Source organism: the organism of the source record quoted next, unplaced genomic scaffold (assembly GCF_019419815.1).
Source record: "Pyrus x bretschneideri cultivar Hongxiangsu unplaced genomic scaffold, Pyrus_bretschneideri_v1 Contig2, whole genome shotgun sequence".
Taxonomy (NCBI): domain Eukaryota; kingdom Viridiplantae; phylum Streptophyta; class Magnoliopsida; order Rosales; family Rosaceae; genus Pyrus; species Pyrus x bretschneideri.
The window spans coordinates 6,273,958-6,345,734 of record NW_025999501.1 but is presented as its reverse complement, the minus strand read 5'-3'; the positions used below and the strand labels follow the sequence as shown (position 1 = coordinate 6,345,734).

At 37.2% G+C, this 71,777-nt stretch overlaps 4 protein-coding genes and 2 long non-coding RNA genes across 9 annotated transcripts; 4 read left to right on the top strand and 2 right to left on the bottom strand.

The window, feature by feature from the left end:
- Positions 1-7,141: 7,141 nt before the first annotated feature.
- On the top strand, positions 7,142-7,794 carry LOC103954856. The gene is made up of 3 exons (XR_007258173.1): positions 7,142-7,349; positions 7,430-7,538; positions 7,640-7,794. It is a non-coding gene; the product is annotated as an uncharacterized LOC103954856 (long non-coding RNA).
- An 18,310-nt stretch (positions 7,795-26,104) lies between these two features.
- LOC125476739 (probable beta-1,4-xylosyltransferase IRX9H) lies at positions 26,105-28,965 on the top strand. The gene is made up of 4 exons (XM_048583175.1): positions 26,105-27,143; positions 27,756-28,005; positions 28,106-28,322; positions 28,567-28,965. The coding sequence occupies exons 1-3, from the start codon at positions 26,242-26,244 to the stop codon at positions 28,277-28,279; spliced, it is 1,326 nt and encodes a 441-aa protein (XP_048439132.1). The 5' UTR covers positions 26,105-26,241; the 3' UTR covers positions 28,280-28,322; positions 28,567-28,965.
- An 837-nt stretch (positions 28,966-29,802) lies between these two features.
- Positions 29,803-52,014, bottom strand: LOC125476738 (symplekin). 2 transcript variants are annotated; one of them, XM_048583174.1, is made up of 27 exons: positions 51,882-52,014; positions 51,108-51,267; positions 50,548-50,640; positions 49,694-49,796; positions 49,332-49,497; positions 44,894-45,068; positions 43,639-43,767; positions 42,976-43,542; positions 42,246-42,881; positions 41,020-41,088; positions 40,162-40,275; positions 39,840-40,085; positions 38,535-38,582; positions 38,215-38,361; positions 37,509-37,661; positions 37,337-37,399; positions 35,279-35,389; positions 35,052-35,135; positions 34,908-34,955; positions 33,574-33,648; positions 33,177-33,272; positions 31,485-31,565; positions 31,338-31,409; positions 31,183-31,227; positions 30,994-31,077; positions 30,795-30,898; positions 29,803-30,390 (listed from the first exon to the last, which is right to left on the bottom strand). In XM_048583174.1, exons 2-27 carry the CDS (start codon positions 51,246-51,248, stop codon positions 30,273-30,275), a joined length of 3,768 nt encoding a protein of 1,255 aa, XP_048439131.1. In that variant the 5' UTR covers positions 51,249-51,267; positions 51,882-52,014; the 3' UTR covers positions 29,803-30,272. The 2 variants fall into 2 exon arrangements, 1 of the variants encoding a protein (XP_048439131.1); XR_007258033.1 differs by lacking the exons at positions 29,803-30,390; positions 30,795-30,898; positions 30,994-31,077; positions 31,183-31,227; positions 31,338-31,409 and having other exon boundaries at positions 35,071-35,135; positions 49,332-49,503.
- A 9,428-nt stretch (positions 52,015-61,442) lies between these two features.
- LOC103939733 (ubiquitin-fold modifier-conjugating enzyme 1) lies at positions 61,443-63,595 on the top strand. 3 transcript variants are annotated; one of them, XR_007257938.1, is made up of 4 exons: positions 61,443-61,841; positions 61,944-62,005; positions 62,751-62,933; positions 63,223-63,595. XR_007257938.1 is itself a non-coding variant. In XM_009349847.3 (3 exons), the coding sequence occupies exons 1-3, from the start codon at positions 61,509-61,511 to the stop codon at positions 62,878-62,880; spliced, it is 525 nt and encodes a 174-aa protein (XP_009348122.2). In that variant the 5' UTR covers positions 61,445-61,508; the 3' UTR covers positions 62,881-63,112. The 3 variants fall into 3 exon arrangements, 1 of the variants encoding a protein (XP_009348122.2); XR_007257937.1 differs by having other exon boundaries at positions 63,131-63,595; XM_009349847.3 differs by lacking the exon at positions 63,223-63,595 and having other exon boundaries at positions 61,445-61,841; positions 62,751-63,112.
- LOC125476631 lies at positions 63,035-65,047 on the bottom strand. Its single transcript, XR_007257939.1, has 2 exons — positions 63,782-65,047; positions 63,035-63,521 (listed from the first exon to the last, which is right to left on the bottom strand). It is a non-coding gene; the product is annotated as an uncharacterized LOC125476631 (long non-coding RNA).
- A 1,062-nt stretch (positions 65,048-66,109) lies between these two features.
- On the top strand, positions 66,110-67,096 carry LOC103960786 (NAC domain-containing protein 71-like). Its single transcript, XM_009373270.2, has one exon. The coding sequence runs from the start codon at positions 66,110-66,112 to the stop codon at positions 67,094-67,096; it is 987 nt and encodes a 328-aa protein (XP_009371545.2).
- Positions 67,097-71,777: the final 4,681 nt, after the last annotated feature.

Sequence of the window (71,777 nt, the reverse complement as noted above, 5' to 3'; positions counted from 1 at the left end):
GGTGAAAGCAAAGACCCTAAAAAGAGAGTTAAAATATGTTTCTAGATAGGTCGTGGTTGAAGTATAAAATTTTATAAGTTATTTAAAAAAATATATACTCTTTAAATTAAACATTACTATTGTCAATCATATAGAAAATTGACAAATTCGAGCGAAGTAGGTGAATCGGGGTGAAATTAGCATAAAATGCAAGAGAAAAAGAACCTTTTTTTACTGATTTCGGATTGAAAAAGATCTGCAATCCAAGGGTTTATGAAGGAATTTTTTCCCCCACCTTCTTCATGCTCGTGCATATGCAGCTGCTGCTGCTGTCCATCACAGTCTTGCGCCACCCTGATTTTTCCTACTGGGACATCTGATCTAGTAAGGAGATTTTTCGAGATCAGAGTGAGCAGTTGCCACTTTTGCCATCAAATAGGTCCGCCACTGATTGTCAATACAATGCTCACATTACAATAAACATGATATAAATAAATTATTAGCTTAACTGTCACCGATAATGTATCCAATACTGTATATTGATACTTAATAGTAAAAACTCGTTTCATATGCGTGTATGTATTGTATGTGTATGAAATGAAGATACAGCAACAGTCTTGCTTTTATGCACAACCCGTGGATGATAGGGGGCTATAGAAAGCAGAAGAACCCTCATCATGCTTCATTGCAAAGTATCTTTGATCTTGAAGTGAATGCAAAGCAAATAATAGATGCCACTTTCTCCAACTTATTAGTGGGTTGACATTTTTTTTTTACTCGTTTTGAATATATTTGTGGTTTGACTGGGAGGCTTAGTTAATTGGGTTTCTTCTCCAATTAAAATTGGTACATTCTTAATTGAACAACCAACTAATGAGAAAGTCATGAGAGGGGGAGGTGGAAAAGAAGTCCAACAAACTATGATATCTTAATTGGAGTAGAGAAAAAGATAATTACATTCTTTGTATCATTTTGGAGGGTTGTCTTGGTCAAGACTCAAAGTACATCAATTGATAGGGAAACTAACATTAGACATTAACTTGTCACTTAACACTATGGTTTAATGATATTCCTCTTCACTTGAAAGTAAGAGGTCTTAAGTTCGATTCTTGTGCAAAAATAAATTTGAACCACATTATTGCTAGCCCATTGTGAGACTTAGCCCACTCCCCCATTCCTTAACTATAGATAATATCATTTGTTAAAAAAAAACATTAGACATTAAATTGAGGACGACGACGGTCATGATTAACCCTAGTGCTCGAGTCAAAACACAAAACCTCAATATTTGTTCAAAAACGCTAACAATATCGGCAAGTACATCTTAGACAATGACATGGATTTGAGCCTATAGAAACATGCATCAATTAGTCTAAGTAATTTGCAGCACGGAAGTATGCGCATTGGCAGTGTTCTACTAAATCTGAAAGTTTGAATGGTAGAAGCCAACAAGAGATACAGATACGTAAATATCTATGTGCATGTTAAGTTGCTCACGAACGTACTCTCCAATCATATTAAGAACAAGGGAATAATCGATGCTTATCACCATCTAGTAATATACTTCTTAACTCGTAAGTGAAAAGCTTCAGGTTCAACATTGATAACACTGGCGTTTTATATTTGTGTTGAGTTAGACACTTCAATATGTTTTGGCCATTGTGTGAACCAGCCAAATCTTTCATTCCCTTAGAGTAGAAAATCTCCTTCTCTTAGAATAGAATATCATTGTAAAAACAAAAAAACAAAAAAACATGGTTGTACTTGCTTACTGCTTGCTTGAATATCCAACTCCAATAAGCATGAAAGAAGTGAAATTATCTTGCAGCAAGATAAGATAGTGTTGAAGAATTGTGGGCAGAATTCAATGGCTAAAGTGGTCGTTAAGCCAACCCAATGAACTCCAAATTCAAACTATGAGGTAGGGTAAGGGTCAAGGATTTTAGCTCATAGAACTGGACTATGCTTGGGTGAATTGGCTGGCCCAACCCACCATCCAACTGGGAACCTGACTGATAATGAAACTACTATTTAATATTTATGTTGTCATATTCGAATGGTTGGTCCAAAGCCTGAAAAATAGGCTGGCACCACCAAATTCCACTCCAGCCGAGCCAAATAGGCTGGCACCCAGTCCAAGCTAACTTGTAAGCCAGCCCAAAACATGATGAGCAATGTCCTGGGCTACTTGACATCATGTTGGCGTCAGCATGATATCGGATAGACCCATTGATTTTTTTTTGCGTCAAGCGCGCGTTCCCAACTGGAAAAAAGACTGTAGGGCCCGTCGTTTCAGCACAATAAAGTGGAGTGGGGAGATGATATGTGGCTCCTCTTTGGTCGTTGGATTTCTAACGGCTAGTTTTCTGGACCGTTGGATTTCCAACGGTAAAAAAAATTTGAAATTCAAACCCAGCGGCTAGTGATGTGGCGCGTTCTGGGCCGTCGGATTCCTAGATCAACGATCCACGATTTTTGGCCAAAAAAAATATTAAAAAAAAAAGCAAACAGTCAAAATTATGACCGTTGGCCACGTGTCCAAATATGGGCTGTTGGATTTCAATCTTTTTCAAATCCAACGGTCCAGATTAATTAACTTAATAAAAATTAATTAAAAATTACAAAAAATTGTTTAAAAATACAAAAATAAATATTATTTTTTCTTATAAATACCTAACCATCATCTTCCACCTTACACCACATTTCAATATTTTCAACACTTTCAACCAAAGCTTTCATATACTTTTCTGTGAAAAAAATGGCTACGTGGAAGCTTATCGAAGATGTTACGTTATGTCAATGCTGGGTTCAAATTACTCATGACCCGATTACGCGTAATAAGATGCAGTTGTGAGAACTATGGAGTAGAATTACTATAGCGTTTTGAGATAGGCTTGGAAAAGACACAAGAAGTAATCAAGGTCTTCAAAGTCACTGGAAAAAACTCAACAACTTGCTTACTTGTTGGAAAAACGCTCTCTCTCATGCTTCCACTAATCTGAGTACTGGGAAAAGTTTAGCGGATTAGGTGACAATATTTTTATTTATTTATATATATTCCACCCGCATCAATATTTTGATTTATTTATTTGTATTACACCTGCATTTTATAATATTGTATTATCCCACCTTTTATAGACACTACAAGCACAAGCAGTCTACAATGCAAACAACAACAGCAAATCATTCACCAGATGGGAATGTTGGGATGTTGTCAAAGATTGTTCCAGATACAAATTTGTCCCAACCAGTTCAGAAGTTTTCATGCATGACATCCCTCTACACAGTTCGCCAGAAGCAGACTCGGCCAAACAGGAAGGCGACATATTTGAAGAGAAGGAAGGGACTCCTAAAGAAGTGTCGAAGCAGACTCGTCAATCCCATATACAAACTTGTGCCAACCGGTCTAGAAGTTGTCATGCACGACATCCCTCTACACAGTTCGCCAGAAGCAAACCTGGCCAAACAGGAAGGCGATACATTTGAAGAGCAGGAAGAGACACCTGAAGAAGTGTCAGAGTCGACTCATCGGTCCTTAAGGCCTCAAGGTAAAAAGGCAGCAAAGAAAAAAGGGAGTTCTTTCAAGAATGACTACACAAAATATATGGTCGAACTTGCTCGCCAAGGTGAACTGAACATGGCAATGGAAGCGACTAGAGATGAGGCAAAAGTTACGACTATGCAAGTAATCTTAGCAGCTACTGAGAGATGTGATTCGGCTAATGAGAGACAAAGAGAAATACTTAATTGATAAATGGAGATGCTAAAATAAGAAATTATGGCTCAAGCAAATCGTGACACTATGAATAAGCCTTTAGCAGGAATGTCTCCAAATTCTAATTTTTTTGTGACACACCCCAATCCGGATGTCTTTGGGACATCGAGATGGTTATGTGCTGGCTAACACCCAAAGGTGACGCAAGCTATTTATGAATGCAAATGCTGAGAACATGTGAAACATGCATATAAATTTCGCTTGAAATAGTAATATAATAAATTAATATTCAATTGCCAACAATGAAAACATAATGATAATGCATGACATGTTCAGAGCATACTTCTAATTCATAATACAAGCAGAAGGTGAAATCGTAGAAGGTGAAATCACAATGATGTCAAATCGAAAGATATGGCACGATATCACTGGTAAGGGAAAGCCTCGTAGTTTGAGTCATACTCTTCGTTCCTATGTCTTGAGAAGGCGCAAAACAAGCATGAGTGGACCAAGTTAATGTACATAATAATAAAACATTTATTCAACAGACTAAACCCCAAAGTTTTATGAAAACTAATAGCATAATATGTACTACATTTTCCGAAAACCCTAGCATGCCATAAAACCTTTTATCAAACATATCTCGTATATAGTGTACTAACTAATGATATCAACATTAGTAGCTTTTGGCCCAAAGCCATCAATATATACCTCATGCTAGCCATATATCTCCCTCGCCTGTAGGCAGAACCATGACCACTAGATACGCACAAAACCATTGAATATAGTCTTTCCAAATATAGATACATATATCTCAAAAACATTTTCATAGTATAAAGTCATCCATCATCTATACTATAAAGAAGTGTGTAAAAGCATGTTCTAAATAGCATATAGTCATCCATCATATATACTACAAAGAACATTAGTTTGATAAAATATGATATTCCAAAATATTCGTAGTAAGCATAATATCTCATAAACGTTTCATAAAACGTAATCATTAAATCATGATTTTCATGTATGCATTTCTACTATTAAAACATGCATTTTAGAAGGGGTCCACTCAAAGATGCTCCGTCGTCGTAGAGTCGTACGAACTAGGCGGAACGGAAACGCCGCTAATAATCGCACCTAAGCACATAAAGGGTATAATTAACAAAACTATACTTAAACGATTGAATTTCAGAAAACGGACGTCATAAACGGGTTCAGGATGTCAAATAACATAAAAATGGACCTCAAGTACGGCCACACATCGCCGTAAGGTGGCGGCTCCGGCGGCCAAGAGCCACTATGGGTCGCTGGAAAAGTCATTGAAATTTTTGCCGACGCCACCATCAGCATCGCCTTAGACGGTTACGCGTTCACCTCACGCACCAACACAGACAGTCACCCACACGCAGCTAGGCTAAGGTTTAACTTGGGTTTGGGCTTGGGCCTAGGGGAATGGGCTTCTGGGCTTGGGATCTACGGGCTTAGGCCCAAGTTTACATGGCCCGAAGGCCTAAGCCTCTAAGGGTTTTGGGTTTAGAACTCATGGGCCGAAGCCCTTTGGTCTTAGGCTGAAGGCCTGGCCCAAATAAGAGGGTTTTGGGTTTTTAGAAAATAAAATAAATAAATAAATAAAAAGGTAAATGGGTTGGGCTCGAGTTCCACGAGCCGAAGGCCCAAGTTCCACACACGGCTCGAAGGCCTAAAAGATAAGGGTTTGGGCTTGGGGTTTAGGCCCAAAGGCCCTGGGTCTTTGTTTATCGTCGGGGAAGGAGGTCGGAGCCTCCTGAGCTTCGGTCGACGACGATTGAACGATTTAACCTTCAATCTAACTGGCAAAACGAAGATAAAGACAAGAAGGAGAGGTTGGTACCTGAGATTAACCGTGAAACAGTCGAAGGTGACCTAGTTTTCACTCGAGGTTCACCGAAGTTTCTCTATTCTTCACCATGCCTCACATCGACGAGGGAAAGTAAGAGAAAGTCAACGAGGGTGATGGTGATGCTGCTCTATCGTCGAGGTGCCTTTAAGGGTCTGTGTGGGTGTGCAGGTAGATTGGGGAGAGAGAGTTGAGAGTTGAGAGTTGAGAGGTGAGAGAGATAGAGAGTTGAGAGAGGAAGTAAGAGTTGACTTGGGGGAGAGAGAGATAAGGGATTAGTCAAGGTGGCGCCACATGGCAAACGGAAAGGGGAGGGAATCTAAATGGAGGGTCTAGATTGGATTAGGATATGGGTCCGAAATGTAAAATTACATAAACTTTTAGGGGAAATGTAAAATTAGATAATAATTTTGGGGAGGGGTTTTAAATTTGGACATCGGAAAAAGATGACGTGGTGCGAATGAGGAGTGAAAGAAACGAGGGAACAAGTGGAGAGGGTTCTAGCTACACAAATCCTAGCAACCAAGATCCTAGCACCACATATCCTAGCTCCTCAGACTTTTTATATAATTTCTAATTTAGTTTTGTACTTTATGTAATTTCATATTTATTTTTAGAACTTTATGTAATTTCTTATTTATTTGTAGTACTTTATGTAATTTTGTTTTTATTTTTAGTTCTATATGTAATTTATTATTTATTTTTAGTACTTTATTTAAACACAGCAAATAAAATTACATAAACTCACCAAACAAACTTAAAAGAAACCAAATAAACTTTATAAAAACAAACCAAATAAAATTACATAAACTCACCAAACAAACTTAAAAGAAACCAAATAAACTTTATAAAAACAAACCAAATAAAATTACATAAACTCACCAAATAAAACTTACATAAACACACCAAGTAAACTAAGAACTTTATTCTTTGCCCACAAGCTCCTTTTAAGTTTCTTCGCGTTGTTTCAATCCCTACTGGTGCTCAATTAAGTCACTTTGACGGCTTAAGTGCATGTATGGTCATTGCATTGCAGTGTACCGATCAATAATCAATTGCTTGTAACGTCTATCTCTTTCCAATGGCTCATGTTGCATGGGATCTTTGATGTAGTCATGAGCACATAAATACGTGTTCTGGAGTTGTTCATCATATCCGGCTCATATTCATCAATGGAATCATAATCATACTTATCTTCCACAATCATGTTGTGGAGAATGATACACGTCATCATGATGGATCGAAGAGCCTTGACATTAAACATTCTGGCAGCAGCCCTGAAAATCGCCCAACGAGCTTGCAGGATACCAAAACAATGCTCCACATCCTTCCTACACCCCTCTTGACATTTTACGAACTGTTTATGTAACAACCCGTCCCGGGATTTTCATAAGAAAATGGGTATTTTTGTATTTTCACTAAGTTTGGGGATACCTTTCTTTTAAAAATTGTTTTTGAACCTTAATTGGTGAGCCCAAGGGGCCCACCCCCTGTTTTTGTTCCCCGGTTCTTCCCTTTCCCTTTCTTTTTTTTCTTTTTTCTTCTTTTCCTTCTTTTGTTTTGTTTGTCTGCACCTTTTTCCTTTCTTTCGAACTCCCCCATTTCTCTCTTCTTCTTCCCCGTGAAAGACACACAGACACACACACACCCACAGCTACACCTACTCGAGGAAATCATCACCATCGTCGCCATTCAACTGCATATATATCTCTCTCTCTCCCTTGCTCACGGCGCCGGGAGGGTACGAACACCTCCGGCGAGTTTTGTGATTTTTCCGGTTGGGTAAGCCCTTTTTCTTCTTCTTTTCTTATGTTAGACTTTGCCTAGATGTGGTTTTTGAGTTTGGATTCTTGATTTCCAAGGTTTTGGAGTGTTTTTGGCACGGGTGAGTGCACACCCAAATTTCCGGCGAGCACCGTCCCTTTCGAGGCGATTTCCGGCCAAACCACGGCGAGTTGGCCGGCGTGCGAGGTATCAATCTCTTCGTCTCGCTGAGTACTACAACTTTCCTTTTTATTTCACCTAATTTCATTGAGTATTGAAGAAGTTATACTCATTTGAATCTTACCCAGTTTCCGGCGATCTCAGTGACTTTCGAGGTGTTTTCCAGCCAAACCACGGCGAGTTAGACGTCGTGTGAGGTACCATTCTCTTCGTCTCTTCGAGAGCTACGATTTTCATTTTTGAATCACTTGATTTCGTCGAGTATTAACAAAGTTATGGACATTCAAAGTTTGTCTAAATTCCGGCCGAACTCCGGCCTTCTTCTCCGGCGTGAAACCCAGCCCAAGAAAACACCCAGGCCTTCAGGCCGTTTCCTTCCCCCACGGGCCTTAGGCCCGTTTGGTCTCTGGCCCAAAACCCTAAACCTTTTCCTTTTTATTTTTATTTTGTTTCATTTTTAAAAACCCAAAGGCCTTAGGGCCTTGGTTGCAGCCCAAATCCATTTCCCCTTTTTATTTAGGCCTTAGGGCCTGTTAGCCCAAAACCCATCACCCTTTCTGTTGTGGGCCTTTGGGCCGTATGGGTTCAAGCCCAACCCAACTCACCTAAAAACCTAAACCCAATTACCTAAACCCAAAACCCTAGGGCCCAAACCCGGATCCAATACCCAAACCCTAAACCGGGTTGACTCTGACGGGTTGACCCACGACCCGTTGACCTTGACCCGTTGACCGTTGACTTTGACCTCGGGGTTGACTTTTTGGGTTTTCGTGCGGGACCCCTCCTAGGCTAATTTCGACGTTCTGAACCCGTTTCCGATGTCCGTTTTCTCAAATTCAATCGTTTGAGTAGAGTTTGACTGAAAGTAACAATTGTGTGTTTAGGTGCGATTCTTAGCGGAGATTCCGTTACTCCTGCTTGGTACGGCTTGCACCATCGGTGTACGGTGAGTGGACCCATTCTAAAAATGCATGTTTTGATAGTATAAATGCATTCATGAAAAGCATGATTTGATGATTATGTTTTATGAAATGTTTTACGAGATAACATGCTTACTAAGGCTAGTTTGAATTATTACTATTTTTCCTATAACCCATGTTCTTATAGAATATCTGATGGATGACGATATGATATTTAGAACATGTTTAGAACACCTCTTTATAGTATAGATGATGGATGACTTTATACTATGAAGTTGATTTTCAATATATGTATGTTCACTGGTTTTGTACTTACCTAGTGGTCCTTTCCGCTACGGGACGTAGGGATAGATCCGGTCCGTCCTGGGCGATGGTTTGGTGTTGGCATAGGGCCTGGAGTGTGTTTTCCTCTGACTGTCTGCTCAGAGACGGGGAGCCGACACGGGGCTTGAAGTGTATTTTCCTCTGACTGTGTGCTCAGAGACGGGGAACCGGCATGGGGCCTGAAGAGTTATATCGGACATTCACTAGTGTTTATTATTTATGCGAATTATGATTTGAGATATTGCACGACATGCTAGGTTTCGGAAAACCTATGTTTATCATCATATATATGTGTTTTCATAAAACCTGGGGGTTAGTATGTTGATAACTGTTTTATTATATATATGTATATCAACTTGGTCCACTCATGTTTGTTTTGCGCACCCTTCAGGACTTAGAATCGAGGCATACAATCCCGACGTCCAGGCATTTCCGCATCGGCATCTTCTAGTCCTCTTGGTGTAGGACCCACTCCTTGGTTTCATTCAATTTTATATTATTTTCTCTAGTGTTCTAAATTAGAGGTGTGCTCTGAACACGGTCCTTATTTGCATATTCATTATTCTTTTATATTTATAAACCTTATTTATCATTTATTTTCAGCATTTGCACTTAATAAATGGCTCTCGTCACCCTCGGGTGTCGGCCAACACGTGCCTATCCTGGTATTCGGGGAATATCGGGGTCGGGGCGTGTCAGTTTATCATTTTCACTTTTTGGATGTGGCACTGTTTTGACAAATATTGTCCACCTTGGGTAAATGTCATCTACTAGGTAGTATGCTCCTTCATATTTATGGTCATTAACTATATGACTTTCTGTACTTTTCCTTGCAGCACCTCGTCGAACACTGGAGATTAAGCAAGGACATTAAGGTCATTTTGAGCTCCTGGAATACCAAAAAAAGCATGTCAAATCCGTGTATCAAATGAAGCCACCGCTTCCAAAATGATATTTGGCTCATTTTTTGTCTCCATAAGCTCTTTGCCATGCACTTGGACAATTTTTCTAGGTCAAGTGCATACAGTCAATGCTTCCAATCATGCTAGGAAAGCCTCGCATCTCACCCTTCTTTAAAAGCTTTCACAGGTCCATTGTCGTGGGTTTTCGGAGGTACTCATTGTTGTACAAGGCTTTAATTGAGGAGCAAAACCTCATCAGGGACTCCAGAACAGTTGATATTTCTATCATCGCTATCTCATCCACTTGATCTGCAGATGCTCTATATGCAAGCATCCACAAGGCAACAATAATTTTTTGCTCAGGAAGAAGACGTAGAACATGAAAAGCATCTTTGTTTTCTTTTTTCTTTTTTTGTACAAAGTATGGATCATGGTTGAAAATAGCAATCATGATTTTGTTGAACATATTTTGTTGCATTCTAAAATGACATCTAAAAATATGATCAGGGAATAAACTGTTAGGGATAAAATAATCTTCCAAGAGATCTTTACCTCATCTTTCCCTCTTTCTATCCAAGTTTACAACACGTATAAGTTTGGATATCTAACCCACAGCTTCCATGGCACGACGGGGATGTGAGGCTTTATGCCTTCTATGTTCATCATCCTCATTCTCTTCCATTGTGAAAACCTCATCTCCACCTTCATCGAGTTTGAACAATTCTTCTTGTTCTACCAACAATTTTTTATATTGCTCATCGATTTCATACAATCTCCTTGAGAAAGACATTGTAAGAACTCAAGATTTAAAAACGATGAAGAAGGATTCTGAGCTAAAGGATTGAGTTTGGTGTATGAATTAGGATGGATGTAGGGTTTATATGGACAAAAAAAAAAGGATGAGGTTCTGCATAATGCCACTTGGCACTACGTGATTGGTTGAAAATCTTATCGGAAATCTATCTACAAAATATTACTTTCGGATAATGACGCATGGCATGACAAGATTGGTTGAGAATCTTATCAAAATCTTGGCTAAATTATTGTAAACAGATAGTAACACGTGGCGTGTCGGGATTGGTTGAAAATCTTTTCGGAAATCTATTCACAAAATAGTACTTTCGGATAATGACACATGATGTGACAAGATTGGTTAAAAATCTTATCCGAAATTAAAACTACTTTTTTTTATTTTATAAAAAAAAATTAATAATATTTTAATGGACTAAGTGCCAGCGCATTTTTTAGGGGTAGAGATGCGTTTGACGAATTACTGTTCATTGGGGTCAATCACTATGCATTTGAGTGGATTAAACGGGCTGGGTGCCAGCGCATTTTTAGGGGTGGACTTGCTCTTAGCAAAAACAATTATACACCAACAATGGCGTAGTCAGTAATTATTTTTGCTAAAACTACTACAAAATCAAATTTTAATCTTTTATTGCCTACATAATTTATATAATAGTAAACTTGAAAATAGTAATTTTATTTTTTTGAACAATCGATATTATTTACAATAAAAGAGGGGGGGGTGAGAGAGTGAGCTAAGCCTCACAATGGGCTAGCAATAATGTGGTTCAAATTTGTCTTTGACGAGAATCGAACCTAAGACCTCTTACTTACTAGTCATTTCTAGCCTTCAAAACTTTCAAGTGAATGAAATAAGGAACCATTTGTGGTATAAAAGTTTTAATTTATTACTATATATTAAATTATAATATTGGTTAAATTGATGAGTTTAGTTGATATTTATTATCTCTTATTTTCCTGAAAAAGCAGCTTTAAGATTCAAAATTTTCATTTGCTAAGTGGAATATTACAATTAAAAATCATAATATAGTAAAAAAGATTAATATTTTTAAGCTTAAAAGAACCAAAACTCTCTCTATACTATAGCCTAAGGGAGCTTTGGCTCTGCTTGTGTACACGAAGAGGATGGTTTGAACTCATGATGCAAAATGTTGAAGAGGATAAAAGAAAGATGAATTTCTAAGACATTCTTCTTTATAAAAAATAAAATAAAATAAAAAGAAGAAGAAGAAGAAGAAGAAAAGGTATCAATGCTAATGCATTAATTACTAAAACCAATATGAGTAGAAACTATCGTAATTATGCGCAGCTGAAAACCCGATGACTTTGAACCAAACTTTAGGAAATGTAATACCAATTACTAATGCATCAATTAAACTAATGTCTGCAATAATTTTGAATAGAACTTCCACTTGGCCTAAGCGCGATCTTATTCAGGTGTAATGTGTTAGAATAAGTCATAGAGTTTCGACCGTTAAATAATCTAATGCATGCAATAAGTTTATGGATGGGCTTGATTCGGTTCAGACTGGTTTATTCTAAAATGTGATCCAAACCTAAGGCTTTACTCGGTTCGGTTCAATTTTGAAAATCCTATAGAGAAACACAAGAATAAATCAGAGCAACTCGGTTCCTGTTCAATTCTACCGGTTATTGGTTTAAACTTTTCCCATTTAATTTTTTTTTTCAACCTCAAATTTTCGTCCAAAAATGAAAAATGTCCAACAAAAACAGAAAGATGACTGTAATGGACACAGAGAGGGAGAGTTTTCATCGAATCATGAACTCGAAGCCTCGAAGCCTCACATCTTGAGTTGAGGTTTGGGCCTACACAAAAGGGTTGGGTTTTGAAGTTGGGCTTCAGGTGAGGTCCAATAATACACCATGACAATATCTCTATTAATCTCTATTAATTAATGAAATCCTCTTTGCCAATAAAAAAATGGTGAAAAGATAACTTAGTCTTCTATCATACAAAAAAAATGATGGGTAGTAATGTAATTTCACAGGTTCAAATTTTACTGTTTTTTATTGAAACCTCACCTATATGTAATATTAAAATATCTCTAATATTTTAAAAAATAAAATAAAACCAAAAACAAAAATCTCTCATTCCCCCTACGCTCTCTCTCTCTCTCCTTCTCATTTTCTGAAAAAAATGTGTTCATACACACAAACTATGTAGGCAAATGCTAGTATTTATAAACAAATCAGTCCAATTTGGTTTGGTTTAACGTCTAAAGAGAGACGGAAATCAAAATTGGTTGCATGGGTTAAGTTTGATTTTTGGTCTGGATTCGGTTTTTTGTTTGTCAGCTTGGTGTTTTCAGATTTTGTTGGGTTCGGTCCGATTTTTTTCGTACCCTCCCACCCCTTAACATTGATTGTATATATTTCCCACCAAAACGTGTTAGTTAGGTGAATGCAATTTTCATCTTTCAGTTACTCGTTGGAAAAAATCGTATAAAAGTTGAACAATAATTGATGTAGCGTGTAACCGAACATGACCTCAACATGGAATCTTCTTTTCCCTACATTTGTGTATCCTCAAATTGGAAATGAAAAAAAGAGACTTTAATTTGTAGTTCAATTAATGAAAAATGATGAAACACATCCATGTGCACTATCTTTCTATGATCATACAACTGGAATCTTGTTTGTTGTGTTGGTTTCCTGTCATCTTCAGATGACGCACGTCTGCAAATTAAAATTATGAATTTTCATGAATGTTTTTACCAAGTCCCTTTTGTTAAAACCAAGAAGAGCAACAAAGAACTTGCAAAACAATGGCTTGATAACACTCAAATGTAGGGAGAACTTTCTTATTGAATTAGCTTTACAAAAATAAACTGAAAGAGAAATAACAGCCCACGATTTACAACCCTAGGATTGTGGTATATGACTAAGTCTTAAACAGATAATGTAACAAACGTGTCCCTCACGATTAGGGATTATTCACCATTATTTAAACAAATCCTAAAAACTAGGAGACCTAACAACTTTAACACCTTTCTATATAAACGTTACCTGCCCATCCATTACCAAATCAGACCCCAACTCTCTCTCTCTCTCTCTCTCTCTCAATCTCAAGCTTGGAACAACAAACTTGTTCGCTGGGTGTAGATGATCGAGGCCAAGAACCAGGCCTGGTTCGCTGGGCACCTTGTTGAGCTCGAGCTCGCCGCTACCACACTCCTTTTACCATTTTCTTTTTCTTTATAAATTTATTATTAATAAAGAGAGAAAGGAGAGTTCGAAACTATTATAATAGAAAGGGGGAGTTTCAAAACCTAACACATCGATAGAAATTCAATACCCTATCCACCAGAATACTATACCACATTTTTTTGTCATTTTCGTTGTCGCATCTTTTTGTTCATGTTAATTCAAAATATCAGTCCCTATTCACTCACAAATTTATCTCATTAATGTTTTCAATAGTCTTCGTCTGTCTTGTGTTTAAATTAATTATTTCCGTGCTTCTGTTGTGATATTGAGTGTCAACTATCAGGTTGCTGATATTCGTCATTTTCTCCTTTTCCATCATCACGGTATCTATCCATTGTTCAGTTAGTTCCTTAGTTCTTCATGTATTACATTTCAAACTTATGAGCCTAGAATCATGGACGCTGACATTTCGAACTTATATATGCTGTAACTAAAGCTTCCTTTTCACATCTTTGATTTTTTGATTAAGTCTTCTGTCAATTTATTTGTAGGATCAAATTCTGACTGCAGGCTGTTACTTTGAATGTGCTGGACTAGTCTCATTGGTGCACGCAGCTTATGCGTGCCGTTGAAAGGTCTGGACTAGTTTCTCTCTCACAGACACATACCCAGGTACATACATACATACATACATATATTCTTGTGTGCTTTCACGTGAGACTCTTTTTTCACCTTAGACTTGTTTAGTTCCGATTACCTTCATGAGAGAGTCTTCCACACTATTTTAATTTCATGTGTGAATAATGTATCTTCTCTGTTGAAAAGAAAACACACACACAAACTGAATATAGCGATTTATATCATTTTTTACGCTGACATTTTACCTAAAGATTTGGCATACATTATAGCATCAGAGATTTTCTGGATTCGTGTAATTGGAACTTATCCACTTTTTATCTCTATTTCTTACCGCATGCTAAAAGTATATTTGCTAGTTGCAGCTAAAAAGTACGATTCTAGCAACAATGAAAATTTCCTTGTAATAATATTACAAAAGAAACTTTCCCTAATATCCTTATATAAACCCACCATTCCTCTTCAATTCTTGCATAAAACAAACCTTTAAGCCTAAGCTTCTAATCTCAAATCACATAACCATTTCTCTCTCGATTTCAAGAAATAATAAACCATTTCTCTTCAATTCAGAGCTAAAAATAATGTATATCCAAGATTTCATTCAAGATCAACGTAATAACTAGATCAGGGACCTAAGAGACAGAGAATAATTGAGAAATTAAAATTTCCAATAAAAAATTGAGGCATTTATTTTTTGTTAATCCTAATCCTTTGTATATTCAAACAATTGTAAGGAAATTGGTAGCGCCTATCGCAATTGGGGATTCTTTCAAGTTATAAATCATAGGTTCCAATTTTAAAACTAGAAGACGTTCGGCACACATTCATAAGTTTTTTCTTGATACATACCGAGTAGAAGAGAAAATGTAATAAAGTTGTCAAAAAGCATCTTTTTGGATACTTCAACAATGAATTGATGCACAATGTCAAAGATTGGAAACAATCATTTGACTACACAGTCGATGAGCCAATAACATTCCCTACTTCTGGTGACCCATCAGATAAGGGATTGACCGAGTGGAAAAATAAATGCCCTTCTTAACTGTAAGCCAATGAAAACTTAATTCTTTGTGTTGCAACCTCATAATTATTAAAAACTTGGTTTATCATATAAAAGAGTATTTTATTTTGACTAGTGATTTATGTGAAGATTATGCTAAGAAAATGAAAAAACTGACATTTCGATTGATGGAGCTAATTGGCTTGAGCCTGGTGTTGTCAACCAATAGGTTTGCAAGCTATTTTCAAGAGCATACAAGTTACCTACAATTTAATTCGTATCCGCCTTGTCCTTTTGCAGACTTAGCTATTTGGGTAGTCAGTGATAAGGACGCATACAATCTTGTGATTTTATGATAAGACCAGATAGAAGGTTTGGAAATCAAAAGAAAAAGTGATGAAAAATGGGTTAAGGTTAAACCAATCCCCAATGCTTTCATAATCAATATCGGAAATAATGTTCATGTACCACCCTTCAAACTATTTCAAAACTTCTGTCCAAATTCCTTCTCCATCCTTCACAAGGACATAGGATCTTGATTTATGTATGTATGTGATCGTAAGCTTTGAAATAGTTTGACAGAGAAAGAATTTATGTATGTATGTATGTGATCGTAACCTCGTGAAGGACAGAGAAGGAATTTGGTCATAAGCTTTGAAATAGTTTGAAGGGTGGTACGTGAATATTATTCCCGATATTGATTATGAAAGCATTGGGATCGATTTAACCTTAACTCATTTTTCATCACTTTTTCTTTTCATTTCCAAACCTTCTACCTAGTCTTATCATAAAATCACAAGATCGTATGCGTCCTTATGACTGACTACACCAAGAGCTAAGTCTGCAAAAGGACAAGGGGGATACGAATTAAATTGTAGGTAACTTGTATGCTCTTGAGAATAGCTTGCAAACTTATTGGTTGGCAACACCAAGCTCAAGCCAATTAGCTCCATCAATTGAAAGGTTAGTTTTTTCATTTTCTTAGCATAATCTTCACATACATCACTAGTCAAAATAAAATACTTTTTTATATGATAAACCAAGTTTCTAATAATTATGAGGTTGCAACACAAAGAATTAAGTTTTCATTGGCTTGCCGTAGTTAAGGAGGGCAGTTATTTTTCCACTTGGTCAATCCCTTATCTGATGGGTCACTAGAGGAAGGGAATGTTGTTGACTCATCGACCGTGTAGTCAAATGATTGTTTCCAATCTTTAACCTTGTTCATCAATTCATTGTTGAAGTATCCAAAAAGATGCTTTTGACAACTTTATTATATTTTCTCTTCTTCTCAGTATGTATCAAGAAAAAAACTTATGAATGTGTGCCAAACGTCTTTTAGTTTTGAAATTGGAACCTATGATTTATAACTTGGAAGAATCCCCAAGTCTGACAAGCGCTACCAATTTCTCTTACAATTGTTTAAATACATAAAGGATTAGGATCAACGAAAAATAAAGGGGCACAAATTTTTTATTGAAAATTTTAATTTCTCAATACTCTCCTCTCTAAGGTCCCTGATCCTTGCGTTGATCTTGAATGAAATCTTGGATAGACATATATTTGTAGCTCTGAATAAAGAGAAATGGTTTTTTGTTTTGTTTTGTTTTTTTTTTTTTTTGAAATGGAAGAGAAATGGATATGTGATTTCGAATTGGAAACTTAGCCTAAAAGATTTGTTTTATGCAGGAATTGAACAGGAATGATGGGCTTTAGGGCTAGTTTGGTATTGCTGTGTTTTGAAAAAAAGCTGCTTCTGTTGTGCTGTGAGAATAAGCAGCTGTGAAATAAAGCAGCAGAGTGTTTGGTAAACTTTTTTGTAAAAGTGCTTTTGAAAAAAAAAAAACAGTATTAGAGTGTTTGGTAAACTTTTATGTAAAACAGATGTGAAAAAAAGCCGGTTTTTCAAAGCTAGGTTTTGCAGCTTCTTGTTTTTGGTTTTTTTTCATCCAAAACTGTGAAAAAAAGCTAAAGCTGAGTGTTTACCAAACACAAAAACAGCTCCCAGCTTTTTTTGATAGCAGCTTTTTTTAGAATCACCTCAGTACCAAACCAGGTCTTATATATGGATACTAGTGAGCAGATTTCTCTGTAATATTACAAAGAGATTTTCATGTCGCTAAAATCCTACTTTGAGCGGCAACTAGCAATTATACCTTGAGTAGATCCAACTTACACGAATCCAAAAAATGGCTGATGCCATACCTAATCTTTGGGTAAAATTAGTAAAAGTGCCCGTGCGATATTGCGGGTGTCTAAAATGTTTTGAAAATATTTAGATAAATTCATAGTTGTCAAGAGATTGACAGTGTTCAATTACTCATTGCTCAAAGATAGGGATGCTAATAAAGCTAGATTTATGTACATAATTTCATAGTTATCAAAAGATTAGCAGTTTTCAACTTCTCATTGTTCAAAAGATAAAGATGCTACGAAAGCTTGATTTCACTGAAGATAGATGTGCCAAGGAAGTGATTAATCGCAAAACAATTAAATGTCAGTCTTTCAGTTTCGAGTACAACTGCACTTTGTGGTTAAAATTCACACATGGTTCACAAATTTGTTGTCAAAGTTCACATATGCTAAGAACTACTGATCCTGTAACTTTATCATCACAAATGACATTTGCAATTTACTTTTCGATTTAAAACCTTAATTATTCATTGTCAATTAAAGAAATGGCTAAATTGGCTGGAAAACTCTACTCATAGTTTACAATTCTACAAATTTCAAAGTATGTATGTAGTATGTATTGTTGCTGACCTTGGCTTCCCAGAAGTAGAGATCAATGTGACAAAGTGAAGTATATTTGACCTTGACATTCATTTCCATGGCCTGAGGTGGAGCAACCTCCACCCTCTCCATCACCAACGCCTTCCCGGCCTCCCATGCAACCACTGGTGCAAAAACACACAAGAAACCCAAATTGAGGAGTGTTAAACTTTAGCCTCCAATATCCTTTGGCAGACATGCAGAATGAAGAATAATGGCCCTAGCGAGCAAATAAGCTGATTACCGAAAACTTGATTGTGAAAGGTTCAAAGTTCCCTCTTTGCCTACAAGATAAATAAATATGTGTTAAAACCCTTGGAAACAAGAACATGAGATTTTCACATTTTTGAATGACCTAGACAACCATAGAGAGAAGGGTACGAGGCAAAAATAGCGTGGTCTAGAATAGGGTACACTGAACTGTAACGGACTCAATATGAACTCCTGCGTAACAAAACTGGTTCTTCCCAATATCTCAATGATTTTTGTATGCTATCAGATGTCCGCATCCAGGACATAAAACAAAGGAGTTGGAATAAAGCTGACCATTTCAGCTATATTCTTCTGCTATCACATGTGATGTGAAAGAGAAGAAAGATGAATGGTTTTTAGGTGTTTTCGGCTAATTAGTCTATATATACACTGTTGTGGTTTCATAAGCTTCTTGTTTTCTTAGTTGTCCAGTTCCCTTTGTGGGTAAAATTACAATAATAAATTAAGAGATTACCAAGAGAATGAGTTTTAGGCTCTTAATTGTTTGCTGATTCCCATTCATTTGGTGTGATAGACTCTGTTTGTGTTATGTGAAGTGCAAACTCTCCCAAATTGTGTTTGGGTTCTGGACCGACTAGTCGGAAATTTCGAAAGGATTTTTATTACAAATAGTTTTTGAAATTGACTCATCCTATCAACATAGTTCTTAAACTTGAAAATCGATCAATGTAGTCCTTGAAAATGAATGTCACAAATCAATATGGTCATTCCGTCATAATTCCGTAAAAAATGTTGTTAAGTGCTAATGTGTCGCATACTTTGGTCCCATAAGTTTAATTAAATATTATTATATTGAATTAAAAATATTTAAATGATAAAAAATAATTTTTATTTCTATATAGTTAGGCTTTATAGTGAAAATGGTTTCTGAGATTTGCATAACACATTACTTTGGTCCCTGAGATTGAAATCAATAGAAATGGTCCCTAAGATTATCCATCATCCATTATTTTGGTCTTTCCATTAAAAACTCCATTAAGTGTCCCGAGCTCTTGGCTGGAAGTTTGGGCAATTTTCAAAGCTTTGTAACTCAATCGTTTCTTAATCAAATTTGATCTATAATATATCAAAATGAAGATATGAAAGTGTAGAACAAGATTATACCTATTTGTACGCTTTGTAACTCAATCGTTTCTTAATCAAATTTGATCTATAATATATCAAAATGAAGATATGAAAGTGTAGAACAAGATTATACCTATTTGTACGCTTTGTAACTCAATCGTTTCTTAATCAAATTTGATCTATAATATATCAAAATGAAGATATGAAAGTGTAGAACAAGATTATACCTATTTGGAAGCCCAATGTTGCCAGAGATGGTCGGAAAATAGCCTAAAAACTGACTAGTCTGCTGAAAAATTGGAAAACTCGCCGGAAACTGGGTAAACTTTAAACGTTCATAACTTCTTTAATACTCAATGAAATCAGTAATTCAAAAACAAAATTATACTTCTCAACAAGACAAAGGGACTGGTACCTTTCTCGACGGCTTCCAAATATGTATAATCTTGTTCTACACTTTCTTATCTTCATTTTGATATATTATGAGTTGAATTTGGTTAAAAAAACGATTGAATTACGAAACTTTGAAAATTGTCCAAACTTTCGGTCAAGAGCTCTAAGACACTTAACGGAGTTTTTAACTGAATGACCAAAATAATGGATGGTAGACAATCTCAGGAACCATTTCTATTGATTTTCAACCTCTAAGACCAAAATGATGTGTTATACAAATCTCAAGAATCATTTTAGCTAAAAAACAATATAGTTATAAATTTAAAGAAGTACAAAAGAAGATGACTGTTTTTCATCTTCTTCCCCATCCCATCAGAGCAACACCCAGCCCCCACCCCGTTACCTACATAAGAAATGAAAATTCTGAAACAGCTACTCTCTCAAATATTTCCCAAAGAAAATGATATGGAGGGGAGAGCTCTAGAGTTTCTATCTAGCATGGTCGATGGAAGCCCACTCATTTTGGCAACTAAAGTCCAAGAAAACGGCACTAAACCAGCAAACTCGATTAGTTGAATGAGTTAATTACCAAATCAAATTTTAACCACAATAATAATTTAATGTGAATTGAAACATCCCCGGTGTTGCTCGACCCCCTGTCGCACCGCCATTCCCGCAGTCCTCACACTCGCCGGTGCCGATAATCCGAATCGAAACCTTTCCGGTTTTGCTTAACCCGGAGATGCAGGCGACATGGTGGGGTGGGGGCTCTCCTCCCCTAACGTCACTGTCGCACCCCTTTCCCACGGTCCTCGTGCTTGCCAGTGGCGATAAATCCAAATTGAAACCTCTCTGGTGTTGTCGACGCGACGAGGTGGGGTGGGCGTTGTAGGGTGGTGGTTGTTGGGGTGGAAGGGGAAATCATCTTCTTTTCCTTTTTTCAAGTTTGTAATTATATAGAAATAAAAATTAGTTTTTCATTATTTAAATATTTTTAATTTATATAATTTAATTTACTTGACACATCAGCATTTAACAGAATTTTTAACGGAATTGTAACAGAATGATCACATTAATTTACCGCGTTCAATTTCAGGGACTACATTGATCGATTTTTAAAATTTTAATGATCATCTTGATATGATAGGTTAATTTCAGAGATTATTTGTGACAAAAACCTATTTTGAAATAATCCTACACATAATAACATTACACAAAGAGATAGGACGTAAATGTGTTACTTTCGTAAGGTTCATCACTTTTGGGACGAGCACAAGACTATATGTTTCCATTTCGTAGGGTTCTTCAGTAGTATGCCCATATTTAGCCATTGAACCGTACTTTTAGCTTTCCAGTTTATCTCATCCTCCTTCCTTGGCACGGATTAGCGCCCCATCAAAGGTTTGCTTCTGATACTCCACTCGCATCTTTATACTCGAATTGGAATCAGACTTACAACTCCATTGTAACAGACCTTGCAGCACCAATTTTAACTTCAAAAGGGTGTTCTTCTATTGGCAAAGTAATATTCGTCACATAATTATTTGATGTATAATAGATGGCCAAGTGAATTGAAGTCAAAATAGACCTAATGAAGACAAAAGGACGGGAAAATAAAGACTTGGCGTTCGAGGTCCATTGTGGGTTAATGATTTTAGTCATCCAAGGTCATTAGGGAGACTAAATTTATAGACAAAATTTTGTAAACTAAATGACATGAAAGTTGATTATGGGATTATTACTCAAGTATTAATTAACGTGCTTATTTCTTATTGGTAACACATTTAATTTGTAAATTTAATCTACTTAGCATTACTCTTTCCTAAAACTTCTTTTACAAATTTTCTTAATACTCCCCTTAACTTCCCGAGGGTTAAGTTAAGCCTTCTTCTTTTTTTAATTTTTTTTTTTTTTTTGGAGTACTAGAAAATGCAATAACCGGGCAAAGATGCCAAAGATTACAAGAAAGCCTACCTCGAGGCAAACAAGCCAGCTACGGCAAAGGTAGAAGAGCAGTACAAGGAGGTACATACGACACCGCATCAAATGCTAAAAGTGTCACTCCTCGCACTACCCGCTAAGAGCCTAAGGGGGGCAGGAAAGATCATCATTACACATAACATATACAAGGGAAGATGGGGGTTGGTTGACCCTAACATAATCACATACTTCCCTAGATTGCCGCGACGCCAAAATGTCCGTTGCCGTATTGGCCGATCTTGGAATCCAAGACCAGCGGCAGTCATGGAAAGCCTTCCCCAAACCTTTGCACTTAGCTAAAATAGTCATGGAAAGCCTTCCCCAAACCTTTGCACTTAGCTAAAATAGAAAAAGCTTCCCAACTGCCCATCGTATTCAAATACCGGAGACAAGAGACTGAATCCAAAGAATCTGATTCAATGATAATATCATTCCACCCCATGTACCGGCCCAGCATACAGCCTTGCAGTATTACCATAGGTTCCGCCATAAGCCTCATGATTGCTATTGGAATGATCAATTCAAAATTAGTCTATTATCCTTTTGGGTTTTCTCTCAACTCTAGTGGACTCCAAAAAACTTAGTTCTTTGAGAGCATACGCTTGTAACCTTACGCTCATGTTGCGTCAATATTTATTTTGTCAAATTACAAATCTATATTTTTTTTTTTTAACAAGAATCAACTTACTTAAAGAGGGTGATCCACAAGCATAAATATCTCATATTACCGAAAAATGGGTGTGTCATAGTTTCTATCTATATAATAGAAAGCCAGCGCCCCAATGGGGTCATGCATGCCGACAAAAATTTGGGGTCATGCCATTCAACAAAAATACAAAATTACCTCTCAACCAAAAAAAAATCCAAAAGCAGCCTAATATAATATATCAAATAATGCAAGGGTAATTTGGTAATTTGATCATCATAAAATATAATAAAAAATAAGGAAAATGATGAATATATCTTGAGAGGAGCGTAGTGCAGGTAATAAATTAGTAAAGTTTTTTTTTTAATTAGTACCTTACAATAAGTTAACAATAATATGATTCAATCAGTTATTTATTAAATATTATTTTCTTTATAAAAAAAATCTTTCGCACGCGGATAATAATGTGATTAAATTAATTGTCAAATGATTAATTTTTTTTAACAAACGATATTATCTATAATAAAGGGGATGAGGTGGGCTTAGCCTCACAATGGACTATCAATAATGTGATTCAATCAATTATTTATTAAATATTATTTTCTATATTCTTAATGTAAATTCTATAGAAACTGGTTTTATTATGTGAATTCAGCTGCTTTAATTGGTTTATGAGGGGTTTCTTCTAGCATGATCTAAAATTATTCATTTACTTCAAATATTTAACTTTATTTTTGTCAATTTAAGCATGTAAATATATTTAATACATGTAAGTCATGCGTAGCACGCTGTGATTCAAAAAATATCTTCTGCACGCGCGTGAAGGCTAGTATATATAAATTGAAAAGGCAAAAATAGCGAAACATTCATAATTCCAAAATTGCCCTCTCCTATTAAATTTTCAAATAAAATAAGAAAATAATAAATAATAAAATAAAAAACCAACCCACAAAGTGGGAAAAGGATCCCCACCGGATCCTTTATCCTAGGGATTCAGGAATCGTGTCTGTTTATCGTATATCGTGCGGTCAGTTTTCATTAGGTATTATTTATATTTGAATTTTAAATGATTTATGACCACACGATATATAATAAACGGACAAGATTGCGGGATCCCTAGAATCCCACAAAGTGATTAGTAACTAACTTTATTATTTTTTTAGATATATTATTATTTTATTTTTTCTGTTTTTTGTTTTTTCAAATAAAAAATAAAAAAGAGCTAATTGTCACATGCGTATGCGTGTGACAAGAGGCTAGTCATTAATTACCAACATGATCCTTTTCAAATTCGTGAATCGTGTCCGTTCATTGTACACCATGTAGTCAATTTTTCTCAGGTACTATTTTTTTTAATTTTTAATAAATAAATTTAAAATAATTTTTAATCGTATGATGTACAATAAACAAATATGATTGACGGATCCTTAAGATCCTTACAAAGAGGATCCGGCGAAGATCATGATTCATTATTTAAATCAAAACGTCCAACAGATGAATCAATGTGAGTAATTCACACTATCAAGACCAAACCTTTTATTAAATTATATATGTAACAAAAGGAAATACTTTCCACTAAATAGAATCTAATTTCCCTTCTTCAAGGAAAGAAAATCAAACTTGTAGATTTCCCCTTAACAAACAAAATCCGTTTAGGAGTATTAAATAGCATTGTTCTAAGAATCTGTCGTTTAGGCCATGCCTAGGGGCTAGGTGGTTAGCCACCGTCCTGATTAATATCTAGGTGTTTAAAAATTAAGAAATGACATCTAGACCTGCTGAGGTGCCCACCTAAACCGCCTAGGCATTCGCCTAGCACGCCCAAACCCGTCTAGATCGCGACTCACTTAAACAGAAAATAGATAACCTTCATTTTGCATTTTATTTATTTTTTCAATAAATTGTAAAAGACTTATTGTAGACTTAAATAAACACATATTATATGCTTTTTCCCTATGTTTTCAATATGTTCCAATATTTCATAATATATATATGTCGTTCTATTTTGTAGTTTTATGATAAAATTGTTTATATTTTAAGTATAAACTAACTTATTTATACGAAATATAATAAATTAGCATAATCTACCTAGGCCCCGCCTAGCTGCTTAGGCGCTAGACCCCAACCCGCCGCCCAACTAGCACCTAGTGCCTTATAGAAACTTTTTAAATAGTCTTTATACCGATTATTCTACAAATGAGATTAATTAATTACAGAAAAGGATCCTCATCGGATCCTAGGGATCCCGTGATCGTACACGTTCATCGTATATCGATGAACGGTCACACGAAAACTGACCGCACAATGTACGATGAACGGTCACAATTGCGAGATCCTTAGGATCTCCAAGAAAAGAATCCGACGAGGATCCTTTTCCATTAATTACAATGAATACGTTAATGTGACATCATTTCGATTTAATTATTTAGAGTAATGCTTTTAATTTTTTTTCAAAAAGTATATTATATATACTTATTTATATTTGGGATTAAATTGAAATACTAGTCTACCACCAATTGCTATGGGTAAGTGCCATCAAACGACAACAATTCAAGAAAAAGAAATTTTATTTGGACCCAACTATCCTACTTCTACACCCAACTAAACAGTTTTCTCTACTAAAGTTTCAAGTTTGCCCTTAAATAAATAAGAATAAGAAAATAAAATAAAATAACTATTGATGTTTTTATCTCGACACCCAATACTCAAAAAAAAAAAAAATGGCACATATATGCACTCCTCCATTATTTCCCACGAAACACACACAAATGACAACAAAATATAATCCTGAGTTCATCAACAAGTAAGCTTGCTAGAAACTCTTGTTGCATGAAACCTTTAGCAACCCTCATTTATAATTTCAACGGAGAAAACTTCTTCCAATTTGTTGGACATGAAACAAATTCCTGCAATATGGGAAGAAAAAAAAAAAAAAGCTTCCATGTCAGTGTCTATTTACATGAGATAGCAACAAGGGTTTCTAGCAAGCTAACTTGTTAGTTTTAATAATTTATACAAGTAGCCAACTCCCAGATAATGATTCAAACAAGCAAACATATCAGCCAAAAACCTAGGATGAAATTATAAATGAGGGCTGATAAGGGTTTCTAGCAAGCTGACTTGCTGATGAACACGAGAGAATATTTTGCTGTTATTTTGATGGGTTTTGTCAGAAATAATGGAGGAATGCACTGATGTGCTAGTTTTGAAGTTAGAGATGTAGAGATAAAATAAATTAAATCTGCTCCGGACCTTAGAGTAAATATATATACACACACTAGTGTACCACCAATTGCCATGGGTAAATACCACCAAACCACAACAACTCAAAAAAAGGAGGAAAAATGTGCATGTGTTGCCACATTGGACCACAGCTGGACACGTGTTGACTCCTCAATGGCGGCCCAACGCGTAGCTTAAACTAAAAGAAATTGGGTCCACGGTCTGCAGCCAATCCAAAAAGCGACAGCACACTCCCCGTCGGCGGTAAAAACCCCTCCCGAACCGCTCTCTCCCTACTGCTTCAAAAGTGCTTAACCAAAACCCAGCTCCCGTTTCTGCAAAAGTGCTTCTTCTCAAGTCCAAATTATTTCACAATCCTCGCATACACACCATTTGACATTCCGGTCCTCCCCCGCCCGCACACTCTCTCTGTCCACCGCGTTAGACCCGATTACCATTTCTTGACAAAAGTCCGACCCGATTTTACTTTCCCCAATTTTGAACTTTTTTCCTCAATTTTTCGAGTGTCGAATCGTTTTCTGTGGATTTTGGGGGAGGGATTACGATTTCGATCATGTCGTGGAAACCTTGAGGATTTTTTTATATCCTAGATCGATCAATGGCGTCGATCCGGAGAACTCTATCGCCAGCCTTCCAAGACCGGCCGTACGTGAACGGAGGCGGCTCTCCATTTTCAGTGCCATCGCCGTCGCAGAAGCTTCTCTCCAGCTCCAGATACTCGCCGCCTTTTCCGTCGGCGATTCTCGCCTTCTCCGTCTCCGTCCGGAGCTTCGTCGCGGGAGTTCTCTTTCACCGACCTAATCGCAAAGGCCAGCAATGGCGTCGAGGATTCTACAGGTGCTTGCTCTTCTTCTTCTTAGGGTCTTTACTCGGCCTATTGCCGTTCGGCCACGTTGACGACGACGAGATTCGAGGTCGGAGCTTCAATTTCGACATCAAGCCGCCGCACGTCAATGTCCAGCTCGACACCGACAACACGGATCGCGCAGTGAAACGGATGAATGTGCAGTTCAACACCGACAACGCGGATCGCGCAGAGAAACGGAGGAATGTCCAGTTCGACACCGACAACGCGGATCGCACAGTGAAACGGAGGGAAGATCTCGTCGACGTGAGGCTCGGCGTCGTGGAGAGGAGGGTGGATTTGGTGCCGAGGAAGCTGCTGATTATTGTGACGCCGACGTACAACCGCGCACTGCAGGCCTACTTCTTAAACAGGTTGGGGCAGCTGCTGGGGCTTGTACCCCGGCCACTGCTTTGGATTGTGGTGGAGACCAACGCTGCGTCGATGGAGACGGCGGAGATTTTGAGGAAGAGCGGCGTGATGTATAGGCATTTGGTGTGCGGCAACAATTCGACTAGGGCCAAGGACCGGGGTGTTTATCAGAGAAACACTGCTTTGGAGCACATTGAGCGGCATAGGCTTGATGGCATTGTTTACTTTGCAGACGACGATAATATATACTCCCTCGACTTGTTTGATCGCTTGAGGGACATTAGGTATCTAATCTATCTTCGAAATTGAGCTTCATTTCAGTCACATTTTCTGTTGTTGGTGTTTGTTTCCGATTCATATGCTTGTTTTAGAGTGATGGTTTTCTCGAGATTTCTGTTCGGAATGTGTCTGCTATTGCAATTTTAACAATTAGAGCTACTTGGGTCTGCCTGCATTTTAGATGCCATGTCTTCCTTGTTGATCCGTGGATTCGATTGTGCCCAAATATTTTCATACATTCAAATCATAGCTTGGCAACTCTTTCACTTCACTAAACTACATTTGGTTGGAATTCTCATTTGTTGATAGATTTACATAATCAAATGGCTTAGAATATTGTTCCCAGTTTAAATTTGGTTATTCTCGTCTTCAAGCGAAGATGTACGATTTGCCAGTATTACTAACTTTAGGTAGTGGTCCTGGTGGAACATGTATAGTTCACCAGTTTCATGTACATTTGTCTGTTTGTTTGTCATCTGGTGGAACATAATGTCCACTTCTTTCATCCAAATTTCAGTCTCTTTTACTAAATTAAGTCGTTCAGCTGGAAAGATGCGAATTTAGTTTCATTTATCACACTAGTTTAATAGCTAATTTGTGTTTTATTTGTTTTGAAGCCGATTTGGAACTTGGCCTGTTGCTATGTTAGCTCAAAGCAAAAACAAGGCGATATTGGAAGGTCCAGTATGCAATCGGAGCCAAGTAGTCGGATGGCACACAAATGAGAAAAGCAAAAGACTTCGTAGGTTTCATGTTGATATGTCAGGGTTTGCATTTAATAGCACAATATTATGGGATCCAAAGAGATGGCACCGCCCCACTTCTGCTCCAATTCGACAATTAGATACAGTGAAGGAGGGTTTCCAAGTACGGTTCATATCATCTGTTGAAATGTTCCCGTACTTGTGATTGGCAATGTTTTCTTGTATCTTCAGGCACTGACATTTCTCTCCCCCTTCATCTTCAGGAGACCACTTTTATAGAACAAGTTGTGGAAGATGAGAGTCAAATGGAAGGTACCCCAGCCGGCTGTTCAAAAGTAATGAACTGGCATCTTCATTTGGAAGCTCATGGTCTTGTTTATCCCAAAGGCTGGCAACTTGCGATGAACCTTGATGTTGTTCTCCCCATTGAACGATAGAACTCACTAGCCGTGCAGTTTTGATGCTTATAGCTTGAGAAAGGTATGAAATTGTTCTCTGCATACAAGCACCATGAACTCTTGTATTTCAACTTTTTATGTTGAATAGATTGACCATTCCCTAGAGTTCAAAATCAAACTCAAATTAACTATAACTGTAACAAATTAAACTGTTTTGACCCCTCTTTTTGGCAGTGGGCGTGTAGTTTTATTTTACGACATAAAAACCTTTTACCCCAGTAGAGAAAACGATCTAACATATATATATATCCTTTGTTTTATGACAGTTCTTGACTTTCATGTTGGTGCTTCACCGCTCGCTGAACGGATCATTGCTTGATTGTGGTACAATCGAAGCACCAACAAGCCTGAAAAAACTCAGCTGGTGATGGCAAACAAACCGAAGATTCGTGGTTGTCAAATTGTGTTGTTCTCTGCGTGATATTCTTTTAACAGAAACGAAATTTTTGTTTGTTGTACATCTCCCGGGGTTTGGTGTCGTTTGATTGTTCTTTTAAATTGCTTAATGCTCGAACAGTTAGCACAGCTCTCGCCGAAATAGGTGGGAGTTAGTTAGGTTTGTTACGAGTTAGGTTTGTTACGGATGCCATACTCCGTGATGCAGACCGCCTTGTATTGTACCCAAATTCCAATCAAGGAAAGCAAAATGGCAACTTGTCCTGAAAGACTTTGACACATTCAAATTCAACAACCGCTGCAGGCCATGTGCAACCTCCACGCACAAAAAAATATAGAAAACACGAGCCCTTGATTTCTTTTTGTCTTTCTATGATGCACGAACTTACAAGTAATCCCAAATTCTTCAGTGCCAGTTGCATAATCCAAAACATGCAGCAAACGTGTTGCATGGTTGAGTGTTAACTCACGTTAACCCATATCAACGTGTTAAGAAGGATTGTTTTGATAGTTTTACTCAAGAAAGCCCTAGCTAGCTCTCTCTTCTTTGAGGCCTTGTCTGAGACTGAGAAATGCTTTTAAATGATTGCAAACGTTTTTAGAGAATATATTTTTGAGTTCTAAAAACACTTGCAGTGCTTTCAAGTGTTTTTTTTTTATGATTAACTAAAACTTTTACTAAAGATCGGTGACAAAAACTTTTTTTAAAAAACATTTTCAGCCATTTATAAACACTTCTCATAAGAGCTTTGAGTCTCTTAGATACTCGTGTTTTCCTTCCAACACTTATTATTTTGCAATAATGCTGATTTGTTGTGAAGAGTGATGTGTTTTAATGAACCTCTTTCCTTTTTTTCTTTTTTTTATATGTAATATTTAAAACTTGTGTTTTCAAGTAATATTTATGTGGCATGTAGATATAGGGCTTGACATGGTAGATGTGCAAACTAGGTATACAATCAGGACATGATAAAGTTGACAAACAGACAGCAACGACGAAGTTGTAGGTGCAAACTAGGGTCGTTTTGTCTCATGATTTTCAGTCCCCTTCATCAAAACATGTTTAATGTTAGATCAAAAAATAACTCTGGAGAAAGAAATGAACGAAAATTCAAAAGAATATGAACTAACTAAAGCAAAAATACAACTATAATTTACAGGAGCCTATAATTTAATTGACTCAAAATTTAAACCTGCCTGAGGATTAGGTTAAAAGAATCAAAATTCAGAAGGATAAAATACAGATACATATATTTCAAACTCCATTTTATGGCACGGAGAAGCATTAGGAAGCGGCTCGGATGTATCCTTCAACATAAATTCTTGTTTTTTCCGGTTCTTTCTTGCCTGAAATATTTCCGAAGAACTGATATTTCCATATGCAGCCGGACTAATTTTATCTTTAGGTTACACCAATCGGCGATCAAATACCCCTAAGTAATCAGCTGCCATATACGTGGTCACTCTATATCTTCCTTCCCGACATTTGTGGATTTGTGGCTCTCGAATTATCAGATGTCCCAATTTGTACTGTACATAGCTGGTCACTTCTCAGTGTCCGAACACTTTCTAATTATCACGTTGGAGTTGCTCCATGTACTGATGAGCTTGTGTCTGCAGGGTGAAAGGATGATGGCAAATGTGGTTGCTGTGAATGCGTTTCATTTGCTAGACCAAGGACGGCAAGTGTTGGTCTGCCAAAACACATGCGGTGAGTTCAAATAGAAGATAAAAACTGCTATATATGTCGATTGTGGTAAAAACTGGAACAATAGTCATGTTCAAGAGAAGATGTAGAATGAAGGACACTCAACCACCTACAAAGTTATCCGAGAAACAAGACAATTGTGATGTCATGTAAATTGCTGAATCATTTAAAGCAATTGTAATACGTACACAAACAGAGATCACATTTCTTGTAGTCAAAGAATTTTACTTCTAAAAGTTTATAACACAAACGTGTCAGAGAAGGAGGCTGAGTGTGATAAAAAATCCATAGACTCTGTTCTTTGAACTTCTATCTATAATTAGCCTAAAACATTGTAAATTAACCTCCACGAAGTAAAGTTGATGGTCAACGAGATGCACAATAGTATACCTAGGGAGTGAAGCTTTTACACTAGGCTGGCTAGCATAAGTGGCAAGGGGACCTCTGAGGTTCGCATATTTGTTCAGAGCGCTTTCAAGTTGTTGGGGTGGTAACTGCAAGGAAATGAAATAGGAAGCAAGCTGTAAACTAAAATCACCAGTTGAAAGCAAGGGGAAGTTCTTTATATAAATAAACAATGATGTGATACCTGTAACAATACAGGGAAAGAATGCGGCTGTGTCTGTGATGCACATTTCAAGAATCCAAACCACAGTTTTGGCATTCTCCACACCTGCAGTCAATACATAAGACCCCTAGCCATGTTAATAACCAATACTGACAGGTCGACCTGAAAGAGTGCACAGCACCAAATAGCAGACGAAGAGGACACACGTACCTGTTTGCTTACAAGTTTGGAAAGTATTTCCATTACAAAGTCAACCTGGATAGAACAAAAGCATGAAACCATATATTACATGAATAAGGAAACAGGAACACCATTCGAAAAGAAAAGGTAATAAGAGGAAAAGGAAAAGGAACGAGAGCAGCTACCAGTGAAGGAAAAGCATCTATTGCCTGAATAACTGTTCTCATAAAGAGAAGAGGAAGAGGAGTCTGGTCAACCTGAAAACAAAACCGTTGCTTGAAACAACTAAATACTATGTGCTGGACAAAGATTTATTTAAAATATATACATACCATCTGATTCAGGGCCTTTGCCAAGACCTGCTGTGTAAAAACTGTGCGTTGCTCAAAACAGGCTGAGCAAGCATCTGTTATCTGCAAACAAGAGAAGCAGACAAAATTGTTAATAATGATACAAGGCACATGTTACAGAGAGAGCAACCATACGATCACCATACAAAGTGCACCATGTAAGTGCATCAAGAAATTAAGGGGAGCCTTCATTGAGTTGTACAAATACACTAAGATCCATGCCACAATAGTAAGACCATTTATTATTGACGAGGGATCAATGTATTAAACGCGTGAGGCGTGAGGCTAAGCCTCATGGAACCTAAAATTTAAATATATATTATATGTAAGTATCTTTATAACAATATAATACTTTGTAAAAGCAAATATAACTATAACTAAATCAAAGATAATATCATCTTCTTTATTACTAAGTCTAGTTGTACTTGGAAACTATGTCATATAGTCTCAAAATGTTATAATTATTTATTTTATTGTCAGCAATTACAGAGAACTTCAAGGAAAATAGGGATGAATGGTCACAATTATAGGAAAATTTCAAGCAAAATAAAGGCTTAATGTTGCAATTATAAGTAATTTAAAAGGAAATAAAGGCTGAGTGAAGTAGTTATAGGGTATTTAAAATGATATAAAGCAATAATTATGGGAATTTGAGGAAAATAAAGGGTTGAGTGGAGTATTTATAGGGTATTTAAAATGAAATAAATGGGCTGGAGTATTTATAAGGTATTATGAAATAAATAAGTTGAGTGGAGTATTTATAGGGTATTTAAAGACAAAAATTAAAAAACCAACTCAGCCTAAAAAACCCTAACCGATGTCTTCATCATCTCCATCTCCTTCGCTAGTTTCTTGGTCTGCAACTCAAAAACAGCCCTACAACTAAAAGAAATCCAGATTTCTGCAACCTAAAAAAGAAAAAGGGGCGCCCAGTTGACGCCTCAGGCGCCCTAGACGCGCCCCGACAAGCCTAGGCGAGTCTTTCGCCCACTCCCACAAAACAAAGGCGAAAATGGTGAAGCCCCGCCTCCAAGGGCAGCTAGGCGCGCCCTGAGGCAAGTTTTTTAAAACACTGCAAGGGATGCACCTTGACAAGACAAAAAATCAAACCCAACAGGTGGACGCACCTTGCCAGGACAAATTGATTAGGGATGGACCTTGGCAAAAGCAAGTCAAAATTAGTTGAACCTCAGTCAGAATAGTTGCACCTTGACAAGTCAAAATTAGTTGCACCTTGCCAGTACAAACTGATCATCCCAATATGTTTCAGGGTTTAATCAGTTCGAGTTGTATTTCTTAGAAAAGCATGTCCTCCTTATATAATGTAAAGATGATTAATAAGTAGAGTACAACATCACCGTAATTTTGGGCAGACCTATTTTGGACGCGGGAAACTTCAAAATGTTGTGATGGTTCTGGATTGCCCTATCTAATGCTAAATGTCCAAATTCCACTCAACACCCTTAGTTGTCCACATTGATCAATACTTACAATATCAAATTATTATAACCATTATATTATCTAAATTTTGGGCACATAACCACTTGTAAAATATTGGATAGAAGATAGGACGGGATGGCAATGCAGTGTGAGCATAATAAGTGGCAGTTCATAAATTAATACCATCTACTCGATAAGGCTTGTATAAAAGAAATATATTCGGTAAGTACATGCCTTCTTAAGTGGGAGTCCATCTTTCTCAGGGACAATACCATGGATGGAAACCAACACTTCTGCAGGTGTTAAAGCTGGGCCTGTATGAGCTGAGCCCTGCAATTGAAAGGATATAAATCTTAACAAATGATTGACTCAGGTTTTGTCAAACTTTGTGTCGTACATTTCTCCAACATGAAGTGTTTTTCTTTGAGACAATGGCAAACATATCGGTATTTTCGTTCATGGAACTTGTTGTCTAGGAGGTAAAAGAAAGGTTCAAAAAAAAAATGGAAATCGCAATATTTTTCTAGACTGATAAATGTTATTATTGACACGTATAGGAGAGAGAGAGAGAGAGAGAGAGAGAGAGAGAGTAGCATTATTGTGAAAATCAGACAATGAAAAACGTATGTACCTGCAGTATGTGAGCAAGTGCTGTCTGGAACTTTTCCAATGGAAGAGCGACAAGCCGAGGGAATATAGGTAAAACCTGGGGCCATAAAATGGTTACATAGAAATAGAGAAAATCCATGTGAAACTAACATCATAATAATTTCTACTTTGCATTAACAAAAATAACACAAAATATGTGATACTGTTTCATGGGTATTACTTAATAAACTATGCGAACAAAATAACATATCTTTTCTCGTGAACAAAAACACAATTGGAGTTTGTTTATTTTTGTTACTTGTTAAAAGCAAGGACATTTGTTAGTAACACAACTAGGCCCGCAAGTGAAGCTCAAAAACTACCAAAAGTGACTCATTAAGTGCTCCACTCAAGTTGAAAAGTTTATAGATAAGCTGCTCAACTGAACTTCTGCCAGAGATATACAACTTACATAGATATGGCCCACATCCTAAAAAAAGAAAAGGGAAGGGCCTTTGTTCAGCTATTGAAGCGTGCTCTCCCCAGAAGATTTTGCATAATTTAAGCCCTAAAAATTATGTTGATTTGACATTAGTCTCACTTGATTATAAACTTGATTTGACATCTGTGTCACTTGAGAATCGGTTGAGCTAGTGAGCAACCTCCATCTTATATATTTAAATCATAGGTACTTCATGATTGCCTATTGGTTTTGGGATGAACACTCCCAACTAGTACAGGAGAAGTCATCCATTCATGTGCAAGGCCAAATTCACTATCCGGTACTCCAAATCATCAACCTGAGTGATCCATTTTTTGGCCTCAGGGGGCCTACACTGGAGGGGTTATGTTGATAATATAAGTTTCACAGTGGGTATTCTTAACCTTGCTGCTGAACAATAAAATCCCACCTGTGCCAATTTAACATGGTTTCATAAAGGGAGATCCTTAGTTCAAATTCCTGAGATTGCAATCATCCATTTTTACATTGAATCACACAGATTCGAATTCTTCAATGGTTGGGCCAAACTACGCCTAGCAAGATTCTACAGACATGAATACGGAAAAAAATGGAAAGCTCTAGCATGCACCCATTGTGTTTTCAACTAATACATCAATAAGACGTTATATTTAATTGTTAGATGAGATCAATGTCCACTGTGAATCATGTTTAAACATGTTAGCGAGCGTAATTTTGTAATTTAACTGAGTTAAAAGGTTATCCATCATGCTTTGGTTTCAATAACACAAGCATGCCAGACTACAAAACAATTATTGCCGCCGTTATAACAGATTAGATTTTAGGAACTAGTTTTAAACCAATATAACTTGACAAAATGGTACAAGAGAATGAGATGCAGAACCTATGAAACAAACCTCATTTTTAGAAAGTGCAGACAGCATTGGAATAAGAATTGTGACATCCTGCAGCCAATAATTATCCAACTCAGTTTTGAACATGGAAATAGCGAGAGATTTAAGTACAATTCAAAAGAAGAAGCTTTAGTTAATAGAAAAAACCTTTAATTTAGTTTCATACAAATGTTTAACAGTGGCTATCAGATCAGCTGAAGGCGATGTCTCTTGAGTCAATATTTGCAGCACCTTGTCATTTAGAAAATAAGTTAATAAACAAAATGATAAGTATCACCTATGTCCAAAAAATCTATGGATAAAGCAAAATAAAAAATACAAACAGTATTCAAGATTAGAAACACTAATAATAAAACAGGAAATATGACACCCACCAGCATCAAAAGATTTTCACTTCCTTGAGGTGGATCAGAGATAATTTTTAGCAATTCAGAATAAGATGACCCTAGGGCCCTTATAAGGACTGGAATATGGCGATGAAATGCCTGCAGCATTCAGAAAGCACACATAAGAATTAGATGTAGAGCATTAGCAATTAATTTGATGAGGATAAGTAGCATATAAGATCGTTTCTCACATGAGGCTAATTTACTGGTAACAAGATATAATTTCTTTACAATATGCAGCACGTGGAAATCCAATAGCAAACTTAGAGGACCACAAAATTTTCCAATTCCTCTGTACAACTAATATCCACCATCAAATGCAAATAAGTTCTTCAGATTTTAACAGACAGAAATAAATTAATTAACAAAGGAAAACCCTAAATTAATTATCAAATGCAAGTACTGAATAGGTTACACCTCCCAATAAGTGGAAGGGCAGGAGCACTGATTTGTCTAACCTTAGTAGAATGGACGTTTACCTAAACAGACAACCTTAGAGGTTCAGCACAAGAACAGACCTATCCCAAACACTGATACATAACTGCAGATCCGATTTAATTTTTTTAGACTAGAAATCAAACTGAACCATCATTCCGTAGCTTAGACCTGCTTCTGTTAATCAGCATAAGAATCAACTAAATCTGATGCTATGAAATATGCAAGAAATAGTGGTGTCCTTGTTTGAGCTGAGGGTGACATTATTGGGCCAGAATTCTATCAATTTAAGCTTTAGAATTTTTAATTCAATCATGCAATCATAATGATGCACCACATGTAGAGTTGATTTCCGTAACAGCCCAACTCAAATGATCATGACTACAGGACAATTGAAATATGCTGACCCAAATCAGCACAAAGATACTATCAATTCCCAGTCCTTAAAATGAATGGCTTTCCCACTTATCTCAGCATGGCAGACACTCTTACTACATGATAACCTATGAGGAAGAAAACATGCAGTAGCTCAAATTTTGTGATTTTCTTTGGCGCAAGAGGTCTACTAAGTGCACTGACTCTTTTAGATGTTAGATGATTTGTTTGGAATCTAACTGCTGTCTTAAAAGTTTAAAACATGCAAGACAGCTGATAGATTCAAGAAGATAATGTGCAGTAGCTCAAATATGGCATTTGATAACAAACAAAGGTAACTAATTATTGTGGGTGAGCCAGTCAAAACAAATCAGAGCTTAGAGGCTTTGTGAAAGATGATGATGATGAAGGTGGTGGTAAGTTGGAGTCCTATGAGTCCCATGTTGGACATCCAAGAAGCAATTACCAAGAGAAGGGGTAAGGTCAATTTCGGTTCTGCATCTTCTTGCCCTGTGCATTTGTTTCAGTTAAGTGGCTTGGAGCTGGTGTTAGCGACGGTGGCAATAAAGTGAAGAAAGTTGAGGTTCCACCATAAAACCAATTGCCAATATAGGGCGTAGCCTAATTACTTATAAGCACATGCAAGGTCCCTCCTTTACCCAATGTGGGATTCACTCTCAAGAGACCCCCTCATGTGTGGCTGAATTTTCAAGCCTAACACGTGTACAACACAAATCGGGTGACGTGGAGGACATGTGGCCGTTGGGGTTCACAAGGACAACCTGCCTGCTCTTATACCATGAAGAAAATTGAGGTTCCACCATAAAACCAATTGTCAATATGGGAGTATCCCAATTACTTATAAGCACATGCATGGTCCCTCTTGTCCCCAGTGTGGGATTCACTCTCAACATAAGGTTGTCAGGAACTGGTGGGTGTTGAGACTGAGATAAGAGCATGAGGGAATTGATGTGGGGACCCATCATGTAATAATTAATTTGACTGGTACCTTTCTTTCTCATGTTTTTCCGAATGTTTACTTTTAATAGTTTAATTTTGGCTGGGTGAACTAAGCACAATAGTGTAACCCGAACTCAGATTTTGTAGATCTATAACAAAGTATATGCATTAAGTAGTTGCCAACTATGGAAAGTAATACACTAAACATATTAGCTCATCTAACATGCTACCAATTACTACAAATATTTATATAAACAGAAGCAATGAGAGTCTCACCTGCTTTACAGCTTTTGGGGCATGTCCATAAGTATTAAATACAAGTTCAATAAGACTAGGTTTCTGCAAGTATTAAAATAGAAATGAAAAGAACCCACATTAGTGTCGCAAGGAAAAAAACAATTAAGACAAGTTGCTAGTCTATACCAGTCATGAGAAATCATAGACAAACCTTTGTACATAAAGCAAAAAACAAAGATATGAGTCGTTGAACTTCAGGAAATGACATGGCTGGTACAGGTTGATCCTTTCTGGTGGAATCATTTTCAGTATTTCCAGACTCCAAAGTTTCAAAATCACCAATCAATGTTTCTTGGCTTCCAACCTGAAAAGGATTGGGGGCAAGAGATGTTAGCGACGTTCAAGGCAGATACTACTTTAATTGTGCGTGGTATGCTAAACTTAGAAGCTATCCCCCACAAATAACTGAAGAAGCTAATATCACCAAGTACAAAATGGCAACTTAAATGAGAGACATTTAGTATGGGAATCCCCAGGAACTATGAAGATAATAAGAGCAACCATCAAATAGCAAGTAAAATCAGGAAATGAACATGCTATCCAATGATTCATAAAGATATCACTGCCTTTAGAAACCAAAGCCAAAAACCATGAGAGAAGGCAACTCAGAAATTTTGGCTTATCAGGTATCAAAATCATTTAAGCTTAAGATACCAAAGGAATTTCAAATGTAAAATTTCAGTCTAGCCAATTGATATGCTGTTACTGTTATATTGCTTGTGGCATTTACCAAAGAATGGTGACCGAGTAGATAAAAAGAAAGAGACTGTTCACCATACAAGATCTCGCACAGCTGGTTGCAACATGCAGTTGCATGGACAGGAAAGGAAATAGAGGAGCAAATGAAAGAAGCATACCATTCCTTCAACTCTTTGTCCTGTGGACTCGGATTGTGAATGCTCTATACCCGAAGGAGATTGTTCAACAGCTGACATCAACATATTTGTCGCAAATTTCTCAATCATTTCTGATAAGTAACTCAACTTATAGAGTTTGTTTGCCACCTGTTGGACAGAAACAAAAAAATGACTTGATGCATTATCAGAAAATAGAAAACTGACTACATATCTTGCTTTTCAAGTCAGGCGAAAATTAAGTGAAAAAAGGGACCCGGCCAATTTCTTGAAACCAGGCCATTAGAAGGCTTCAGAGAGCATTTGAAAAGTAAATCGCATACCAGCCGGATAGATTTGGCTCGGATCTCATCTTGTGGATGAACAGCACACTGCAGAAAATATATATTTGAGTTATGCACTCCTTCATTAAAAAATTATAAATAAAAAAAAACAGATTTGAGAAATATATATTTGAGTTATGCACTCTTTCATAAAAAATTATAAAAAAAAAAACAGATTTGTGATATTTATTAATACCTCAAGAAGCAGACTACATGAGTAGAAACAGTTTTCATACAGAAGACAAGCACATCAAAATAAGACTAAACCCAGACTACCTGTTACTGTGAAAAATTTCATATATGTAATACATCAACATGAGAAAACATCACAAAATTACAACACTCCAAAGAACCTTGTTGTGGAACGTTTCTTTTTCTTCTAGCTACGAAGAAACAAAAAATTTTGGATGCAAGTATCTTATTCCTTTTGCATATCTTTTAGTACTTAAAGAATACACAAACGGAAATTGTCCATGCACCCATATTAACTCCATGCTAATGACTAGTACAGAAATCAATCATAACTTCCTAGTCTTTGGTACAACCCTCAACATTGCCAGCAGGAACATTTATGTAGAATACAGTTGCTTTTTTTATGATGCAGCAGGCTAGCATATAAGAACGCCAGCTATCAAGTTTCACTTGTATGTATGTGTGTGTACTTGTGCGTGTGTGTGTCTGAGAGAGAGAGAGAGAGAGAGATAAATAACTCATTCTTGATAATATAATAAGGGAATTGATATTAGCACTCCAAAAATCTCATTTTACACTCCAAACTTTCTATAATTAGAAAGAAAAATACACTTGTGAGGAGTGTAGAATGAGATTTTTGGAGTGCTGATAACAATTCCCTAAAATAATCACTATTACACAATTACATCTAACTTTGTAGAGGACCATAGGTCATTTTTAAAACTTCTCTGATACTGGATTCTAAATTGCTAAACCTCCAACACCGTCATCTCTACAGACAATCTAGCCATACATCCTCATACATTATGATATTATTCCCTTTGAATGCAAGAAATTCTTGGTCTGGTTCATAAAATTTCTTTCATACCCATACATCCATTTATGAACAAAGGTAAAACATTATAGATTCACTAGCCATTTCACAAAACATCAGTAAACAGTAATTCTTTACTCCCCTGATCACCTGGATTAAAATAAAAGTTCTTTTTGGGACATTTTCCCCACCTCTATACTGTTTTTTTAAGAGAGAAGCACACCCAACAAACAAACAATACCTACAGATAAATCGAAAAATTTAATAAATTGGATTATTCAAAGTTCAATCCAAGTTACCTTCAAAGTGATATCTAAAAAGCTTTGTCGATAATGTGGCCTCCCCAAGATTAAACTCCAAACAGCCCCAAGGCCCTGAGTGACGCGCTCAATGTCACGAACATCTTTCCCATGTTGATCAATAACATCAGAATAGCATAGATCATCAAGTAGTTTCAAAGTGGAGTCAGGCAAAATTGGAACTTCACCAAGAAGTCTACTAAATGACTTGTCTGAGGCAGGAAAGGATTCCAGCAAAGACTTAGCCTGCAATTAAAAGACATAATATATCCACTTCTCACACAAATTAAAACAAGGTGGAAACAGAAAAATAGGTGCCTACCACTTCCAAGAGGAACTTTTCGTATACGGCAGTAGCGAATGTACAGTTTTCAACTGAATCAGACATTGTCAAAGCATGCAAATGGTACAAGACATGCAGTACTAGCTCATGGCCCTGAAATGAATTCTTACAAATCAGAATACTATTAATAAATAAAAAACAAACCTATCTGTTCATTGTTAAATGTAATTTTTTATTTATTTTGAAAAATGATAAAAAATAAACAGTAACATCAGTGGAAAAATAGCCACCATGACCTAACAGCAAGAATTAATCTGCTTTAACCAAAGTGAATGGCTGGTAATATTTGAGAAGATCAGTGAACCTACTAGAAACATGTTTTCTGAGGACATCACATCAAAATTCAAAGCTATGCCACCACGCTACCTTCCTCAGGGAAACATATTCAAATAGAAATCTTTTGCATATCATATCGAGTAACTAAAAGTTTTCTTGCGATGCTCACCAAGGGATAAAAAGTTTGCAATTGCAATCATGACATACAGATGGTTGAAAATGGTTTTCTGTTGAACAACATTATTCACACATGCCTGGTTCAAAAGTAAAATCCTTTTAAAATATTCATGTACACTCAAGACATTATGGGATGGCTTAACAATAGAAATAATTTGCAAAACCAACTCTTTGTTTCTCAAATCACCTAACCAAGGTTAAGCACACTCTTTCCAATCTGTTACAAGTTACAAAATTCTAAAAAAAAAAGTTTTAACAAAATTTTTGAAATACAATGTATCTAGCCCAATCAACCCTGTACTACTTGAGGAAAAAAGTTCAAGAAAGTTATTGGATTAAAGTTTAAACATACAAGAGGAGGTGCAACATTCAAGTAATAGTTACCTTTTTCTGTTGGTAATCCACAATGATATGCTTATGCAGCATTACAACAATTTCATCATCTGCATCAATCTGTGACATCAAAATATTTACAGATTATTTAGCATATGCTATAAATGACAAGCAGATGATAAAAACTATAAAAATGAAATATTAAAAAAAAAAGGTTATTGTAAGAGATTCTGCATCTGAAAATTCAATAATTAGAGAGCAGATTTTGGCATAAAAGCTATGGGATTTAATTATATCTTCATTCAGGATCTCTTGAATCCTACCAAGTTCAATTGATTATTTAATTCTCTATTTGGATGGCATGGTAAATTTGTTCTTTATAAACAGAACAAATTCAGCAAGCAGCTCCTCGAACATTTGTGGTCTTCATAGTTAGATAAAAACAATAGAGAATCTGAAGAAGATGAAGATCCATTCATTTAGTCGAAGGCGCTAGTTCTTAGTATTTTGTTCCAGTGGGCAAAGAAGACATGCTATGCATCTTAGTATGCTACTTAGAATATTAAACCTCTATTTAACTTGTCTATATGTTTTGTGTACATGCGTGCACCTTCTTGTCATGATTAATAAGTTACTTTTTTATTACCGAGAATCAATACCATGTTTCTTCGTTATATACTGTGTTATATAATGCATTACATTAATATATCATGCTGCACTAGAGGTTCATAAAAGACACCTGCCAAATTTTATTCAAGAAGGGTAAACCAGTTCCAAAGAATCATAGAGGTAAGGATTAAAAGAATTAAAGATGCATAGGTTTAACATTATTTCAAATTACCTCCTTATTCTATTTCATTAATCACACAGTAAAAAAGAGTATGCCGTATGAGTTCATACAACAGATACACAATGGTCTACATAACAGCAATGCCAAATTTACCAATATATCTCCAGCAGAAAACTTACCATTCAGACCTAATTCGACAATGCACATTAAAAAGGATGTTCCAAATTAGGAAGATGCATAGTTTAACGCCAAAACTAAAGCAACCACTTGTGTGGGTGTTTATTTAGTTATTGACTAATGATTTAAGTTCAAACATCCAGATTCTTCACGAAATTTTTTAAGCCACTCATCTCAAGACACAAAAGTAAGGCAGTAATGTTAAGATTTCATCACTCAACAAGTATATTCAACTATTTAATTCGATCTGCTCAGAGAAAGAATTGCCAATTTGAATTGGAGTTCAAACAATCATAAGATTCTTCACTACCTGAGCAACCAACCGAGCAAGTAAGGCCAGGCGCATCTGACTGTAATCTGTGCCATGCAAATACTTGTATGACTCAATAATTCGCTCAATTGCTAATTTTCTCACATTTCTTTCCTGTTCTTGGGTAAGCTCAACATATATGGGAACCTGAGGCAAATCCTCATAAGTATCTTCCGATGCAGATGTGTTTGAAAGAACCGGAGAATGTTGATCAGATTCTAGAAAAGATGAGGTATCAAGGTCCTCAACCTGATCTTTCACTTCAATATCTGACAGCTTCACTGCAACAAGGTCCTCATCAACTGTTTGCACAGGAGAATCTGTGAGATCTGAAGATAATTTGACCTCCGGATCAGCATCAATTTCAACAGGTCTATCCAGAACCTCCCCCTTCGGAGTTAGTGGGCCAGTTCCAGAAACCAATTGACTATCCAAAATCCTTTCATCGATTTCCGTTTTGATCATGGGAGTCGCTAAAGGAGTCTCCACAGTCGTCACATTAGGCAGCGGATCAAGCTTATTTAAAGAATTTGAGCCATCAAAGTCAGAATGCATAGTAGTATTATCTTCCGCAGTGGGTGCGGATGCCAGTCCAGAAGACACTGCTACATACCGTGGATCCAGGCGACGGGGATCCTGAAATTGCAACCAAGAATTAAATGAATGCATTTAAACATCCTAAAATTATAGTAAATATCACATGAAGACATTAAGATTTATTGAAGTTTACCCTCCGTGGATCTCTCTTGGAATCAGTGGGAAGACTATTCACATTGGACATATCAGAAACTGATAAACTGGTTACAGTTGCAGCAGAAAAAGGCATTTGTACAGTGGGAACTGGAGACTGCACAGAAGATGTTGGGGATCCTATCTGCTGGGGAACCGGCAAGTTCCCAAGCCTTGTCAAGAGTGGGGGCATCTTAGGCAAATGCCTCATGTTAGTTATGACAATGTCAGCCAATAGATCAGGATGGATATTTGAAATAAGAATTTCAAGGGATTGAGCACCTCTTTCTCCTTCAGCAATCAAAGCACCAATCACAGCAATCATTTGCTCCACATGAGTCGATTCACCATCTAACATAGGAAGGTCAGAGGATACTCCGTTGACAGAAGTGGCATCCCACCCAGAAGAATTCATTTGAAATGGCAAAGTCGAATAGGAGTCGGGACCATAACGAATTCTCTTGGACGGCAATTCATGATTATTCGATGACTCTTCAACATCCAGAGGTGTAGGTCTCTTCTTTAACACGTCCCCTGGGACAGGCAACTGGCTTGGTTGTTGATCATCCTGATGATAGGAATTTCAAAGTGTGAGGCAATTAAAAAAAAAATCTTCAGCTATTGGATTCTATATATCAGAAGAAAAAAATTGAATTTATTTTACCTTGGCCAACCGAGCATCACGTGACGCACGCTCAGCATTTCTTAACATTTTTTCAACTTGACGGATTGCTTGATCAGCCGCATCCCCAGCATTCATAGCTCTTAGAGCTCTCAGCAGTCTATCTCTTGACTGAAATGTAACAGGGACGAACTTATCATCCACCATACCAGATGGAAAACACAAATATTTTAGAACTTGCATTATGATTTAATGCTTAACAGGCCTCATGCTTTCCGCAATTTAGAAAGAAAAAAAAAACAAATGCCCACAAGAGCCTACTGTCATTTTCTAGAGTTCGGCTGTTTTCCCCATTATGAGGAATCTACCCTGGAGGATTGTGCGCCAAAATCCAGAGTTCTATAAATGAAACACACCAAGGTTTTAACTAATAACGCAAATAACAGAAGTCTATAATTTGAATGAAGAATGTCCACATTTCCTGACAGAATGTGACCACATCTCCATGCCCATTCTCATTATATGCCAAAATTATTTTTTTAAGATGAAAACAAGATGATCCACTTCCAAAGAATAAATTTTAAAAAAAAAAAACCAAAATAGAGGGAAGCTTTTTATCGCATATCAAGATATGATTCTGGCTCCTTTGTGACATAATGACAAAAGATTTTAAGACGACTCTAATATAGGCCCTAAAAGAAACAAAATAGAAATTCTCATTTTTAAGTTCGCTTTGAAATTCTAGGTAGAAGAAAAATCTGTGACATAAAAGTGGAGAAAATATGTGCAAGAAAAGAAGAAAGGAGATACTATTATTTCTCTCCTTTTTGCTTTGATGGATGCAAAAGAACTAAGGAATGTATTTGGAGCATCTAAATAAACCATTTCTCTCCAAAACTCTCAACTTTGTGAGACCAGAAGAGAATGAAAATGGGCTATGAGAATAAACTAGACTCGAACAATTATTTTCTCTTATCTTCACTTCTCTATAAGCTTGGTCGTGTTTATCTCCACCTCTCTCCACCAAAACAAACTGTAAAGGCCATATCAATCAACAGAAACAAACCCATTTGCTGCATGTGCATATGCTACATGATACGAAAGTGGAAAAGCTAAAAGCATTAGATACTCCGTTACTTGTAAGACCGCAATACCTTATCTGATTAAATCAGAAAATCCATAATAACAACAAATAAGAAATTCCACCGTAAAAAATGCAATCTTAAGGGATGCAATAACAGTGATGACTTGATAATAACCACAACAAACCAAAAACATAAAGAATATAAAATGTTACCTCTACTAAGGCCGGGTTAGTACACCTAAGGAATCCCAAGAATGCAGTTCTTAAAGAATACTGGATACTGGCCACATGGCGTCCTTTCACTATCTCAAAGTTTGGATCAAAATCTAACAGTGCAGAAAGAATGGTATTATAGTGAATTGGCCTCTTCCGTGCTATGGCTGCAAGACTGAACCAAAAGAAACATGTCAGAGGAAAAATACTTAATAATAAGAAGTACTAAGAGGAAGAAGAAAGGTAATTAACTCCTTAAGAAGACCAACATGAAAACTAAAAAGCAAACGCAGAACACTAGGGGAATACAAAGAGTTGTATTCAAACTAAAACAGTAAGAGATGACAACTTCATTGACAAAATAAGTTCAAGCTCTTTCAGATGAAATTAAGTTTTCAGAACACAGCATCTACATAAACCCTAAGCACACAAGGCAAACACAAGGAACAAAACATGCAGAAAGCCGAAATCAAACTGATCAACTACACTCTTTAACATACTAGCTCCATATGATCAAAGAAACTTAAAATTTTAATTATGAGTGCACAAGGACTAAGAAAAACTCCAATAAATTTGACAAGACTCAAGTTTCATAGGTTTCATTTTGGGAAAGACAACTTCTCAGGAGTACAAAGACTAAACTGCTAAGCAAACATGACTGTCAGCATGGTACTACAATATGAGGTGCCCACCTAGGAAACCTCAAAGGAAATTGCACTAAACATAGATAAATATGTTAAAGGAGGATTCACCATATTACACAAGAGAATCTCCTTGACCCAAAGTCCTCAAGATCCCCATTTCCAGCCCAGATACACAGTTAGAACCCTCTGCACCCTTCAGATGTCTACAGATATTATTTTTTGTAGATCTTGTACGGACCAGTCCTCCACCACATCCCTCTTTCATTCTATTTAACCATGTCTTGATTAACAAATTTCCTACTTGGATCCCTATAAACCTACAAATATAGATGGCTTTGTTCAACCATGCTTTTGCTCCTAAAATGTCTCAAGGTCACAAATATCGTCTATTTTAATATTTTTAAACATAAAACTTAGTTCCCTGCATTATTTAGACTAATATCACTATTCAAGAACAGAAAAATCCAAATCTCATAGCATGAGGATCGTGTCTGCCAAGAGAAAAACACACTAACAAACTCGAACCTTAATGTCAAAATCACAGCAGAAAAGGAGTATTTGTATATGCTTTCCAGAGTATTTTGGTCTTTGTATATGCTTCCCAGAGTCAATAAGAACTATGGAGAAGCAAATGAGGGAAAAGATCCAATCAAATAACTTGTCAAAACCAAGATAATTGATCAACACATGCCGCTTAGTTGCTTGATAAAACAGTACAACTCAACCTTCCTCAGCCTTTCTACAGTACAATAGGAGTTGTGTTACAAGGACACAAGCTAATCAAAGGGGATAACAGATAGTCATCATGCAATCATATGGTTATCACTAAAGTTGACAGCCACAACTGCATATCACAGCCACTAAGTCCTAATCCAAACTTCGAACATATAAAAATCATACAGAAATAGGTTGACATGGACAAGCAGCAAGACAACCAAGGGCAAGCAGACACAGCTCCCACCAACTGGAGCCTCTCTGCACATTTCTATTCTCTAACCTAAGAGAATTCAGTGGCCAAAAAATGGACCAAGTCACATAAGAAATGAAAAACTGATTTCTAAGGATCCTGATGAATTATCTATACCAACCACCACTTTCATCACACTTCAGCCACAAGCACCTTGATCACAACAGCCTCAGCTTAACTCAGGAGACAAATCTGACACAAAGAATAAATGCTATAGCACGCTAGTGCTACCATCCAGTTCCCAAAATAACAGTCAAAACACTGGCTGAGAAGGGTGCAGATAAAAAATTCATCACAAAAAACTGATAATAACATTTGCAAGTATTGTGATTTCAATAAACCTACTAACTGAAAGCATGGTAGGATAACCAACATATCACTAGATAAAACAAGTACACATGTGCAATTCTATTTGGTTCTGTGTTGTTACTTGTAAAAAGGTGGAGATAAAATACTCGCTATAGATGACTACCAACATGGGCACTGTTTCCCACATCTACACAACTTTCAACAATTAAGCAGAGTGTTTCAAGTTGTCATATATCCAAAAATACCAACATATTAGCATCTTACTTCCTAGACAAAATCACTACACAAATCACATCTAAACATAATTTTGCCAATAACCCACCTTCCTGTGCAATCCTGTCATAAATATTTTCTTGGTTTTTTGCCAAAGTTTTTCTATTTCAATGCTTCAAGAGATTCAACAATATAACATGAAACTCAACTATATAGCAGAAATTTCAACTATGTAGCCAGAAAACAAACACAGAAAATAATTCCTATCCATATGAGATGTAAACTATAGGAATAGCTGCTGAGACAAAAGCTTTGTTGGCAAAGACATGAAATAGAAAATGATGCATGATGGAAAACTTGTTCTACATCAAACACTTGTTCTTTTTAAATTCAACTGAAATTCCTATAAAATACAAAAATTCAACATGTTTCCACTGAAACTTTAGCCATTTTATTGATTGTAACTGACAAACAATTTTTGAGAATCGACAACACAATCAACTACTCTACTTCAAACTGCATCTCTAAATTGCTCAATTACATAATCCTCAGAACAATGATTTGGACTCACAAGCATTAAGTGTATAATTTCTACAGTTAGCCTCCTTCAGTCTTCACCAAATAACCGCTTGATATATTAGCGATAGAAAAGTTAATAAAATCATTCAAGGTTTCAAGACCAATTTGATGATCTGAAAGGTCATTCAATCTTAAGGAACCAGGTCTGCATCACCTAAATTTCCAGAAACATTTGATATTATAACACATTTTATTTGCAATTGCAATAGAAAACAGTTCAAGACTCAGTGGAGTTATACTGTTGTGAACTTACTGTTGATCACATAAAAACTCTAAATAAATCTGTTATAACTCCATGCAAATATTCCAGTGTTACAAAGAACTCAGAATGTGAGATGGAGAATAAACAAGAAATATATTGAATAGCAATCCTGGATTAAGAAGAAATTTTGATTATTAAATTTGTAGTATGTGTATCAGCTGTTATAAAATAATCAATACATTTTCAAATAGCTCACACAATATTAGCTGTATGCGCATACAGCGTATAAACTAAACAATGGTAAAGGAAATGGTCTCTCTTAACAGTTTACAACCATAAACTGCGTTGCTTGACCACCATGTTTCCCTCGGCACATAAGATGACCATTTTATCCATCAGTTATCCAATCTTATCACCGGCCAATGGTGCTCCACAGTACCCAAAAAAATTGCAGTTTAACATGTCTAGCCCTGTAACTCCCATTATCTGAACCACCAATGCAGCAGTACCCAATGCCATTACCTCCTCATAAGAGAGCTGGTCAGCATGCTGCAATAATATCACAAACAAGCAGTTGAACTTGTACTAAAGCTGTTCCCAAGCTTCAGTGATCCCTCCATATATTTCAAGATGGTTAAACAGATGACAAAAGTGTTTACCGTCTATATGTTAAATATTTAAGTCCTCCGTTAGTCTGAAGATATTAAACGGAATCAGTAATAGTGAAGAGACATGATAAAATCACCTTAAATTACAACCAAATACATTAATACAGAAACTTCCAGTGGTTAGTCACTTTTTCATGGAAAGATGAAGGATTAAACTAGAATAAATTTGGATTCTATCAGCTATAAGTTCTGGACAAAATAGAGATAGAGGGGAGGGAGTAAAGCTACAATCAAGAACCAAAGTGTGCATGAGTTTATGCATTTCTATTCCTTTTTATCATGTTAAAGCAATACATGCTTGATGACATTCAGTGACCAGCAACCATAGGCATCCGAAAATATTGTAAATTTAAGTTCTATTCAACTTTGCATCGATAACACCCATGCACATATAGAGAGCGTGTTATCCAGAATAAAGATTTTATAACTTTTTCAATCTCAATTAGAAATAAAAATCCATAAAAAAAATTATGCAAACCCACGGCTCTCTTGTGTTCCTGCACTAGGTAATACATAAAAGTCCAACAAATATAAATTGCCACTTAGGATGAAGGTTTAGGTACCCCCGAATGTTAATCAATTCCTACCTTGCTGATCAAGAACATGAGATATACAACAGGTGAATGCAGAAAGCAGTCCGGGCCACACTCAACAAACCTTAATCTTTAGATGCCACATGTTTAATCCTATTTTTTCATGACATGTGTCATTTTACTTAATTCTTATATGTTTTTCCACATCCATGACAAGAAAAGGAAAAGATCTTTCTAACCACAAAATTATGTAATCACACAAAATACATAGCAATAAACAAAATGATTACAAAAAATCTTACTACCAGCAAGTGAGCACTCACCCATTGACAACGGCAATTGTCACGGAACCTGGGAGACTACTAGATGACCTCAACAAATTTAATAGAATGTCAAGAGTCCTATTTGCTTCTGACATTAGCATGTACGGGTCAAGAATTGGGTGTCCACCAACAAGCCATGAAATGTTAAAATCCCTTCTACTTGATGCTGTATCTAAAACCAAATTAACACCCAAATCAAACTTAAAAATTAGTGAAAGCTCATTATCCATAAGATTCTGGAAAAGCAATTAGGTAAAAAGGCATAAGACAGTTCTTTCTTTCTGGCAACACTGTAAGACTATTCTGTGTTCAAGTTATTTGAGAAAATAAAGCAAACGACCTTTAATGCTGAAAAGCAGTACCTTCTATGACAGGTTTTCCAGAATCATTGCCTTCAGATGTGAAGAGCAAAATATACGTTTCCAAAAATTTCAAAGCAAGCAACTTTGTCCCCACAGAACCAGGCTACAATATCAAATCAAAGCAAATTTCAGGTCAGACAAATTTTTGAAAAAAAAAAAAAAATTGATCATAAGATGCACCAAGGCAAGACAAGCATCATATAAGCATATATGCATTATGGCGGTGTTCAATATCTTTGTATGTTTTCTTTTTTAAGAGATGTTCTGATTCTTATCAAATGAAATAAAAAATTACAACACATAAGCATCATCAAGTTGTATCCTATCCAAGATATGCAGTAGACTACTTCTCACTATACAGTTACATCACAATGCCATAGAAATGCATTCTAGCATCAGCAGTAAATTTAATACATATTTTTGGATTCAACTTAAAATTGAAAATTTAAAAGGTATATGCAAGTTTTTCAATTTTAAAAAGGTATATGCATTTTAATGAAGTATGGATACTGTTGCCCATGTATCCAAGGAGTAGGCACGTTTGATGATGAATATCCTGACAATCAAATTCTTGAAATATCCTTGATGCATATATATATATATATATATATATATATATATATATTATAGACACACTTAGAAAAACGAAAGGGGATATAAAGCATTTTATTGCCAATAGATACATTACAAATGTTCGAACGGGAAAAAAAATACAGACACACTTAGGAAGTTTAAGGATGGTCAGAGAGAAGCAAAGTTACCACCTACCTTACTAATGATACAATGTCAACAATGGCATCCGTGATCCTAGAAAAGGATAAAATACAGACAAACATAAGGAAGTTACCACCTACCTCTACTGCAATAGCGAAAACGGCATCCTTAAACTTGGACATCCACGACCAAAGTTCTTCAAGCCATATCTCAACTTTACCACGCCGGTGAAACTAATTAAGACCCATAATATTCATGCAAATTAGACAATATGATTCAGAAAAGGGAAGAGAGAAATAAGAGTTAAACTGTATATCAAATAGTGTTTGAACATATATCATACACTTGCGTGAAGTCATAGATTACTTTTTTCTAGCAACATGTCCTTTACTTCTTAAGAATACATAAAATCTGGAAATATGTTCTTTATATGTTTTCTGGTAAAACTGAATTGGTTTATTTATTTGAAGACAAAGGCCCTGCTAATTAAAATATCTATATCTTGTCCGGTACTAACTTGAACCTTTGAGAGTCCTGAGCACTTATTTCATTATCTAGAAGAAAGAAGCCTTTGCTCTTATTGTGTTTATGGAAAGTATAACAGTATTCTTCTAGAACAAGTAGAAAGGGATATGTTTATATGCATTTATACTTTTGTGCATGTGAATGAGATATGTGTACAGACACAGACAGAAGATACCTGCAACGTCATCTGCTCCAAGACGGTGACAAAGAAATTTGTTCCACTAACTATAGATTGCCTTGCAATAATAGAGTCACTGTCCCTTAAAAATGCCAATAAGACAGACATTAGTACAGAAGATTCCTTCATTGCTTTCATGCCAACCTCCTCAATGACCCTGCCAGCCAAAAGAACAACAGATCATGATTAAGTTCAACCCCAAAAAATAAAACCTGAAATGCGCAGTGAGTATTCCCATGTCTACACATTCCTACAAAAAAGCATCAATAGATAGCTAAAACATTTAAAAGATGAAAACATAAAGTCCACAAGATAATCACGGTACAATGGTGGTGACAGTTCTCTTCTAATCTAAGTTTATATGAATTGCAAAGATGAATAGCTAACATAGAAATATAAATCTTTTCACTGAGCGAAAATACTCATCAATCCCAAGGAAGAAAGATGCTACCAAATTTTGGTATAATTGGGTATACTAACAGAATCAAGATCCAAACTTTTAATTTCACAAAACTCGCAGAGCCAAAGTTTCCTGACCCAATGTTGTATATAAAAAGGTCACCTACGAAACCAACTCAACAGGACCAGGACCTAATGGGGAAACACAATGCAGCCCGGAAATATCACGAACACGATAAAAAAGTTTGAATTCCCTAAAATTCAAAAGAATAAATAAACCTACAAAGTTCAAAAGCAACTATAACATGCTTTTTTTTCGCAATCAACGTATAGCACTTGCGAATTGTAGAATTGAGGGTTTGGGGAACTCACTCGAGGAGAGACAAGCGGACGAGGCTTTCGGGGGAGGACTGGAGCTCGACCAAGTAGGGGAAGAGGTCGGCAGCCACAGAGGCCTCGAGGGACAGCAAAAGATCCTTGGCCTGCTTCAAAGACGAAAGCTTGACGGCCAAATCGCCGTGGTTGTTGACGGTGGCGAGGAGAGAGAGAGCCTGGTCGTTGGAAGCTGCTCCGGCCATTGAAAGTGGCTGTGACCGGTTGGAGTGGAAGAGGGTGGGAAAATCGAATTGGGGGTATTAGGGTTTTGAAAAGGGGGAGAGGGGGTTTTGATGGAGCAGCATGGGATGAAGGTGGCGGTTTTTTTATTGGGGGAAATTAGAGGGAGAGGGGATTTTTTATGGGTTGGATTCGGTTGATGTGGATTTTGGGTGGGTTGGATTCGGTTGATGGTGATTTTGCTAACGGGATTTTGAGAGTTGTGGTGTTCCTGTGAGAGAGGTACGATTTTGGGATTATTACGTTTATTACCAGGCTTACTCATTTCCTCACTTTTTTTTTTTTATGCATATAATATCGTTTGTTAAAAAAAATGTATAGTTTTGGAATTTAATGTCTTTTTAAAGAAATTGTTTCTAAAGTAGTTGAGTATTTGATAAATTGTATTTTAAAAATATTGTGATATGAAAGGCATGTCGAGTAACGTAAAAGTGATAAAATTGTATATAATGACAAAAATGGACATGGTAGTGGGGTGTGATGACGATAGCAGTTGCGGGGCAATGATGTTGGTGGTGGGGCACTGGGGCGGTGATGGTGGTGATGGTAGCAGTAATGGTAGCGGTATGGTGATGCTGCCAATAATGAAGCGTAGCAGTTGAGGTGCAAAGGTAACAATGATATTAGAGCACTTCCACTGGGGTGCAAATGCGCTGGCACCCAGTCAAAAAACCAAGTTGGGGGTCAGTCCATTCACTTCAGCCCACAAACTTGCCCCACACCCAGCTTAAGCCAGGCAACAGACCAACGCATTTTTAAAAGACCCAAAGACCGACCTATTTGGTTGGCGCAAGCAGTTCACTCACGACTGGGCGCAAGTAGGGGGCATGGTTGCAGGCAGCGGGGCTCGATGTCAGCCCACTTGTTCTTCACCCTGAAATAGGCAACGTGGCCCTCTCAGTGCCTTTGGATTTCCAACGGCTAGCTTTTCTAGACCGTTGGATTTCCAACGGTAAAAAAAATTTTAAATTTTACTTTTAAAACGAACCGTCCGATTATAAATTAGCGATCCACGTTTTTCCCCCAAAAATAAAAGGGCCCAACGGTCAGAATTATGACCGTTGGCCACGTAGCAGCTCCTTGGGTCTTGGATTTGAATATTTTTCAAATCCAACGGTCCTGATTAATTAACTACATTAAAATTTATTAAAAATTATGAAAAAATATAGAAAAATTATTAAAAAATACATAAAAAAATTTCTATAAATTCCTAACCCTCATCTTCCACTTTACACCACATTTCAATACTTTCTACACATTGTACATTTCAATATTTTCTACACTTTGAGAGAGAAAAAATGTCTACGTTGAAGCTCATTGAAGATGTTACATTGTGTGAATGTTGGGTTCACACAACTCATGACCCGATTACGGGTAATGAGATGGATAAGCGAGAAATGTGAAGTAAAATTGCGAAAGCGTTTTGCGATGCACATGGAAAAGATGTCAGAAGTAGTCAAGGTCATCAAGGTTGTTGCAAAAAACTCAACGCATCCTTTACTTGTTCGAAAAACGCCATCTCTCATGCTTTCAGTAATCTACGTAGTGGGACAAGTTTAGTGAATCAGGTGACAATATTTTTATTTATTTATATGTATTCCACACGCATTAATATTTTAATTTATTTATTTGTGTTACACTCACATTTTTTATAATATTGTGTTATCCCACATTTATAGACACTACAAGCACAAGCTTTCTACAATGCGAAGAACCACAACAAATCATTCAACAAATGAGAATGTTGGCAAATTGTCAAAGATTGACCCATATACAAAATTGTGTCAACCGGTCCAGAAGTTGTCATGCACGGTATAGGTCTACATAGTTCGCCATGATGGAGAATAATACACGTCATCATGATGGATCTAAGAGCCTTGATATCAAACAGTCTAGCAGCAAACCTGACAATCACCCAACGAGCTCGCAGGATACCAAAACAATGCTCCACATCTTTCCTACACCCCTCTTGACATTTTACAAAGTATTTTTCTTTTTCAGTCTGTGGATGTGGCACTGTTTTGACAAACGTAGACCACCTTAGGTAAATGCCGTCTACAAGGTAGTATGGTCCATCATATTTGGTTCCATTAACCCAATATGTGCACCTCGACGATTTTCCTTGCAGCAGATCGTCGAACACTGGAGATTGACCAAGGATATTTAGGTCATTCTGAGCTCCTGGAACACCATAAAAAGCATGTCACATCCATGTATCAAATGAAGTCATCACTTCCAAAATGATACTTTTGTCTCGTTTTCTGTCACCATAAGCTCATTACCACGCACTTGGACAGTTTTTCCAAGTCCAGTGCATGCAGTCAATGCTTGCAATCATGTCAGGGAAGCCTCGCATCTCACCCTCCCTCAGAAGCCTTCGCATGTCCCTTGGCATGGGTGTTCAGAGGTACTCATTGGTGTACAGGGCTTCAATTGTATAGCAAAACAGCATCAAGGACTCCAGAACAGTTGTTTTTCCTATCCTCGCGATTTCATCCACTTGATCTGCAGATGGTCCATATGCAAGCATTTGCAAGGCAGCCGTAATTTTTTGTTCTAGAAGAAGACCTAGAACACGAAAAACATTATCTTTTTGCACAAAATATGGATCATGGTTGCAAATAGTACTCATGATTTTGTTGAACAAACTTCATTGCATTCTAAACATGATCAGAGAATACGCAGTTGCGAATAAAATAATCTTCCAAGAGGTCTTTACCTCGTCTTTTTTCTTTTTCTACCGAAGTTTGCGGCATGTCTAGGTTTGGCTATCTGACTCACAGCTTCCATGACATGGGGGGAATATGATGCTCTCTGCCTTTTATGGTCATCATCCGAGTCTTCCTCAATTGCGAAAGTCTAATCTCCACCTTCACCTTCCTCAAGATTGATCAATTCTTCTTGTTGTGCCAACAATCTTTTCTGTTACTCCACAAATTGTTTATGCACTCTCCTTGAAGAAGACATTGTAAAAAAAACTCAAGATTTGAAAACAATGAAGAAGGATTCTGAGCTAAAAATAAGGATTAAGTTCTGTGTGAGGATGGATGTAGAGATGTAGGGTTTATATGGACAAAAAAGAAAGAAGTGATGAGGTTCTGGACAATGCCACATGGCACTACATGATTGGTTGAAAATCTTATCGAAATCTTGGCTAAATTATTGCAAACAGGAAGTGACACGTAGTGCGTCAGAATTGGTTGAAAATCTTATCGTAATTTTGACTAAATTATTGTAAACAGATAGTGACACGTGGCACATCAGGATTGGTTACAAATCTTAGCGGAAATCTATTCATAAAATAGTACGTTCGGATAATGACACGTGGCGTTACGAGATTGGTTAAAAATCTTATCCGAAATTAAAACTATTTTATTTATTTATTCTTTTATAAAAATTTTAAAATATTTTAAATGGGCCGAGTGCCAGTGCATTTTGTAGGGGTTGAGATCATTTGTGCCAACGCATTTTTAGACTAGGTGCTAGCACATTTTTTTAGACTAGGTGTCAGCGCATTTAGTGTGATAATATACATAATATTGAAATAGCGTCAATACCATAGGTACAATATCCATGATATTCGTAATGTTTCTGTGAACACGAAAAATTCCTAAAAACAAGAGACAAGAATACGTGTACAAAATAATATTTTTTGGTTTAATGATTTTGGGGTTATGATCTCTCTTTGTAATTTGGTCCTCTGATTCGACCTCTATAAGATGTAGATTTGTTGATCCAAAGGCCGTCGAGGCTTGATCTTGGATGAACAGTTGTAAGTTTCTTCAAGGGCCTTCGTGGCTTTGATCTTGAAGGTTGATGGAAGTTTCTTCAAGGGCCTTCAGGGCTTGATCTTGAATGTTGATGGATGAGCGGATCTTCAAGGGCTTTTGGGCTTGATCTTGAAGAACGGTTGGTTTTCTTCAAGGGCCGTCGATGCTTGATCTTGAATGAACAGTTGGTTGTCTTCAAGGGCTTTTGGGCTTGATCTTGAAGAATAGATGTGTGGATTTGTTTGTTGATCCAAGGGGCTGTCGGGGCTTGATCTAAGGATGAACAGTTGCTGAATGGATCTTCAAGGGGCGTTGGGCTTGATCTTGAAGAATGGGTGTATGGGTTTGTTGAGGATGTTGATCCAAAGGGTCGTTGGGGCTTGATCTTAGGATGAACGGATGATGAATGATGAACACTTTCTTCAAGGGGTCGTCGGGGCTTGATCTTGAAGGTTGATGGATGAGCGGATTTTCAAGTGCTTTTGGGCTTGATCTTGAAGAACGGTTGGATGTGTGGATTTGTTGATGTTGTTGATCCAAAGGGTCGTTGGAGCTTGATCTTAGGATGAACGGATGATGAACAATGAACACTTTCTTCAAGGGCCGTCGGGGCTTGATCTTGAGTTGGTGGAAGTTCTTCAAGGGCCGTTGGGGCTTGATCTTGAAGGAGGATTTGACGAAGAACGAAGAGTGCTTTCTTGATCCTTCGGGATTTTCTTGAGAGCTTTAGAACTTTAAGGCTTCAGGGTTTTGGTGTGTGTCTTTGTTGATGTTGTTGATCCAAAGGGCCGTTGGGGCTTGATCTTAAGATGAACGGATGATGAATGATGAACACTTTCTTCAAGGGTCGTCGGGGCTTGATCTTGAGTTGGTGGAAGTTCTTCAAGGGCCGTCGGGGCTTGATCTTGAAGGAGGATTTGACGAAGAACGAAGAGGGCTTTCTTGATCCTTCGGGATTTTCTTGAGAGCTTTAGAACTTTAAGGCTTCAAGGTTTTGGTGTCTGGGTTTGTTGAGGTTGTTGATCCAAAAGGCCGTTGGGGCTTGATCTTAGGATGAACGGATGATGAATGAATCTTCAAGGGGCGTTGGGCTTGATCTTGAAGAATGGGTGTATGGGTTTGTTGATGTTGTTGATCCAAAGGGCCGTTGGGGCTTGATCTTAGGATGAACGGATGATGAATGATGAACACTTTCTTCAAGGGGCTGTCGGGGCTTGATCTTGAAGGTTGATGGATGAGCGGATCTTCAAGAGCTTTTGGGCTTGATCTTGAAGAACGGTTGGATGTGTGGATTTGTTGATGTTGTTGATCCAAAGGGCCGTTGGGGATTGATCTTAGGATGAACAGTTGATGAACAATGAACACTTTCTTCAAGGGGCCGTCGGGGCTTGATCTTGAAGGTTGATGGATGAGCGAATCTTCAAGGGCTTTTGGGCTTGATCTTGAAGGTGGAAGTTCTTCAAGGGCCGTTGGGGCTTGATCTTGAAGGAGGATGGATGGGCGGATCTTCAAGAGCTTTTGGGCTTGATCTTGAAGAACGGTTTGATGTGTGGATTTGTTGATGTTGTTGATCCAAATGGCTGTTGGGGCTTGATCTTAGGATGAACAGATGATGAACAATGAACACTTTCTTCAAGGGCCGTCGGGGTTTGATCTTGAGTTGGTTGAAGTTCTTCAAGGGCCGTTGGGGCTTGATCTTGAAGGAGGATTTGACGAAGAACGAAGAGTGCTTTCTTGAATGGGATGGACACCCAAAGAGAGACTCTAGAGAGTTGGTGCCCTGCTATCATTAGACCGATATAGGGATGGGCGGTCTGAATAGTCTATGACCAACACCAGAAGCAGCTCGAAATGCCTTTGGTCCGTTAGTGGCATAAAAGCCCAATTACTATAAGATAAACTCCCTTTAGGTAATTTTGCGGTCTACTCATGACGTCAAGCATAAAACCGTCATATTGAGCATATTGTCTACATGTTCTTCTCCTATTGAGTGTAGCTAATTTATGTCTCCACAAATGCTCCACATCTTGTGTTTAAGTAGAAAACAAAAGGAGATGTACTTCTTTTTTGAATAGGACTTCCTAAATGCATAGGATTTTCTTCCAAGACAAGGTAGGTTTTCAAGTCTTAAAAGGAAAATGTTTACTTTTCTTTTCCCATAAGGACTTAATATAAATAGAAGATTACCCTTGGTTGAATTCTCGCAAATTCCTTGCTTAGTAAATTTAGGATTTGTGTAGATAATTCACAAAGAAAAATTATAAGTATGATATTTTCACTTCTTCCTTCCTCCTCATCTTCACACGTAATGGGGCAATAGAGCGGCACCCCTGGTATCCTCGAGTTGGCTACACATAAGATGTTGTCGCTGGGCTGCCCAAGAGTTGTAAGTCCGTGATGGAATTGGGCTAGAACATTGTTTGGCCCAAAATGGCTTGGCTTGATGCTACCCCAAGCATGCAAAGGGTACATCCATTTCATGTCAAAACTGATCCTTATTATATTCTTCTTACTTATTTATTTATTCATTTGTACATATACATCGGGTCCTTTAGATTTCGAGAGTCTTTATGTTTTAGAACTGGGTTGAGATTCAAAAGAATTAGGCAAAGTGTTTTGAGGGGGTCAACCGGCATGGTGAGCGAAGTGGGCGTGACTCAGAGAAGGTTGCGATGCAGAATGTGACACAAGTTGAGGACATGGCTCATTTAGCTGCAAAATTTCTTATGTCTCACCGTTCTTCCTAATTCAATAAGTCAATTCGTCTCTAACTTTGCTATCAATAGAAGTGGCAATAAATTAAATTAAAAACTTGTGACTATATTCTTACGACTTATTCGTTACTTTAACAGGTGTTCGCGACAGAGTCAGAGTGCAATGTCGTCTCTAAAAAAGGTTGCAAGTTGCATCGAGTTTCCAAAATACAAGAATGATGCAAACATTAACTGAAGTAGGAAAATTTGTTCTGAGGTTGATGTGGCTAGATATGAAAAAAAAGGTTTTAAGGCTAACATGTAAGGCAATGATGTGGCTTTCCCTTCGGAAGTTGGCGTTGATGAAAATAAGGTTTCACCATAAAACCGATTGGCTACATGGGGAATAGTCCACGATCATATAAGCACATAGCAAACTTTGTCCCTCACCGATGTGGGACAACTCTCCAAACCCATCCGCGCGTGTGGTGGATTTTCAAGCCTACATGTGGACAACAATTGGGTGATGTGGAGCGCGTGTAGCCGTTGGGCTTCACATGTGGACAACCTTGCTCTGATACCATGATGAAATTGATGTTCCACTATAAAACCAATTGGCTATACGGGGGAGTAGCCCAATATCATATAAGCATATAACAGACCTTGTCCCTCATCGATGTGGGACAACTCTCAACAAGCGTGAGGCTAGTAGATGACTATCTAATTCTTTTCATCTCTTTTCATTTCAAGCTTCCAATTGCTCGGTTAATCGAGGATGTGTTTTGTGCAGTGGGATGTCTTTATGCTCAATGAACATTATGAGCATATGACCACCTTCTTCTTATGAACCGGGTAAGTGAGCAGCTCTGCTATCATGGCATGTATAGGCAGAATGTCGACATGCTGTCTGCAAGGCGCGTAGGCACGGTTACTAGCTTGCTAAAGTGAGCACGAAACTCGAAAGATGATGTTAAGCTATTAAGAGCAATGACTTCGTTGGAGTATCTTCATGGATGTGGATGGTTATTGGGTTTTGTGCGTATGGAGTTTGATGGTTGCCTCTCTTCTATGCAAACAGGGAAGGTTTGCTGCTACGACATCCTAAAGATTACCAAGAATTGGGAAAACAATGAACCTTCAGGTCTGCAAGTTCGTGTTGAGTCTGCACTTGTTAATCTTTGTGCTTTGCATCCTAAGTTATGCACCTTGTGCTGGCAAAATGATGTTGATTGTTGATCGTCTTTTCTTTGTTTCGATGTGAGATGAACAACGATGCAATGTTGGACTTTTTATTGGTTTGCGACTTAGCCTTGTGAAGTGTAAGGCTGGAGAAAAGTCAAGCAAGCAATCTTGGCGGTGACAGACAATCAGGGATGACAATCATGCACGAGTTATTGAATCTTCACGTCAACAAGTTGCGATCCCTATGGTAAGCACAATTTTGGTAATGAGGATGACTTGGATAATAGCAGAGAGGTCCATATTTGTGTCTTCAAAATCTTCCACATCTTGGGGAGGGGTTAAGGAAACAGTTGCCAGTGTTAGCATTAAACGAGTAAGAAGAGGATCGTCACTACTCCATGCATTAAGCAGGAAATAGGGTTTTGTGCCAGTTATTATATCTTCATGTCACGATGAAAAAGTTGTTTCAACTATCAATCTGCTTCTACAAAGAGAGATGAATTTTCCTTATTGTTGTTTTTCACGTTTACAACCCATGGCTCCCAAATAGAGAGTTGTCATTCATAAAAAAGGCATTGTATTTGCATGATCTCCTAGGTGATGATCCATCGTCTGCCGGTATTGCGAAAGTTGGACTTCGCCAAGCCAAAATCTTCGATTAGTTTGCGCCTTGTGAAGCTTAAGGCTGTTGCTTTAAAGAAAGCTAAAGAGAAAGTCATGGTGGGCAATTACAAAGTCAACAAATGGGAATTACACTTCAAAGATTTCATAACCTACAAAAAGTGATATAGGTGAAGCTAGAATGTGATGGATACCTTTCGAGTTAGACAGTATCAACTTGGACTCCACTTTGGTTAAGATGAACGAGATTGCATTAGCCTGGAGTGAGATGTGGGAGAAGGTCTGTCGTTGGAAAGGTCGATAATAGTAGCGCTTATGTGGGTGGCGTTTATGTGCCTTAAGAGCCTATTGGAAGGGAAGAGAACTTTGCCTTGGTTACTATTCTTCACGTCAACTTGTTATGTCCTCTCAAAAGAAGTTGTCGACTGTTTAGTTGACTCTTGATGCTTGTAAAGGAGATTCTGAAGTCCGTTAAGTTGACCCAACAAAGAATTCTTCTAATTAAATGATTGAGGTGAAAAGTTTGAAAAATATGTTACCTTCCTTGTCCTCTACCCCCACAAAAAGGGGCAATTATTGGATTATTGGGTATTCATTTAATTAAATGTTTGGTCATTTTAAAGGAGGAGGATTTTTTTCCTTCTTATTCCCATCCACTTCTCATCTCCCCTCCTCTCACATATTATTTTTTGTCATATTGTCTCTATAAAAAAGTAATATAAGATGTTGACATGGTTAAACCGTAACCGTTCAAATAGAAGGGGAGATAACTCTCCTCCCATTTTTAAACCACTTGTTTTTCTTTTTTTTTTAAATTATTCTTCATTTGGTTAAAGATTTTTATTTTTTCGTTTTTGGTCTCTTCCCTTGGAAGTGAGATGTTTTAGGTTCGAATCTCTTAGACAACAAATTGAATACCAAATTAGTTTTCTCATTATGTAACTTAACCGAACTTCATATCTCTTTAATGTACAAATATCAATAGACTCAAAAAAAAAAAAGAAAAAAAAAAAAAAGTTCATTGGCGAATAACTGAAAGCCTTTTTCTTATAGGGGACAGAGACGGAGCGAGTCGAATTAAATTGGGGGTTAGGGTTTTGCTCGGTGGAAGATCAAAAATGGAGGGTTGGGACCCGAACACCAAGTCGACGCTGACCCAGATACCACTCTTGACGACGAAGGCCGGTCCCAGAGATGGGGCGGCGTGGACGCAGCGGCTGAAGGAGGAGTACAAGGCGCTGATCGCATACACCCAGATGAACAAGTCCAACGACAACGATTGGTTCCGAATCTCCGCCTCCAATCCCGAGGGTACACGGTGGACTGGCAAGTGCTGGTACGTCTACAACCTCCTCAAGTACGAGTTCGATCTCCAGTTCGATATCCCCATCACCTACCCCGCCACCGCACCGGAACTCGAGCTCCCTCAGCTAGACGGCAAGACCCAAAAGGTCGGCCTTATTTTGATTTTACGATTTCCCCTCTTCCCCCATTTTTGTTTTCTGATTGTAATTTAAGTCCATTAATTTCTGGGTAATTTTGGATTGGTTCAGATGTATAGAGGGGGGAAGATCTGCTTGACGGTGCATTTCAAGCCGCTTTGGGCCAAGAACTGGTGATTTTTCCATCTTGCTGTCTTTAATTTGTTGTATTTGTTGAATTATTGTGAATTTTTTATCTGTTTGGTCACAGAGAAATTATAAGAAATGAAAGGAAAGTTTTTTTTTTTGTTGGGAAATTTGTAATATTTGGGTTTACTTGAGATTTCGAAATCAGCTGTGAACTCAGCTCTTAATTCGCTTTAAAAGATATGACATAACAGAACAATAAAAACTCAAATGTTGTTGCAACTGATAAAGAAAACTCGAAATTTGTTTGGCTTTTTGATTATTTGCTTCGAGCAGAAATTTAGGATGCATGGTTTGTATATTTCAATATGTTAGTCATCTGTTACTGAAACCAATTTATGCATTTAGATTAAGTATCTTTGCCTCTGTGAGAGGAATTTCTTTTCGCATAACATGACTTACCTTGCATTTTCTTTGTGAAAGAATTATGTTTGTATTCTTTTCTGTGGATGGAAAATAATTTTTGTAAAACTTGCGCAACGCATTTTCTTTTTCCTTAATTTGAATTGTAGTGAGAAACATCCGTCTGTGGAACTTTTGCTTTTCACGGCATTCACATAGTAATTGATTACCATGAAAGTGTTAGTCTTCCTTTAATCTCCAACAAGGAACTTACTCTAATCTCTTCTGGAAAGCATTAATAATGCAAACAAACAACGTGCTCATTTGTTTAAATAAACATGTTTGGAGTTATCGGCTAGTAGTACTTATGATCTTTCTCATGTTGTGCAGTCCAAGATTTGGTATAGCACATGCACTTTGTTTGGGTCTTGCACCATGGCTTGCGGCAGAGATTCCCGTTCTTGTGGATTCTGGTATGGTTAAGCACAAAGATGATGCTGCATCATCAACTGAATCTTAGTTCAGTGTAATATTGGCGCTGTAAGAGTAACACCTCGATGACAGAGAATAAAGGTTGAGCCATAAGTAGCAACTTACTGGAACCGAGGATCATAATTTATCAGCAGAGAAATACATTTTTTGAGATCAAATACATGCTCTTGAAACTATTTTCCTTTTTAGTTTTGAAATGCATACATTTACATTGTAAGATATGAGTTGATACTTTTATCTCGGTTTCTTCTCAGTTGGTATGTTCTTGCTTTCTGCAAACTGTAACCAAGAACTACTGCACCATTTGATATTTGAGTCCATTGCACTACATATGCATTCTTTACCTGATATATCCCATGAAAAATGTCAGTAGCAGAGTCCGGATGTGAGCACCGGCTATATCAGCATCATTAAGATGATCAGGCTTTCGTTCTCCAATTATCGTACCTATTTCCAATGTCAGAATGCCAACAGACGGGAAGGCACCTTCTTCGATCTGTGCTTCTTTTGACGTCCTTACTCTTGTGGGGCTGCTTCTTGTTTCCTCTTTTGCCCGCGGAGGCTGGGAGTTTGTGTTTTGGGGACGGTGATGCGCATAGGCTTTAGAGGAGGGGCATTGGGAGAACAGAGAGTAAGGACAACTGAACTGAAACTGTAAGTACAGGAACCCTGCGTCATGATCACACTTAAAGACTTAAAGTGGGTCATTTTTGTTAATGACTAATCAGTGTGTACGATCCAACTCAAGAAACCCAACAAACAAACGAAGAAAATTGGATGTAATAAGAAAGATTGCAAATTTATAAACCACAAACCCTAGAAATCACAAAATTCAGAAACCCAATCGCCACTGCGTTTGGGGTCGTCCCTTTCCTGCACAACACATAGCGATTAAAATTGCCAATTAACCAGAGCGATACAGAAAATACCTTCGAACGATTGAAAACTGGGTATCTTCAAGCAATTGGAGAGAGAGAGAGAGAGAGAGAGATCCGAAATGCAAACACCGATCAGATTTCAGATGAGAAAAGTGGCCGTCTGTTCCATTCGCTGCCCCTTAATTGATGTACTGATCGTTGAGAGAATCGGATCACGTTTTTTCGACCGTTGGGACTTTTAGAGCGAGAGGGAGATGGGATTTTGAAATGCAAAGCGGGCGCTGACGGGAGAAATAACGCGCTCGAAGGCGGTCCTTTAATTGAATACGGACAAGCAACAATCTACCCAAACGGTTCAAATCCAGGGTAAATTAGTAATTACATGATGTAAGTTTTTCTTTTTTCATTTACATTTTCTTATCGATATTACGTTTAAATTGAAAAATAATTAAATTCAATTGCTCAGATTCAACATTTTATAAATTAAACACTAGATAAAAGTCATACGTGGGCGTCTGAATATATGATAATGTAATAATACTTTCATTATGTTTTGATCAAACTACTTTACCTTTATTTATGTGTTTTTCTTATTTTCCAATTAAATATTTTATGTACATTTTAAAAAATTTAGAGTTTTTTTTTTTTTTTTTTTTTTTAACAACAATAGTATCTACAATAAGAAGGTGGGGGAGTGAGTTAATCCTTACAATGGTTTGCCTTAATAATGTAGTTTACCTTTGCATTTGACGAGAATCGAAGAGTTTAATTTTTTTTCGGAAACATGACCTACATCCATTTCATGGAAAATAATCTCCTTTTCCTTTTTTTCCTTCTTAAAACAAATATGAGTCATCATGTCAATAAATAATTGGGGTTTGAGTTTTTCCGTCTCCTTGATATGATTTAAAACTATTGAAGTTCTATGAAATGTATTTTGTGTTTTTATCTCTAGAGGTAAAGCTTCTTATTAAGAATTTATGTAATATATAAATTGTATAAAGTTTTAACATAAATTTTGTTTAGGGTTACACATAACGTGTCGTTAGCTTTTTACATACCAAATTATATGATAATACAACATACGAGTAGCTTGGTACGTATCTAAACTAAAATTACATAATGTACCAAAATTTTGATTACATAACATACCAAAAATATAGCAAATTATTTGTGGTACATTTCTTCTTACGTTACGTTTAATATATATGTGCATGCATATATATATACTCACACCGTGTATGTAATATCATTTGGAATAATGCAATACATTTGTACGTTTAAAATATCACATTAAAATGCTTTTTTGTTTTTACAGAAATTTTATTGGTTTTTTTTTTTCTGAAATATATTGAATTAATGGGACATAAATTAACAAAATTTTCTTTTACAAGATTTTAGGAGTGTGTTGTCTTTTTTTTTGTTTATTTAATTAGTAAATTAAAAAAATTATTTGCCAAAATTAATTTAAATTGTTGAAAGTGGTTTGTTCAAATCTTTAAATGTCTAAGTTGTTTGGTCCAAGAAATTAAAAAAAATAAAGCATCTAGATCAAAATGCTCTATTAACAAAACATTATTTGTGCAAGTGACTCTTTACCACAGTGATGGAAATGAAAAGATTAAAAAGAAAATCATGGCCATTTTTGTCTACTTTTTTTTCGCTCGCGCAAGGCGGGTAATGAGGCCAAGAAGCTCCAACCATTTTCTTTTGATTTTGTTCTGGTTTGATGGATATGACCTTCATACATGCTGAGTGTGTGTGTGTGTGTATATGCAGAATAATCATTCAAATATTCTCTTTAAATTTGCATTAATTCAGATGAATTGCATTGGCATTTTCTTGGAAAAGGGGTACTGTATTCTTCGGTAGATAAATGAATTTGTTAATTTCATAAATTCTTCGGTAGCAAAAACTGATAATCATTACCATTTCGGCAGACTGCAGTGCACTAGCATTCCTGAGAGAGAGAGAGAGAGAGAGAGTGAGTTTGTGTAATTCCCCCGCCTGATTTTATTATCCGACCCGGTTTCCGACTTCCAGTGGCGGGAGAGAGGCGGCGCTTGCGAACAACAACGCGGGAGAAATATAGATATACTTTTCCTATCCACTGTAGGATAATCCCTTTTGCTCACCCAACGGCTACTTATGTGAAACCCGCCCAGCCGTTGGATGACATTAGATCCAACGGCAGAGGCTTGGGAAGAAAAAGTATATAATCACCTACTCCTGTAAGGAAAGATCTCAATCGATTTCGCAACAAAACAAAGAAGGTCCTTGTCCTCATCAAACCCTAATTTCTTCCACGTCAATTCTACATAAGTAACAGAGAGAAACCCTAACTCGACCATGAACAGAAAACCTAACGACGTCTTAACAATGGAGGAGGAGGGTTATGGTGGTATTGTGCCGCTGGGTTTCTATGAAAATCCGCTACTGGGTTCTAACGGTATGCCGCTGGGTTTTCGGTTTCATCCGACCGATCAGGATTTGATCAGTTTCTTCCTTTATCACAGAGTCCTCCACAGAGAGTCGTTAATGGCGTACTGCAACAATTTTAAGCTTGTCTATGAGTTCGACCTCTTCGGCAAGACTCCACCCTGGGTGGTTTGGGAGAACTTTGGCGGACCGTGCCTTGACGGTCAAGATTTGTTCTTCTTCTGCCAACTCAAGAATAGAAGTGAGGCCCGCATCAAACGTGAAATTGACGCCGGAGGAACGTGGAGCGAATCCAATTCAAAGCCGGTTAGGGATTTTCAGAATGAAAAACCTATTGGGAAAAAGAGGAATTTGCGGTATGAGAAGGAAGGGTGTGAGCACGACGGTGACTGGCTCCTGGAAGAGTACAGTATGCTTCCTAGTGTAGTTGGTGGCACTGATGACTCCGATCACGAAATTGGAAAGGTGGTTCTCTGCCGACTTAAAAAGAGTTCTAGGAGTAGAAACAAGAAGAGTTGTTCGAATGCAACCCAACATGTGAACGAGGAGCGTGCAAAAAAGAGAGCAAGAAAAGAAGTCAAGGAGAAGCCGGTGAAAAAGAGAGCAAGAAAAGAAGCGAACAAGAAGCCGGCGAAAACAAAGGCAAGAAACGAAGTGGGATCACAAAATACTACTAGTGTGATCGCCCATACCATCGATGAAAGCAATTATAAGATGATTAGTTACGCTACTAATGATGATCAGCAGTGCATAAGCAACATTGACGGTAGTACGATGCCCGCAAATTTTTCTGATCATGATTATGTGCCGATAAGCTTGGTCAGCGAAGGTGGTGAGCAACTTTTGAAAGATGAAGACTTTCTTTTTGAGAACGGCGAAGAAATATTTTTTGACCTCGACGATTTGTTTGCACCATTAGACTTGTGAATCTGCATGGTTGCAAGAGGAGCTGCCCTCGAATTGACGAAACTCAAGTGCCTTTGCCGTTGGATGGGATGAATTGTTGGAACGATTGTTTGTGGTTGGGCAATTGTGTTCAATGATCAGGAGAGGAGAAGCGCAGTTTTGATCACGAGAGATTGTAATTTCTTTCTTAGTTTATATATAAGATGTTTCTTTGATTTCTTCTTGTTATTGAGTTAATTCCTGAGCAAATTCGTTATAATGATAAATGTATAGACTGAAGTTGGTTTTTAACATGAATTGAAAGTATGAAAAAGCACAGAAACTCATTGGCAGTACAATGAAAGAATCCATGGCGGTAAATATTCCGTCGGAGCCAAGAAAAGATCGATCACATGTTTGTTCGTAAAAGTTTAATCACTCAAATATAGAACCAGTTCAGATCCAAAGGACAAATAAGAGCTTGCGTAATTATGAAGAGCAAATTGAAATCATTGTATTCCCTACAGCATTCAAAGACATCCCAGTAACAGGACCATCACGCGCTTGAGACAATCCATGTCGTTGCACTAAGAGGCACATCTGTTCCTGCAGCATTCAAAGACATCCAGAAACTTGTACCATGTTGTAAACGAAAAATTGCTAATGTTCCTATCTGAAGTTTCAAATTTACCTTCCGTGGACTTTCTTAAATCAACTCATCCAAATCTGAACACCGTCTAATTGTTAATCAAACAATGCAGAACAAACCCGTCATCATCATGACGTACATTGTAGTTGAGTCCATCCGATCCAAAGCAATCCCAATTTAAGACTATTTAAACAACGCTTAAGGTTGTATTTCCCTTAATTATGATTTTTTTTTAAATAATATTTCATGAATAGTAATGTCTAGGCAACTCTTAAACGGATGAAGATGCATTAAGACAGTTACTATTTATGCTATGAATAGTGAGCGACTAGTCCCTCGCCCCGTTGCCTGGGGAAACACTCTCACCTGGATGGCCTTTCAAATGTTTATGGCCCTGCCTCAGTTAGGAAGGCTAAGAAATCATATCCATAATCTTTTGGAATTCTAATCCTTTTATTCAAAATAACGAAGAACATGAGACAAAGTACATCATAAGTCCCATCTTGAAAGAAAGCTTGAAAATAAGTAAACGTCAGTGGATGCAGTAGAATTTTCCACAATTATTATGAATACATTAAGATGATTGACATATTATTGGTGAAGGCTGCTTCACTGGATCATTCTCTAGTATCTACCCGACTGTAGGTACCGCCGAGACTCTGCCCTTTTGATCACTGAAAACATACACACGGTTGCAACAAAAATTGTCCAATCTAATCAATCCAGGCTTTAAGATGAGAACTGTAACTGATGGGTTGCTCTTCTCGATTATGGCTGCAGCCTCCGACGCAGGATTTCCAACTAGTTCCGGCCAAACATATTTGAATTCTGAAAATAGTAAAAATTATCGACATTCAAATTTGTAGGTGTGTATTTGATATATATTAAAAATAAATAAATAAATAAAATATAGAAGTAGTGGAGATAGAGAAATAAGAAACCTTGACCACAACATGCAGCATTTGTACAGCCTTCGCTGACGCAAGATGGGTAATGAGGCCAAGAAGCTCCAACCATTTTCTTTTGATTTTGTTGTTGTGTGATGCATATGATCTTCATACATAGTGTGTGTGTGTCTATATATATGCACAATAATTATTCAAATTAATATTCTCTTTAAATCTGCATGAATTCAGATGAATTGCATTGGTATTTTCTTCGGATAGGGGTTCTGTATTCTTTGGTAGCTAAATGAATTTGTTAATTTCATACATCGTATTTGTTTATTTGGTGAGCCTTTTTTCGCTGGAAGTGATGTCGATCGAGGAGGGTGGCAAAGTCCGTATTCAAGTGCCTCTGGAGATTGGTTGGTTGTAATTTAAACGCCTTGGCTGTGTGCTTCCTTAAGCCTTGGCTGTGTGCTTCCTTATGTCGTATTCCCCTTCGATTCTGTCAATGTCAAAGACTCCTATACTGTTGGGAACTTCAACATTCAGTTTAGAGGACCTCCTCAAATGGTTTGAGTTGACTCCCACGTCTGCAGTTCCGGGTTCAAAGCCTGTCACCATACGCATTGCTCTCACTTCAACTACTCCGATTCCATTACCATATGCACTGACATGGTTCAGACGGTCCGTTCTCAAAGTCTTGCTTTTTTTACTCCCTGGAAGGATACAAAATTTTAAAAGCTGGACATGTTTTGTGGATGAGCATCCAAAGGATGCAGAAACAAGAATGAATCGTCTCCCCGGAAAGGAAGTAAACCAAAAGGTGAGTATCTGCGTTATCTTTGATAGTAAAATGAATTTAGTGAACCGTTATTGAAATTCATATACATTAATTACTAACTCGTGCATGTTGGTGGTGCAGGTACTTTCACTTCCAGGCAAAAAACTAGAATATGAAACTAAGCACTGCTCTAAGCAGAAAAATGAACTGAACTTTATGACAGTTAACGAGTTCTGTGCAGAACATCCCTATGGGAAAGCGGTAGCTATGCTCGATTTGAAATCCAGATTCCTAGAGGTAATGAATCTTTTTATATATATATATATATATATATATATATATATATGCTGATAAATTGGCAAACGAGGGTATGGCGGTTTCAGTACCAATGTAGAGAGGCAAAAGGAATCGATGGAGAATGATCTGAAGGAAGATCTACTTCAGTTCAATGAGAAAGGAAAATAGCCAACCAATTCAGTGCCTCGGAGAAATCGGGTCATGGTGTGCTACTGGAGGAGGTGGATGGAAAAGCCAATGGACATGAGGCCCTGGAAAAATACAGCTCAATTGGTGGGTGTGACGGCAGCTATGGTAGTGAAGATAGGCAGATAGTGGCAGTTGTGGATGCAGTGGTAGATGTGGTAGCATGTGTGGTGGTGAAGATATGGAAAAAAAAGTAGTGCTTGTGGTGGATGCGGTGGTGGATGTGGTGGATGCGGTGGCGGGGTGGAGGACATTGTGTTGGTGGTTGTGGCAGCTGCTGCAGGAGTGCCCGGTTGGGGATATAAATCGGAACACCTATATCCAAAATAAATCAGACATGCAGACCTCCTCCTACACTTGCGTCAGTCTTTAGCAAAAATAATGTTGTTTGTATTTTCACTCTTGAATCTAGTTTCTGTAATGCAATGTACCAGAAAATAACAAGCTTTCAATAAACGATTTCTTCCCCGAGACTTTTACTCATTGTGTTCTGTTTCTTGTACTCCAAGCTTCCGCCATTTTCACATAGCTTCCGTTGAATCGGAACCATTGGCCCCCTACCTGAAGGCGCATTGTTAATTCCAGTTTCTTGCTCTCAATGTCAGGTTGCAGTCGGGCTTTTTCAACTTTGATGATCAAGACTGCGCTTCCTGTAACCGAACCGAATGCATTTCCACAGTTTAACAACTTCCTTTTCTAGCATCTGAGTATTGGAATTAAAACGTTGTAACTCAAGTAGTTAAAGGTATTTACTCGTGCACGTGAAGTCATAGGTTTGATGCCTCCCACCTACAGTGTCTATCGTCCCTTTGTTTATGTCCCTCAATTCTTCTTTGATTATTTGATCCTAATGCTAAGAAAACAAAGTGTAATAATTTGTGGACACCAATTTTCTCATCCCACGTGGCACGCACCTCTCTTATTTTTAGCAATTGAATTCAACAAATCAAAAGAAACTCAAGCTTATGGGGCGCGTCGAATCGCTGAAGGGCCTTGGTGGAGTCTCAATTTTGTAATATGAACATAGAAAACCAAAATTCTTCCAAATTCACTTCAATAGTGTTGTATCCATGTTGTCCCAACTCCTAACTCGATGTTTGTTAACCAAGCAGCGCATCCACAAACTTCTTTCTCGAACCAAAACTAAGAATGGTGTGCAAAAATTGAAAAGGGATACTTAGAAATCACTAGCCAAAACAAAAGGGAGAATAAAGGGAAAAAATTAAAATCAAAGCCAAATTCTTCATCATTTCATTTCCCTTTCTTATATTCTTCCATCCCATCTTTGTTGACCAACTTTTGGATGCAGACGCTCACCGAGGATTAGAGGAGACCAACTTACATCACACTTCGTAACGTCCGATCAAATGTTAATATTTTGTTACAACAAATTATATTATCTACACTAGGGGGTGAGCTAGCCATAATAATATGGTTTAAATTCTCCTTTGGTGAGAATCGAACCAAAGACCTCTCATTTACAAATGAAGAAATATTACTAGACCGTAGTACTAAGTGGCCCGTCAAATGTTAATTTTAGCTTACGCTAAAATATTGATAGTTATTTTTTCCTAAACTTAACAACCCAAGCCTTTTTGGCACTTAGTATTATGGTCTAGTGATATTTTTTTCACTTATAAATGAGAGGTTTTATGTTAGATTCTCGCTAGAGGCAAAGTTGAACCACCTTGTTGCTAACCTATTGTGAGGGTAAGACTAGTCCCTCTCCTTTAGTGTAGATAATACTGTTTGTTAAAAAAAAAAAAAATCCAAGCCTTTTTTTCTTCTCTTGAAGCCCACAAACAATATAATTTTCTAATTTTTGATGTTGATAAAAAATTTAACTCTTTCCTCCTAACTAAATTTAGCTAGTTAGTGTTTCCCAAAGTTAAGATAGCTAGTCATTTAGCTTTGGAGCTTGAT

What these genes read in the sequence shown, in the direction of transcription:
- LOC125476739 (XM_048583175.1), top strand. Translation starts at nt 26,242, where the DNA reads ATGGCGTCGATCCGGAGAACTCTATCGCCAGCCTTCCAAGACCGGCCG. An exon ending in GATCGCTTGAGGGACATTAG is followed by an intron (nt 27,144 to 27,755) that starts GTATCTAATCTA and finishes TTTGTTTTGAAG; the next exon opens with CCGATTTGGAACTTGGCCTG. An exon ending in CAGTGAAGGAGGGTTTCCAA is followed by an intron (nt 28,006 to 28,105) that starts GTACGGTTCATA and finishes CTTCATCTTCAG; the next exon opens with GAGACCACTTTTATAGAACA.
- LOC125476738 (XM_048583174.1), bottom strand. Translation starts at nt 51,248, where the DNA reads ATGAAAGCAATGAAGGAATCTTCTGTACTAATGTCTGTCTTATTGGCA. An exon ending in TGTATGAAACTAAATTAAAG is followed by an intron (nt 34,956 to 35,051) that starts GTTTTTTCTATT and finishes TATTGGCTGCAG; the next exon opens with GATGTCACAATTCTTATTCC. An exon ending in CTTTCCCTGTATTGTTACAG is followed by an intron (nt 30,899 to 30,993) that starts GTATCACATCAT and finishes ATTTCCTTGCAG; the next exon opens with TTACCACCCCAACAACTTGA.
- LOC103939733 (XM_009349847.3), top strand. Translation starts at nt 61,509, where the DNA reads ATGGAGGGTTGGGACCCGAACACCAAGTCGACGCTGACCCAGATACCA. An exon ending in TAGACGGCAAGACCCAAAAG is followed by an intron (nt 61,842 to 61,943) that starts GTCGGCCTTATT and finishes GGATTGGTTCAG; the next exon opens with ATGTATAGAGGGGGGAAGAT. An exon ending in CCGCTTTGGGCCAAGAACTG is followed by an intron (nt 62,006 to 62,750) that starts GTGATTTTTCCA and finishes CATGTTGTGCAG; the next exon opens with TCCAAGATTTGGTATAGCAC.
- LOC103960786 (XM_009373270.2), top strand. Translation starts at nt 66,110, where the DNA reads ATGGAGGAGGAGGGTTATGGTGGTATTGTGCCGCTGGGTTTCTATGAA.